A 71,349-nucleotide genomic window follows, 5' to 3' on the forward strand; every position below is an offset into this window, starting at 1 on the left:
TTCCCAGTCCGATCTCCAGTCTCTCGAGTGCAGTTCCCAGTCCGATCTCCAGTCTCTCGAGTGCAGTTCCCAGTCCGATCTCCAGTCTCTCGAGTGCAGTTCCCAGTCCGATCTCCAGTCTCTCGAGTGCAGTTCCCAGTCCGATCTCCAGTCTCTCGAGTGCAGTTCCCAGTCCGATCTCCAGTCTCTCGAGTGCAGTTCCCAGTCCGATCTCCAGTCTCTCGAGTGCAGTTCCCAGTCCGATCTCCAGTCTCTCGAGTGCAGTTCCCAGTCCGATCTCCAGTCTCTCGAGTGCAGTTCCCCTCCTGGTTCCCAGTCTCTCGAGTGCAGTTCCCCTCCTGGTTCCCAGTCTCTCGAGTGCAGTTCCCCTCCTGGTTCCCAGTCTCTCGAGTGCAGTTCCCCTCCTGGTTCCCAGTCTCTCGAGTGCAGTTCCCCTCCTGGTTCCCAGTCTCTCGAGTGCAGTTCCCCTCCTGGTTCCCAGTCTCTCGAGTGCAGTTCCCCTCCTGGTTCCCAGTCTCTCGAGTGCAGTTCCCCTCCTGGTTCCCAGTCTCTCGAGTGCAGTTCCCCTCCTGGTTCCCAGTCTCTCGAGTGCAGTTTCCCTCCTGGTTCCCAGTCTCTCGAGTGCAGTTTCCCTCCTGGTTCCCAGTCTCTCGAGTGCAGTTTCCCTCCTGGTTCCCAGTCTCTCGAGTGCAGTTCCCCTCCTGGTTCCCAGTCTCTCGAGTGCAGTTCCCCTCCTGGTTCCCAGTCTCTCGAGTGCAGTTCCCCTCCTGGTTCCCAGTCTCTCGAGTGCCGTTCCCCTCCTGGTTCCCAGTCTCTCGAGTGCCGTTCCCCTCCTGGTTCCCAGTCTCTCGAGTGCCGTTCCCCTCCTGGTTCCCAGTCTCTCGAGTGCCGTTCCCCTCCTGGTTCCCAGTCTCTCGAGTGCCGTTCCCCTCCTGGTTCCCAGTCTCTCGAGTGCCGTTCCCCTCCTGGTTCCCAGTCTCTCGAGTGCCGTTCCCCTCCTGGTTCCCAGTCTCTCGAGTGCCGTTCCCCTCCTGGTTCCCAGTCTCTCGAGTGCCGTTCCCCTCCTGGTTCCCAGTCTCTCGAGTGCCGTTCCCCTCCTGGTTCCCAGTCTCTCGAGTGCCGTTCCCCTCCTGGTTCCCAGTCTCTCGAGTGCCGTTCCCCTCCTGGTTCCCAGTCTCTCGAGTGCCGTTCCCCTCCTGGTTCCCAGTCTCTCGAGTGCCGTTCCCCTCCTGGTTCCCAGTCTCTCGAGTGCCGTTCCCCTCCTGGTTCCCAGTCTCTCGAGTGCCGTTCCCCTCCTGGTTCCCAGTCTCTCGAGTGCCGTTCCCCTCCTGGTTCCCAGTCTCTCGAGTGCCGTTCCCCTCCTGGTTCCCAGTCTCTCGAGTGCCGTTCCCCTCCTGGTTCCCAGTCTCTCGAGTGCCGTTCCCCTCCTGGTTCCCAGTCTCTCGAGTGCCGTTCCCCTCCTGGTTCCCAGTCTCTCGAGTGCCGTTCCCCTCCTGGTTCCCAGTCTCTCGAGTGCCGTTCCCCTCCTGGTTCCCAGTCTCTCGAGTGCCGTTCCCCTCCTGGTTCCCAGTCTCTCGAGTGCCGTTCCCCTCCTGGTTCCCAGTCTCTCGAGTGCCGTTCCCCTCCTGGTTCCCAGTCTCTCGAGTGCCGTTCCCCTCCTGGTTCCCAGTCTCTCGAGTGCCGTTCCCCTCCTGGTTCCCAGTCTCTCGAGTGCCGTTCCCCTCCTGGTTCCCAGTCTCTCGAGTGCCGTTCCCCTCCTGGTTCCCAGTCTCTCGAGTGCCGTTCCCCTCCTGGTTCCCAGTCTCTCGAGTGCCGTTCCCCTCCTGGTTCCCAGTCTCTCGAGTGCCGTTCCCCTCCTGGTTCCCAGTCTCTCGAGTGCCGTTCCCCTCCTGGTTCCCAGTCTCTCGAGTGCCGTTCCCCTCCTGGTTCCCAGTCTCTCGAGTGCCGTTCCCCTCCTGGTTCCCAGTCTCTCGAGTGCCGTTCCCCTCCTGGTTCCCAGTCTCTCGAGTGCCGTTCCCCTCCTGGTTCCCAGTCTCTCGAGTGCCGTTCCCCTCCTGGTTCCCAGTCTCTCGAGTGCCGTTCCCCTCCTGGTTCCCAGTCTCTCGAGTGCCGTTCCCCTCCTGGTTCCCAGTCTCTCGAGTGCCGTTCCCCTCCTGGTTCCCAGTCTCTCGAGTGCCGTTCCCCTCCTGGTTCCCAGTCTCTCGAGTGCCGTTCCCCTCCTGGTTCCCAGTCTCTCGAGTGCCGTTCCCCTCCTGGTTCCCAGTCTCTCGAGTGCCGTTCCCCTCCTGGTTCCCAGTCTCTCGAGTGCCGTTCCCCTCCTGGTTCCCAGTCTCTCGAGTGCCGTTCCCCTCCTGGTTCCCAGTCTCTCGAGTGCCGTTCCCCTCCTGGTTCCCAGTCTCTCGAGTGCCGTTCCCCTCCTGGTTCCCAGTCTCTAGAGTGCCGTTCCCCTCCTGGTTCCCAGTCTCTAGAGTGCCGTTCCCCTCCTGGTTCCCAGTCTCTAGAGTGCCGTTCCCCTCCTGGTTCCCAGTCTCTAGAGTGCCGTTCCCCTCCTGGTTCCCAGTCTCTAGAGTGCCGTTCCCCTCCTGGTTCCCAGTCTCTAGAGTGCCGTTCCCCTCCTGGTTCCCAGTCTCTAGAGTGCCGTTCCCCTCCTGGTTCCCAGTCTCTAGAGTGCCGTTCCCCTCCTGGTTCCCAGTCTCTAGAGTGCCGTTCCCCTCCTGGTTCCCAGTCTCTAGAGTGCCGTTCCCCTCCTGGTTCCCAGTCTCTAGAGTGCCGACCCCCTCCTGGTTCCCAGTCTCTAGAGTGCCGACCCCCTCCTGGTTCCCAGTCTCTAGAGTGCCGACCCCCTCCTGGTTCCCAGTCTCTAGAGTGCCGACCCCCTCCTGGTTCCCAGTCTCTAGAGTGCCGACCCCCGGACCCCCAGTCTCTAGAGTTCCGACCCCCGGACCCTCAGTCTCCAGAGCTCCGTCCTCCGGACCCTCAGTCTCCAGAGCTCCGTCCTCCGGACCCTCAGTCTCCCCAGTCTGCCAGGCCGGCCATCCCTCCTCCGGACCCCCTCCACCCACCCGGTTGTGGACTCTGACTCTCGGCCTCGGAGGAGTTATAACCCTCCTCCGGGCCCCCACCGCCCTCCCTTGGAAGATGTTCATGTTTTTCTTTTTTTTCCTTTTTGGACGTCTGGAATCCGTCCCTTGGAGGGGGGGTACTGTCACGATCAGGCTTTGCCCTGTGTGTTCTGTGTCTGTTTCTTTCTGTAGCTCCTCACTCACCTAATCAGTTCATTCAGTGCACCTGCCAGTCACACTCACCTCATCAGCTCATTACTCTCACCTGTTCACTCTGCCTAGTCACTATTTAAACCCCTGTCTTTCACTCACTCACTGCCAGATCATTGTGTTTGTTTCCTACCTACCCGCCCGTTTTGCTCATCCTGTTCCCGGTTTCCCAGTCTGTCTGCCCTGCCTTGTCCTGCCGGATTTTCCCCCTCGTCTTTTGTCTTGTCCTTGGATTACCTGTTTTTGTTTGTGAGCTATTAAAGACCTTTTTTTCCCCTACTCTGACTGTCTGCGCTTGAGTCCTCATCATGCCCCGTGACACTTATTGCTTGTTTTATATTTCATCATATTTTATTATATTATTAGTGTGCATTTCCACTGCAATAATTCCATCAATACAACAGACTGATGTGACACTCGTCATCTTCAGCTCTGAACTTCTTTTCTGAAATAGATATACTGTTTCATTCACTACTTCCACTTTGCCAGTTTCAGGTCACTGTCAGTGACTATTAATGGAACTGATCGTATCCATTCCATACCTCTCCATTAGGATAGTGGAACAACAGGAAGTGAGGGGACTCTTTTTTTGCTGTGCAGGCTGATGCTGTTACAGGTCAGTACATGTGTTGTAAGAGGCATCTCATTTGGTCAATTTACGTCTCTTTGTGTTTGTTTTGCGTCTCTTTGTGCTTCATTTATGTCACTTTGTGGTAGTACGGTGTCTCCTAATGCTAATTCTGTGTATCTTTGTGGTGGTTTAGCGTTGCTTTTGTTCAGTTCATGTGTCTTTGTGGTTATTTGACCTCTCTTTGTGGTTGTCTCATTTAGGTCGTTTTGCATTTCTTTGTGGTTGTTTGATCTACTTTCCGACCAAAAATGTTAATAGTAACATCAAGGTAGGTCTATGCAGGAACCAACTGCCTTATCTAGTTTGGTGTGTACACTGCACATACTCATACATGTTATGTTGTGATTGCGGATGGGGGGTCAAACAGCATTTGCCCAGGGCCCCTAACAGGTTGATCTGGCCATTGCATCTTATATGCAATTGGCCTGTCTGTCGGTCTGAACACCTCTACAGTGTGACCTTTAGGACATTGTTATACGATATATTTAACCGGTGTCTCATCCACCGCATCACATGTGAATAATACTCACTGGATCAATGGATAATAAAGGACAGAAGTGTGTAAATATAAGTCTAACACAGAAGCCAATAAATCAATGCTCCCTGTCACACAGTGCTTCAGCCAAGGTGACGCTGAGCAATGAAAGAAAAGATGAAGGACCACAAAGAAACATCCCACTCCAGGTTGCTTAGGAACCTTTTGGCCAAGTGACAAAAGCTCATTAAGAAAGAGATAACGTGATTTTTAAACACTTCGTGGACGAAGAGCTTCTTCATCCTATTTCGATATGAATAGAGGAAACACGGAGCACATTTTGTCACCGTGTATACAATATGTCCTGAACACAAGGTCGGCAGCAACAAGTTCTGTGATTCCACCTAGTTTCCTTTTTCATTGATTCTTTTGAGTCTAAAAAGAAACGAGATTTAAACGCAACTAGAGCAATACAATGAAGAATTTGTTATTAAATTATTAAAATTCCTGTGAAAACATTTCTAAGTCAATGAATGATGTCACTCCAATTACTTGCATGTGTGATTTCCAAATGGTCTGACTGACATAATTAACGTTTGTTCTCTTTATATCAGACCTGAAGAATGAGTTGGTCATCAAATGTGGCATTTTGTGCAAACACTGCAATGGATTTGTTACTTTGGTTATTAGTGTGTTTTTTTTAGCGTTAGTTCAGAAAAACCACTTGACATCACAGTTACATCGGAGGTTTCATTGAGTCCTCTACTTGACATCCAATTCATGAAGGTTTACGGTGTGGACATTATAACCTGACACGTGTGACTGTTGCTCTGCTGCTATACCCTCATGTCAATATCATTCCCTGCTGCAGCTGCTTCCACCATCACAACCCCCTCACGTGTTGTATTATTGAAGGGCGTAGTTGTGGTTTCAACATTATAACATATAAAGCAGGGGGGTCTAAGGGGTCCTCCCCCAGAACATTTTGAGCATTGAATACTGAATTTCCTCTATTCTAGGCAAGTTTTCTGCAGCAATTTATGTTGTAACGGTCTGTATTTAAAGGAAAACTCTAAATTTAGGCACCAGGTGACAATTAAAAGTATAAGTAAGAGTCTCAGGCATTCTGTACTGCTCTCAAATATTTATTCTCCTGTAGATCGACTTTCGTCAGTTAATGTTACCTCTGCTGAGTAAACGCACCTGTAGCCCTATAAAACCTAAACTAAGAGAAAAGACTGTTGCATTGGCAAGGCATACATCTCACTAATGTCTTATTGTCCACACAAATGTTAACTTCACCACCCCTGATAAAGTACAGACTAGATCCACTTGATCACAAACATTCAAACCAGCAGTGTTATTTGTGCTAATGAGCCATAACTATTCTATGAGCACCTTTCAATTGTCAAAGATATAAAAGATATGAACCAGGTTGAATCTTATCTGTGCTTTCTCACCATCACATTCTGCAGCTCAGAGGAGAGAGCCGGAGTGTCTGCTACTGACACTGGTGGTCAGCTGTGGACCAGCTGATGAAATTATCATCATCGTTTGTAGAAATATAACATTAAATAGCATAAAGGATGGCACAACAGAGCGCTAATAGTTTTAGATAATATCTTATAATACTGTGCAAATTTCTCCAAGTACGAGTTTAGCCTTCATATATGTTTTGTTATATTATTATTATTATTATTATAGGTTCTGACTCCTTAGAGTTTCATTTAGTAGAGCCGACTGCGGTACAAAGGCTGGGTAGCGACTTGTCACTTTAAACGGGTGAGTTGTATAAAAATTCACCCCCTGCTCATGAACAGGGAAATTAGCTGAAAGACCAAAACCGTTCTTTGTACCAGGCTGTAAAAGTGGACATTTTAAAATGGGTCTCCATGGGGATTGACTCGCTTTTGGAGCCGCTTGGTACACTTACGTATGATTGTTCCTTCTCGTAGGTAAACCATAACTATACAAAGAATATCCCAGCATGAAGTCCAGTTTGTTCAACTAAAACGTACGTGTCAGGATGACATGATGGTAAAAAAAAATGAACAGTTATATTTTCCAGCACTCAGCAATTTTTGTGTTGGGGTAAAGAAAAAAAAGTAGAACCAGGATTACCCGAAAAAACAGAAATGCTGGACAAATGCAGCTGAAAAGGTGTACCATGGTAACCATAGTAACTATTGTGTTCTATATGCTATCAATCCACCAGACACCCATGAGCGTTACTTTGTGGTGTCAGATTTTTTATCTTGCACTGTATAGAGTCACTGCATTCAGCGTGTTCAGGGTCAGTTCTGCTCTGTGCAGGGAGAAAGCTCACTGTTGCTGTTGCTGTAGAAGAAGAAGAAGAAAGAAAGAGCTTGTCAATACGATGCACAAACTCAGCCTTTGAATCCCCAAACTGTATCTGTCATATATCCATGGGCCAGGCAGTGATTAGTCACATCACACACAATTGGATCTAAATCATAAAAACAGAACTTTCTGGCTGTAAAAAACACAAAAACTTTTTGTGATGATGTTCAAGGTTTTCTGAGTCAGATGCCCTTTAAAGATTTTCATCCCAGAAAGATCGAAGCTTAAGCAAGTACCCCGATACAAAAATGTTTCTTGTTTGTCTCACTAGCAGCCTTAGAAATGATGGCTTTTGTCCGTCAGGTGATGTCCATATAGAGCAATAAAGTCAACAGACGAAGGACCTTAGGGTGGATAGATAGATCAACAACTACATATAGACTTTATCACCAGAGATCACCACAACAGTCAATGTTGATTTATTTTAACCATGACCACGATTGTTCCATCCATCCATTAACTTTCTGCTATCCAATGCCAGTTCGTTGGGGCGGCAGGCTTAGCAGGGCATTCCATTGGTCCTTCTCCCCAGAAATGTTTCCAGCCCTTTATGGGGAACCCTGAGACGTTCCCAGGCCAGACGAGATATATAATCTCTCCAGCGTATTCAGGGTCTACCCTAGGGGCCACTTACCAGTTGGACTAGCTAGTAAAATCTCTAAAAGCAAGCATCTAGGAGGATCCAGATCAGTTGGCCGAACCGACCTGCCTGCCTCTGAAAAAGGGCGGAACAGTTTGTGGCAGGTGTGGTTTGGGTCTCTGTTGGCCTTTTTAATGCACCGCTGGTTGCAAAGGTCCTCTATGGATGGCAGCTCTGTCCTGGTGATGTGCTGAGCAGTTTTCACCGCTGTCTGCAGACCTTTTCTCAGGGCGGTGCAACTGCCACACCAGGCGATAATGCAGCCGGTCGGGATAATCTCAATGACCCCCTTTACACCTGGCATTAAAATGGATACGGGGCGCATTTTTTTTAGAAGTTAAAGAGAATCCTGGACTCCATGTTGAGCCTCCACAACCTGCAGAGGAAGAAGAACCACTATCTCGCCATGCTAATGATGATGTCGGTGTGGTGAGTCTAGGTCAGGTCCTCACTGATGTGAACCTAGAGGAACCTGACGCTTTTGACTCTCTCCATCGTAGTCCCATTGGTGGAGATGGGGGCATGTCCTTCTCTGTTATCACTTCCTGTAGTTCCCAATCAGCTCCTTTTGCCGACATTAAAATGCAGGTTGTTGTCCTGGCAATAAGATGTCAGGGCTCTGACCTCTCTGTAGGCTGTAGGCTTGACTTTCATGGAAGAGACCGGAGTTTTTTAAACTTTTTATTAACTTAAATATAATCTTTGCCTAATCTGAACCAGGTGTAATGGTTGAGGTTACGCAATGCTTTAGTGTCTCCAGAGTGAGCCAGTATTTTCTCTACACACAGACTGTTACCTGCACTCAGCAAAGCCTGCTCAAATGGGATTGGTCAATACTACTCAGACTACAAACAGAAAACCAGAACGCTTGAATGTAGAAAATGTGTATGGAGATTACAGTGGAGCTATATTGCTCTGGACCAACGTGTTGGGCGGACTGACAGAGTGACTGTGTTGGTGACTTAAATCCTCATGTTTAAGCGCTACGTGTTTTGTGTGTTAAAAGGATGTATTTTAACTGTAGAAGGTGTCAGCCCCCTGAGTATTGCTGAGCAGCACCTTCTACTAACTAGAGGAATATAACGCCGTCACAGCGTAGTAAGTTATGATTCGATGAAAACAGTTGTCATGATAGTTAAAGATATTAATTTCTATCTCGAAGTGAAGATGGATGAAATAAAAAGTGCAAACAGGATTAAATATCACATTGTCAACAGGAGTGTAATGTCAGTGCAAACATCGGCAAACCAAGAAATCATTTCTTATCTTGGAATAAGAAATATGAAAAGCAATCCAAGTGAAACACTTGCTATCATGCCAGAGTGAAAAGCACTTGTGGACTGCACCAGTCAGTCGCACGGCCGAGGTTTCTCTTCATTTGTCAACTAAAACAAAGATACGGAGGCCCGACGGCGTAGCCTTGATCTATCAATGAGCTTTGAAAGGCTTCGACCTTGAAATGGGACCAGGCCCCCGATTGTCATGTGTGGATCATTTCACCGGGGACCTCCCACAGCGCAGCGTAAAGCGCTCGCTGACCTCGCTTGCTGCTAATTTACTACACAAAGCGGCCTGAAAGCATCCACCGACCACACGACACAGCACGAAGGCAATGATGACACCACGGTAGGCGTAGATTTGCCCGAGAGGCGAGGGAGGCGCGAGCATTTTCCACTCAGGTTTGAGAAATCGTTAGTGCCCGACACATGTGGTGCATCATAAAGCTGCGCTTCGGGAGAAAGTCAAAGATACAAGGCCAAGCTTTGCAGAACAGTCAGCATACCTCTTGAGTTCCGGGAAGCATTGTGCTTAAGGCGCAAGCATGCTTCATAGTTAGTGCTTATCGGGTCGTTAAGCAATGTCCGAAATCTTCTTTCCATGGCCTCGAAGCAGGGGTAGCTGTGGCCCGATCAGATTTGTAAGCTTCCGAAGCACAATCTGACAGTCACGCCCAGTTAACACAGGGATTGGTCAGGTGTGCAAAGGTATGAAAGTAAGCGGGGGTTTAAATTCTCTCTCAAGTTATAGACAGAACTACCTTTTCATGCAAAAGGCCGAGTGCAACATAATGAATAACTTTGAGGAAAGAATGTCCAACAGTGTGCAGCAGTTTGCCCGTGTGTTCAATTAATTGGATCAAGACTTTACTCTACCTTTGAGTTTGGCCATTTGAAACAGGTACTGCATAAACACTTGTCTTTAAACGTGATAGGACGGCACTTTGTTAGTTTAAAGCAAACCCACTGACTTATCACCAATACTGCAGTTCCCCTGGGTTTTACAGCCCAAGACTTTATTGTTTTGGTTCAGTCTCAGTGCTCTCATCAACCAGCAGACAGCAGGCAGCTGTTTTCAGTGAGAAAGCTCTGATAAACCAGGCGGAAACCTCCGGGTCTAGAAAGTGAAGCCAATGCTGAAGTGCCTTACATTTGCATTCTCTCTAACATCCATCAGAGGGCAACTGCTCTGGTTGTAAAAAAAAGAAGTCTGAGTGTATAGTAATCTATGAGAAAAATTACCCTACTTCTATCTGGATTTAATACCTAAACATTGTAAGCAGGGGCGGTTCTAGATGGGGACCAGAGGGGGCCGGTTACCCCGCAATATTAAGTTAGGACTCCTCCCCTCCAGCCCCCCTAACTGGGGGGATCAATTAAGGATTCAGTGTCTTGCAGGAACACTGCCTGTTTATGGTCTCAATTGCTATATTTCAAGTCTTCTTCAATACAGCATGATGTTCTTTTAGTAAACTATGGTCCATTTAGAGTCAAATAGACCATAAAGCAGGGTATGCTATAGGGGCGGGGCTGCCTTTTGATTACAGGTCGCTACCACAGCGTTGGAGTTGTCTGTGTTTTCGTCTTACAACTTTAACCCTTTCGCTGTGTGTTTTCCCTTTGTCAAAGTTAATTGAAACATTTTGGTTGCCTAAAAATGTCAAATGCTGCTTTCAGTTGTACTTAGCTCTGCCCTTTGTGTCACTTGTGGTTGCAAAAACAAGATGGCGACGGCCAAAATGCTGACCGTGAGACTTCAACACAGAAGTCCACAAACCAAAGGGTGATGTCACCTTGACTACGTCCACTTCTGAAAGTCTATGTGATAAAGACACTGTTCACAACCTGCTCAACAACAAACAGCAGAACGACACAGCTAGAGACGAGGAACACACCAGTGCCTTTATATTCCCCTCAGGAATAGTTAGAGACCAAAAAAGAGCTAAACAAAGGAATATTGTACTTACATTCATCAGGTGGAAACAAGCATATTTCAGATGAATGATCGTGCAGCTCCAAATCTGCTATGTGGCAAAAGACCCGTTTGTTAACTGAAGTACAAAGTTAACAACTTTATATGGCGATAATGTCGGTGTTGTGTTCACAGCTTGTTCCACTACACTCAAATGGTCAAAAGAAAGGTGTGAGCTGAAGGCCAGCAATGTCCAAACCAGTCCTTTCTCTTAAGATGTGAATGACAGTGATGAATGAAGATCTCATTCATCGTGTTTATATCAAACAGTGTCTTCTATTGAAGTCTCTCCTGTAGGTTACTTTCTTTCAGTCTTACTGAAAAAGAGAAATCACTTTGTTCATTGATTTTTTTTTTTACAGCCCAGGTTTCTGATCGAGGCCCCCGAGAGATGGAATGATGGTATACCTTCTCTGTGTGGGCGTTGTTTTCAAAAGCCTCCCGAAGCAGGGAGGCGGTGGGCTTATTTACGCAGCACATTCCCCTCCCATTGGTCCCTTATTAGAATGCTCTGATGCGCCGCGGTGACACGACCGAGTCTCCGGCGATAAAAAGCGAAGGCGACGAGCCGCGCAGGAGAAACACAAAGAGTTGGAGGGCGGACGTTTGATGGTAGATGCGCCTCTGTGAGTCTTACTACGGCTGGAAGAATCTGTCCAACTCCTGAGGTACCGACTCTACACTTTTTTTTTACTTTACTGTCTTTTCTGGTCTGAGTGATGACACACTTCATATTTCTATTTTCTTGTAACAAAGTGCTGACAGAAAGACTTGGCTTCGGTGCGCCATTACGCACTGCGCACAGGTCCACATGATCAATAACATCGTGTGTTTTAACGAGCTATTATCAAAGCTGACTCAATTAAGAGTGTTTTCAGGAAGCAAGTCATTTTCTTGAGTAGCTACAAGTTAAGTTATGTCTACAGTCTGGGAGTCCTCAAAACCAAGCCGGTTCAATTCTGAGCCTTACCCAGACTCACTGCCTGTGTTCTTTTTTGTGCGTGTGTGTGCGTGTGTGTGTGTGTGTGTGTGTGTGTGTGTGTGTGTGTATGCGTCTTTGCGTGTGCCAGGGATCTGGTGAAGAATGGAGTGGTATGTCCTGGTGCTGATGCTGAGCTTGCCGCCCTCCATCCACGCAGATTGCTCCTCGCAGTGCGAGAAATGCGTGCAGCAGATCCTCGGCCCCGACGCCGCCTTCAGCAGCCTGGTAAGACCGGAGACAACTTAACACGAAGCACGGAGAGAGAGAGAGAGAGAGAGAGAGAGGTGGAAAAAACTGCTGCTGTTTGGAGAATTTATTGGGCTTTTGTTGCATTCTTTTTTTTTTGTCAGTTTAATTTTGAAATGATTGGCAGCGGGCGCCTAAATTGGAATTGGGTTAACTTCGGACATCTATCCACGTTTAAACTTCCAAATTGTTTTTCTCTTCAACGAAACTTCGTTTATTTTTTTTGTCTATTTCAATTTCCTAAATCCTAAAGTTAAAAATGCCAAATGTGTCAGTGTGAATGAATGTATAGCCTCATAGGCTTAATATGGGTTGCGTAAAACCTTAGATTTGGATCCTTCTTTGGACAAGCAGAGTGTGTGTTAGCACTTAAGGGGACTTAAAGGTACTTAAAGAGAAATGTAAGGAGGAAATTGGGGTGCGGGTAGTGTTCTTGGTTTCTCAAACTGACAGCAAAACCTGTTATTCAGCAAAAAAAAGTGTAAAATTGACTTTTAGCGCCACACATCTCACTGTGTGTGTTTGCGCGCGCGCGCCGATATTGGTCTCATGCTCTTTTTCTCCTGTGTCCCGCAGTCGTGCAACACCGAGTGTGAGGGGCAGCTGGAGAGCTGCGACCGGGTTTCGGGGCTGGCGGACTTCAGCCAGGACGAAGCTGCGGCGGAGGAGGAGAGCCAGCAGGCGGACCTGGTCAAGCGCTACGGCGGCTTCATCAAGAGGATCGACAAGAACAAGAACAAAATCTTCGCCTCTCCGTGGCGCGACAACTACGTCCCGAAGGCCGGGGCGCTGCCCAAGAAGTACGAGGATTTGCTGAAGAGGCTGGAGGAGAGGGACGCGGACGCGCCGCCGGACGCAGACGACGCCGCGGAGGACCGGCTCCGCAGTTACGTGAAGCGTTACGGCGGCTTTTTACGCAAATTCGGTCCTAAGTCAAAGAGGATTAGCTCCGCGGAGACGGAGAGCCAAGAGCCCGAGGAGCTGCAGAAGCGCTACGGGGGCTTCATGAGGCGGATCCGACCAAAGTTGAACAACCTGAAGTGGGACAAGCGTTACGGAGGATTTCTGCGCCGCCACTTCAAAATCTCTGTGCGCTCGGCCGAGGAGCCGTATTACTACGATGACTTGAGCCTATAGATGAACTCTGCGGGGGGTGAAAATAAAGAAAAACTACGAAGAACTTGTGCAGGTTCACTTGAAATGACACCATTTAACCAGAAAGTATCATATGCCTGCCTATATTACAGCCAGCTCGGTTGCCTTCTGTGTAAAAATAATTATCATCTCTGTGTTGTTGGCATCATCGTCTGACATTCAATAAATGATGCTTGTTTAATAAAAACATGAATAAAACCACTTTCCTGTTTGCCAACGACTCAAAACGACTTGACTGATTTCAGCCCTCGCGCCAAACTCCCTTCAGCATATTGGTCCTTTTATTTTTCCTTATCGGCGGACTCATACCTGGACGTGACGAGACTGTCATAAATAAAATAAGATATTAAGATACTCTTAAATTTGGCATACGTCATAGTGGAATTTTAAATACTTATTTTTCTTTAATCCTAAATTTGGTTCATATTGTATGTGTATCCTTCATTAAAGGAAGGCGTGTGACATATTAGTAAAATAATGAGATGCCTACGTTTGTGCCACATTTTCTCATAACTGACAATTATTTTTTTCTGAATAATAAACTAAATAATAATAAACTTAAAACAGTAAAAAATTAAAATGATCATACCACCAGAACATTTGGTGAGGAAGCTATTGGTTAATACAAAGTTTAAATATGAGATCCATACACCCGAAACCAATATGACATGTTTCTACAGGTATGCTTCCTTTTTATTTACCGTTTCTGTCAGACGTTTTTTTAATTTTTTTATAACAAAATATCCCGCAAAGCCAAAATATAACGTGTTTGCCGTTTTCCCGTTATTGCCGTCCATCAATCTAACCCGTTTCTGAGATTCAGACAGTCAGTTCACGCGCTGCTTATTATTTTACCGTGATCCAACAACAATCACATTATTGTGCGCAAAGAGTCCAAGAGGCACTTCTCAGGAGACCAGGAAGCTCAAATCTGAAGCGCGCGGACAAACCAGAGGAACGACCGGGAGCCACTGGACGGTGAGACGGTTGCGCCATCTTGTGGCCAAACGACAGACGCGATCCAGGGCCCGGTTCACTGGTCCAGGTGCATCAGTCCTTCATTCTGACCTTTGTTTAATCAAAGGACTCACTGACCCACCAGATGAAGAGAACACTGCAGCCCTCCGATAGTGCTGAAATACACAGAACTGATCTGATATACTTTCTATACTAGTTATACAGCCTGATGGTCAATATCACTTTCCTCAACAGCAAAAAGAACATATTAGTGTATGAAACATTGGTCTCTTACCCTCCTCTTTCTAATTAGTAATAGTTGTCATGTGACCACAGCTGTGAAGCTTCCATGACAACCGAGCTGTTTGATGAAGACATCCGGGGAAAGCTAGTGAGTTGACCGCGAGTTGGGATTTTAAAAAAGCTCTAAAATGTACGATCCAGTTTTCCTCTGCCGGTTGGTCGCTAGAGAACACGTTCATATTGACTAGAAACAGTGAGACACAATCTGTTCTTGAAAAGTGAGCGTTTATTATCAAACTAAACAACACTGTTTGTTACTCCAGCCTATGTGGAATAAATCCCTACAGAAAGAGCTGTATCAAATATATTAGTTACCAATACATATTTACAGTCACATCACACACCGCTCACACCAGATGCCACCATAGAAATCTAGGTATCTTGAAAATTGACGGACATCTACAAGGAAGGCTCGTGTGTTAAGTGACAAGTGAAGACCGTGCATAAGCTGATGTGAAAAAGTCAAAATGTGGACGATCCCTCCATCCATCGCACGTTCAGTCCAGCGTCCAAAACATTGAAATGAAGGTGGCTAAGGAGCTGGGGGACTGGGGAGAGGACAGCTGTCGTCTGTCTCACTGCTGCTCCCCGTCCTCCTGCTCCGGCTGCCTCTCCTCATCGCCGTCTGCCTGGCCTTCCTCTTGAGACTCATCAGCGGTCGCCGTGACGTCCACCACGCTGATGGTGCCAACCGGCTGCTGCGCGGTGGCCAAGCTCTGCAGCGCGGCCTGCAGAGTCACCAGCTGGAACTGGGGGCCGACCACCTTGAAGCCGCCCTCCTGACCCGCCGCCGCGGACAGCACGGTCAGGTTGGAGGCGTCGGCCCCCAGCTCGGACCCGGAGAGCGAGGAGGTCAGGAAGGTGTAGCCGCCCAGGTTGGTGCCGGCCGAGGCCCCTGCCATGGTCAGCATCTTGCCGAGCTGCAGGCCCGTCAGCTGGCTGAGTGGCAGCGTGATCTGGGTGGCGTTGACCGAGGCCGGGCCCGAGACGGCGCGGGTCAGCCGCGGGCGCTTGGGCGCTGGGGGCGCGGGGACCGGGGTGAGGGTCATCAGGACGTTGTTGAGGTGCTGGGATTTGCTCTTCAGCTCCTTGGCCCGCTTCCTGTGCTCGTCGCACTGCTGCTCCAGAGCTGCAGAGGGAGACAACACATCATCTGTATGCAGGGTCCGCGTTTCTCCACAGCTGACACACAAAACACGACTCCATCCTGAATGCTAAGACTCTGTTCAGGGCCCTTGTACTGACCGGCGAGGCTGCGAGTGTACTGCTCTCTGTAGCGGTCCATCTGGCTCTTGTGACTGGCCAGAACCTTCTTCACTAGGTCCAACATCCCGAAGTTCTGCACGATGTTGTTGAGCAAAACAGCATCTGAAAAAAACACCGCATGTTAAACATGAAAGGGGATTTTACACATCAAGGTGTTTCCAGTAATATAAGGTAATAGAAGGCCTTTAATGTCTGCAGAGGGAGCTGTGTGACGTCTGACTCAACGTCATTCTCACATCAGTCTAAAGAGACTTACAGTTCATGCTTTCAATCTCCATACGGACAAAAATCATGTTACTGACACACAGTAGAGGGAAAGAGTTGAATATTTTAGCCAATGTTAATACAATTAATCCTGAGTTTAAACTAATCACTTAACTCTAAATGAGGTGTGTTTGAGTTGGTAAATAATATGCGCAGTCACAGAGATGCACAGATTCATGTGAAGCTGTTAGAGGCTGTGACAGACTACACAGGTGACAGCTGTTGAAGCACAGACCGTTAAGCTGCAGCTGTAAACAGCTGTATTCACTACGAACCGATGTCTACAATGAGCCGCTTAATATCAGAAACGCTGTTTTGGTGTGAAACCTAGATTACACTCGCTTCCAAGCTCTCATCCGCCTGAACAAGCAGAGAAACATTACATTTTGGTCTCTTTTGAGTTGGCTGACAACAAAACTTGTCCGACTAATTCAACTGAAACAGCTGTGCATGACGTTTAGAACACTGACCACAGGGAATGTTGGAGGCCACAAAGGGTTGCCTGTGTAGCCTGTGTAGCCGTGTCTTTGGTGGCTAAGCTCGTGTTGGCGCTTGAGACTGGAGGGAAAGCTCCGTTTCTAAACGCCTCTCTGCGTTCAGCTCTCAGCACGTTCTCTGGCTTCCACCTGAGTCTCAGTGGTTTGGACTTTCCTGTTTGTACTTCGGCGTTATTTTACCGTTTACTGATTGCTCTCACGTTCCCTGCTGCCGCCTCTTCACATTAAAAGCTTTCCCCCGTTCCAATGCTATCATTATCAACGATTATAGGAAATGCAGCGGGTTCGTTGCCAAGCCAGCAGAGCTTCATTCTTCAGTGAAAACAGGTCCAACCACCCAGATACGGACATGAGCAGGTCTGTCTGAAATACTGCAGGGAGGAACGGTGCAAACAGAGAGCAGCGAGCTGTTGGGTGAAGAGCTGCAGGCGACAGACTCTAACTGTAGTTCGTGACCAGCACAACTCCAACACACCGTCAAGTGTGGAGGCAGACCGCCTTCTGTCATGGTGATCATTTCCACTGCAGTTCCAGAGAAAAACAAGCGCAGGGTGGATTTCAGTTGGAATGTTTCCAAAAGCCCTGCTTCTGTGTGTGTGTGTGTGTGTGTGGTTCCAACCTTTGACCTGAAGTGGTGGGTCACACACTCTCTCCTGCAACCCCTTCAGCACCTCCTGCAGCTCCTTCTGGAAGTCCTCCACCACCTCCTCCAGCAGTCCAGCTTCCTTCACCGTGCGCCAGAATGCCACAGAGTCCTCTGGACGGACACACGGACGGACGGACACACACACACGCGCACACACACACACACACACACAATTAAGAATACAACGGTCCACTGGACTAGTCCATTGCACATGATGGAGTGTGTGTCTGCAGGTTGCTGATCACCTCCGATGGCTGTGACCCACTCTGATGTTTCCTCCGCCACGTCTGGAAACGAGACGACTGCTCCATTCACTGCAACACAAGCAGCAGAACAACGCTCACTGAACAGCACCCCCACACTGAGACACACAGTGTGTCTAAGCCTGCTGCTGGACTCATTCTGGGTCACGCTGCATTACGATCACATTTCACTAGTGTTGCCACTGTTGAAGCCCCTGGCTCTGTTCCTCAAACGCTGAGTGTAATCAGGCTCATCCACTTTGTTCACAGCCGCTGGCGGTCAGGGAGGCAACTCTGGTTCTGTGAATAGCTGCTCACTCAGAACCTTTAAGGGTGAGAAGATTCTGAGCGGCCGGGTGTCGTCTACATGTCATGTATGTGACCGATATGAAACCTGGACCTGGAGGCAGATCCACCTTGTTTACTGCCACTGGCAGTCATCCAGGAATTCTGCAACCGGATTTACCTTCGTACCTTGTTATCTTCAATAACAGCGCTCTTAATTTGAAATGATTGGATGAGTGCTGATCATGTGATCAATGTAACGTGAGGTAGGTGTGCCGACGTCATCCCGTCATTACATTGGGTTAGATATTGATATTCAGTCTAGTTAGGTCTGGTAGGGTCCTGTTGTATTGCTACAGAGCTCAGATCAGGGTGTGAAAATCAGCTGTAATGTGTCATCGTCATCATCATCACTACAGGAGAAACATGTCTGTGTGTGAGGAAAACATGTAGAAACAGACACGTGTTGGTGCGTGTTAATGTGGAACTCACAATCGGCCGATGAGGGCGTGGCAGGAAGCAGCTCCGCAGGCTGATCTCCACCGATGGACACTTTGGTTCCCACCAGGTCGATCTTAGTGCTGCGGCACGTGTTGGAGCAGACCTTTGTGTGCTGGTAGAAGTCCAGCTCACTCGAGTCCATGATCTTCCTGTGAACGGAAATACGATGAAAGGCTTTTAATGGGCACGATGCACAACATGAGGACAGACTCGCTGTGTTTACTAACAGAACCATCACCAACACACGGAAGGAGGAGATGGAACCAAGTTCTTTATGGAAATATGGATCTACTGAAATATAAAAGAGGTGATCTGTACAAACTCTTACAATGTTTGTTTGTCTCTGCCCTGAAATCCAAAATAAAATAAAATAATAAATATGTTATAAATATAGAATCAAATAATGGAAGTATTAGCAGCAAAATGCACTTAGGTTTCAGAAGTGAAGGTACTCATTCTGACTGGTTAGTTATCAATGCATTACCTAAATCTTCAAAATCACAATACAAATTCAACCCGACTGCATTATTTATGAAAGCCTGGATTTGACCAAATTCCTGCAATATGTCTGCAGAATGATCCTGGTCATCAGCATCATGATCCGGTAATAAACTGGATTCACCCCGACATGTTTCCACGAAACATGCAATTCACTAAATGTCGCCTTTGTTGAGTAAAAACGGAGCCTTTGAGCTTTGTGGCCCATATCCCCAGACCAAGTAGAACTCCCTGTTAGTGCATGTGATGAGTCCAGACCTGAGCATGGTGCCGTTGAGACGGATAGCTCTCTTCCAGTCCTTCAGAGTGGATTTCCCCGCTAAGCACACAAACTCCTTTGGGCTGATGAGCTGCTCATTGAACTGATCAGAGAGGCGAGAAAAGAAAAAAACAACTACCATGAGCCGTTGATGATTTCCTTAAACGGGTTCGCAAATGAGCTTTTGTTATTTTGCATTGCAGGCTCTGTTGTTCCGAGGCGACGGCGCGTACCTGGACGCATTTCACGTTGATCCCGGGGCAGACAAACTTCTTCCACACCAGTGTGGCTTTGGCGTCGCCGCAGGTGATCGGGTAGAAGACGTCGGCCTCCACGTCCACCTCCTCGGTTAGCTTCACTGCAGAGACGGAGACCAAAAACATGATCAATTGTGTCGTCTGATCATGCAAACTGAAGATGGACATTATTCTGTGCTTTGGATCACTGGGAAGACTGCATATGTTCACACAGCCTTGCGGGCCACGTTACCGATGACTGCCTCTTCCCTCGACAGTGAATCAGCTTCTGACTCCACCTGTGCCACCGTGAGGACGTCCTCCCTGGAAAACCCACACGGCGTTTATGAGTTTCAATATAGCGAACTGGACAACAGGACAAGCTCTTCAACGACTGACATTCCGCTGTGTGTGTGTGTGCGCCGATGACCACTAAGCAGCATGTGTGAGGTATGTTACCCTAGCTGAGGGGTCAGCTCTGCAGTCACCAGCACCACCTTGTCCTCCTCCACCACAGAGGGGAGGTCCTCTCCCACCGTCTCCGGTATGGTGACGATCACGACCTCGCTCACGTCCTGCATGCTGACCTCTGACGAGGCCATGAGGACAGGGGGAGCTTCACACACAGAGTAAGACAGCAGAGAGAGAGAGAGAGGGAGAAAACATGAGGTATTAAAAATATTGTTTTTATAGTATTGAGAAAAGTTGAGTAATTACAACAACAAAAAAAGTATTTATCTTGTAATATTAAATCCAAAACTGGCTACAACTTAAATGCACTGTGGAAAGCAGTGGGCATTAATGTTCAACATATGAAATACAGCGTAGAGATGGGTCCATGTGATAAATCGCTCACAATAAGTCAATTGTGGTAGATTTCCATTATAAAAAAATCATTAAAACAGCTGTTTAGCTCACTGTCGAGCCTTTAAAACAAAGTTAAAGAGTACAAGGCACCTTATCATTTATATCTTATTTAAGATTGTTTATTCTTCAGGGGAAAGATTCATGTCCTACGTGTGAACAATATTTGTCTCCTAACAAAATGTTAGGTTCAGTGATTTTGAAGTATATTTTGGTGTACTCTTCAGACTTGAATAATACAACTGACGACGGTGAAAACAGTCAAAGACGTGAAGGGACTTATGGGTCACTCGTTCCGCGTCCGGTGGCTCTCTCTCTCTGATATGAGCCTGGCTGTGATCGGTGGAGACGTCCTGACTGTCACGTTACACTACAGATACAGTGAGCAACGGCGTGTCATGCAGATGCTGTCTCTAACTAATAAGAACTTTTGGTAATGGCATGGTTTTTAAACTTCCACCATAGCCGATATAACTAACGTTACGTGCGTTAATGCTAGATAATAGAGTAAACTAAGCTACATCCCTGTTTAGCTAACTCGAACAGTGCAGTGTGCAATTAACAATGACAGTATCACGAAGGTTACCGTTAGATTAAAACCAAACTAAACTTGTAATTGAATGCTATATGTCGTGCACTCATATTTAGCTGAGACCCAACAGGACCGCATACGCATTTGGGATATTAAATACATCTTACCTTTTGGTCTTAATAAAAAAAACAGTCGTTAGTTGATGAATGTCGCCTCGTCTTACGGTGAAAATATGAGGGGATGTGACGGTTAGCCCCCACCGGGTAGCTGCTAGCTAACGTTAGCTCCGTGTTAGCTAAAAGGAGAATGCAGTGAATAGAGTCATAGCAGTTGTTTCCTTCATATTTCTAACACCACACTGCCGCACAGTTCTTTACGATGTTTGGGGACTACTCTTGCAATTCATTAAATTGCATCCTCTCAAAACTACTCCATATTATTCCTTCTTCTTTGTGTTTATTTTAAGCAGATCGTAACAGCCTTTTTCTTCTTCTTCTTCTACTTGTCTGCAGTTTAACGGCAGCTAGCGTCAGTAGTTTTGCGCTACCGCCATCTTCTGGAGTCGGTTAACTCCTACAGTGTGCGTGTTCAGTGCCTTGTTTTCTTACCTAAAGTAAATCTAATTCAATTTCAATGCAATAAGCTTTATTGGCAAGACATTTGGCAGAGCACAGTTACGATTATGAAAGACAATGAACGAAACAAAAATGAGTGAATAACAGCATTAGTTAAAATAATAAAATAGATAGAATAATAGATAGAAAAAACAATAATGGTGCTATAAACTACACTGCCTTAATCTAGCCTTGGTCGAATTAGAGCTATAACTAGGTTTTCTTTTTTTAAAAGAAATAACGAGTTTGTCACATTTCAATTTGTCTGTGTCTTATGTTTATCACCATTACATTTTCAATTCCAAGTTGGATTTATTTTATTATATCTATGCTACTTATCCCCAATCAAACCATGTGCTTCTTACAGGGAAAATCTGTTTTCTCTTTATTATCTGCATGCAAAACATTACGGAGGTTGAATTGAAAGTATTATTCATTTCTTTACATGTCTAATTGAATGGTATGGCACTGTGGACGTGTAGAGGAAGATGAAGACGTTTGACTGCACCTTTAATACAGATATCTGATTTGTTTTGAGAAGTACACAAATGTGGTTTAAAGTAGGATTTTAAAAATGTTTTTTACATGATTTATTGAAGTGATTACATCCATTTTCTGTCAATGAACCTTTGTATTGCCTGCATATACATGCTGCTTAATCAATATCTGAAATAATAATGCATGTCCTATGTGTAAGATGTTGTATTAGAACACTAGATGGTTAACAGATAATAGTTTAAATACAGTTTATAGATGGACTTAATAGATACTAGTTCAATTTAAGGCGAAATAAACAGATGCCTCAAGTCCATGTAAAAACTCACGAAGAAGAAGCAGACATGCGCAGAGCGCTTTGAGAAAAAACATGGCGTTCAAAATAATAGCTTGATTAGCATTGGTGTGTGATTAGCAGTCGTCTCGTCCACCTAGTTTATCCACGTTTACTCTATCGGGGCCTGAGAGGTGGTTAGTTAACATTCTATAAAATGGCTAACTCTGCCTGGTCCGAAAACATACTCCAGCTCCTCCGCCGAATGAATAACTTCTATTTACCCGGTAAGTTACGAGTGACACTGAGTTAAAATAGCACGCAGTCGACGGTGTGAAGGGTGGCTTATAAAGTATCGACCTCCGCCTTGTTCCCGCAGGCTCCTGTCGTTCTAAGTGCTGGAGGTTTGAGATAAACGAAGCACAAGTGGGCTGGATTCCTCCACATGTAGCTTCACTGTTGACACGGTACCCAGAAGTGTTCAGTCCGCCGCACGGGGGCGCTGTGTCACTGTGTCGCAGCTTGGACTCGTACGAGAAGAGGTCCGAGGCTGTGGACGCGGTCCTTCAAACCCTGAGACAGGAGAGCTCCCTAACGTGTCTTAAAGGGTGGAGAGACGAGGTGAGGCACTGTGGAGCGCTCACACTAAAATCCACGTGACGCTATGACACGGAAGAATAGGTAGTAAACAGTAGCAGCATGTAAAGAACATGTCGATGGTACAGTACAAACACACACAAACAGCATAACAATTTAACTCCCTGTCTTAAATCGTTTTATTCCTTAAAATATTTATAATATTGGCATTATTGTAATAACAATTATTATTATTTATTTTTATTATATAATTTGGCGACTAAAGTAAACAAAAAAGGAGAAATAGGGCAACTCTGCCTGACCCCTGTATTCATTTAAAATGAATGAGAACCAAGCTTTAAATATCTTTGTAAAACATGCTGACAATGTAAACAAAGTTATTACCAAAAGCCAAATGCTTTGAGAGACAGAAAAAGTAAGTTGTGATGGATTGTGTCAAAGGCCAACATTGTATTGCAGAACTAACACTAAATGTACTGACAGAGAGCAGATGCCTTTTCCTTTACATTGTATGTATGCTATAATGTCACTAACGTTTTTTAGGCCTTATTTAAAATGTCATTTGATTATGCTAAACTGTGAAGTGTATTTTCTATGAAAGGGGACTTTTTAAAATATAAATATATTTAAAACAATGGCTGAATTTCCATGAGATATGACATTTACAATGCAATTGCTTGTACTTTACTGCTGACCTGATGACAGTTTATATTATCTCATACACTGGAATTAAACCTGGGACTGTAAAAAACACATCCTCATACCTCATTCTAAATCATAATACAAATGTAATCATTGGTATCGCCACCGCGACCCGACCCCGGATAAGCGGAGGAAAATGGATGGATGGATGGATGGTATCGCAGTAATCCTGAAGCATTCCTTATCTTTCAGAAGTACAGTGTGATGCCAAAATTCTCCGACCCTCCTTTGATGTGGATGGAAAGAGCAGCTACAAGTAAGTCACAGCGCACGCTGTGGCAGCTCCGTCTGTTGTCATCAGCATTAGAGTGTGAGCTCACTGTGACGCTCAACCACAGGTCTCTTTGGAGTGAAGCGGTATGGAGTCCACGTCAACGGCTACACCGTCAGTGACAGTGGGGAAGTCAACATGTGGCTGGCACGACGCTCCCTCACTAAGCAGACGTACCCCGGACTACTGGACAATGTGGTGAGCGCACGCTGTGACTGACTGACGGTACATGCCAGCAATCAGGGATAGGAGTGGGAATTATAATTCAATATTCAACTCAATATTTCAGATTTCCAAAGAAAAGAATCTAGAAGGGTGATGTGTTGTGTCTTTCGAAGGCAGCAGGTGGTCTTGCTGCTGGTGTTGGCGTCAAAAACACTCTGGTCAAAGAATGTGAGGAGGAAGCGTGTATCCCAGCAGCCATTGCAGAGAAGGCTCGCCCTGTGACCAACGTAAGGTGAGCGTCTCGCAGTTAAAGGGTAACTCCGGTGACTTGTTCTCAAGTCTGACTAACAGACTCATTCCGACAATGATCGCATCTACTAATAAGTAGATGTATCTTCTCCCTCTGTGCCGTAGAGCTCCATTGTTGTCCAACAGCTATTAATTATGGGACATGCTGTTGCACCCGGGGACATATCAGGGGCTCAGTGATAGAGCAGTTCGTCCGTCAATCACAGGATCGGCGGTTCGATCCCCATGTTGCTGTGTCCTTGTGTCCTTGTGTCCTTGGGCTACGATGTGTGAATGGTTAGTTCGAGTCCTGATGGGCATGTGGCACCTTGCATGGTAGCCTCTGCCATCAGTGAATGAAGGACTATAAAAGTGCTATACAAGTACATTTACCATGTTCCTTCATTACAGTCAACAAACACACTGTGGATTCATCTGCCGCTGAAAGTAGTTCCCATCAATTGCCCTATTTCCTCCTGTTTGCGTAAGGTTTGATTAAAAACTACGGTGACCAGCTGATTCAGGAAATTACTCAACTTTTTCTTTTAATGGGCTTGGAACTGAGTGTCACAGACAGGAAGTCATAAAGTATTGAGAGCCGGACTACCAGTTGTTGGTTTGGGCCTGCACATGGGATTTGTTGAGAATCAGAAAAACATAGTGACACCAGACTTATGCTTGCAAATGTAATAAAGATGGCGATACAATCAAAAATACACTCTTAACTAAATCCACCTCAGTGCACTTTGGAACTTTTGTCAAGACAGTAAAGTTTATTCAATGTTATGAGAGGTCCCTTTAATGACTCCTTCAGTCCGTAGTCAGCAGTGGTAATGCCTCCAATACTACCGATCCGATATCACGTTATCATATCATTGATTTACGCTACACAGGAACAGCAACACTTGTCACTTGCTACCCTGATCCAGCTTCACATGTGTGAACACACCTACACACCTGTGGTTAAACACTCTGGTGCACCCTATTGGTTCATTGCTAACGCTACACTGTGAACAACAAATCTGTGTGGAAATCGGCAGGAGGAGAGCTAGTTAACGTTAGCTGTTAGCAGCCGGTGGGCAGCACAGTCCTGCCCTGGCTAAATAACGGAGCTCGCATTGAGTAACATTATGATGCGTTCAAGCTCTATTCAGTAAAATGAGCTCTGGCCGTAGGTCAAGTTTAACGTCATCTTTTTTGTTATCAACGCACTGATATCTGATCGGTACTCTGTACGCAAGTTCATGTAACGGAATCGGTACCGGAAAGAAAATCCGTATCAACAGCTTTCAAATTATTTAAAGAAAATGTTTTTTTGGAAATGTTTTGTAAGAAAAGAAGTTCATTAAACAGACCTCAAGGATACAGAATGCACTTTGGCGAGAAACGCTACATGTGACTTAAACTTTTGTGTGTTTACATTAACACCACACAATCAAAAAGGGGGTTCTGGGATTGGTGGTCTACTAGGATGCACCAGAGGTTAGACTGGACCGCCCTCATGGGCAGCGTCCTTCTGTTCTATGTTATGAAACAAAGTAGAAGCGTTGTGCAAGTTCACACTTCACAAGCGCTAGCTCAAAGTTCAGATCACACCGACTGAAATTAACTAGCTAATGTTTAGAAATTAGAATGAAGTTCACCGTCTTAAAAAAGAAACTAGTTCACGTTCATTTCTTATGAACTGGTCTGATGCTATGGCCTTCCTGTTTTATATTGGCCTACATATTCAATGAGCATTGTTGAAGGGAGCATGAGCCTGTGACGAGCGCTCTCTCTAGCACGTAGCTTAACGCGTTCCATAACTAACCACTTGAACGTATTTTCTAGCTACACCTACGAGGATGAGGACGGGGTGTTTACAGAAAGTCAGTTTGTCTTCGATTTGGAAGTTGCTCCGGAGTTCAAGCCCCGAGCAGGCGATGGAGAGGTCCAAGAGTTCTACCTACTGCCCATAGATAAGGTTGGTGTCGCTGACGTAATCTGTGGGGTGACATTGAAAGCTCCAAGACTTAATGTCACTCAAATACGTGTTGAATTCTGTCTCCTGTCCTGGTTCCAGGTGAAGGAACTGCTGGCCACTGATGACTTCAAACCCAACTGTGCCATGGTGGTGTTGGACTTCCTCATCAGACACTCGTTTATTGAACCAGACACAGGTTTGTGGCTATCTTACAAAATCTCCACTGTTAAGATTAATACAGAAATCATTTGACAACTTTTTTTCAATACGTCTTGTGTTGACTGTATACTTTTCATTTCAGAGCCATGCTATCAGGAATTTGTGGCAGGACTCCATCAGACATTATAGAGCAGCTGAGGACTGAGCCCAGTGTCTTTATATTTAACCCCGCTAACGGGGACTCGAACTCAGGGGCAGGCAACTTTGGAGAAACCGGCACGAGTAGACAACATTTTTTAAGTATCCAACAGAAAAAGTCCCTGCCCCTCCCTTTATGCCTCCCACCCAAAAAGAGAGGACGAGGTCACAAGAGAGAGCTGTAGAGAGGACTGTCGTTCAGCGCTGACCGTATCAAACCACCTCATGTCTCCATGATGTGCAAGAAAACACGTCAATTTATCTTCATTAACAGGACATGTTATTGTTAGTACTCACAGCTGGTAATGTCAATGCAGATAGGTAGCATCTGATGCATTGAATGCTGTAAAGAAGATAACAAATATATTACAAAAAACCTACCCTAACTTTAATTTAAACAATGTTAACTTAATAATTACAATAGTACAACACTTATTAGAGAGACGATGAATTGAAGATGTAAAAATCTCACTTTTTCACAAATCATTAAATGTGCACATTGTTTCAATTTATTAAAGGTCTTTCCACAAAATCCAACCTGAGAGGTTTAGGATCTTTACTAGGATTCTAGAGAGGAGTTGGTTTGAACCTGTGAAGACCAATCCACCTGTGAGGGCCGGACAAAAGCGTGATTCATGACAATAACTGAAATAAAGACAAAGCATGTGGTATCTGGTCATTCTCAGTTACAATTTATTTCCTTTAGAATACATTAAAAAAGATGACTGGTGAAATGTGAGGATACAAAACAATAGTCCTCTTTCAAATAACCAATCCTTTAGGAGTTGCTTGCATTTTGTATTTCATAATTTTTTCAAAGTGTGTATACCACACTGACATTTTAGTTTTAAGCTGTGTGCAAACAATACAACATAAGGCAGTAGAATATCACGTAGTTCAAATAACATACAACAGAAAAAGAAGCAGAAATAAAAGAATAGTTGTAGACATCACGAGTGAACAGGCAGAGTGGAAACGAAACACACTTCTGATAACAGCCTGGCATTCAGCGACACCAGAACTTTCAAAATAAAAGCTGGTATTTAAATAATGGGAGTGTCCAACAACAGCTGGACAACAAATAAGGGCTGGGTTAAAACACTGAGGGTGGAGTTACTGTACTATCATGTCTCACATGCTTAAATTCAGTATAATGTATCAGTCACGTCATAATCATAACAGAAAAACAGTTCCATGTTGCATTTTTGTTATTGCTGTTAAGTTACTGCCTCTGAAACTCCACTTCCTGTAAATGTTTCAAATTAAAAGCATACCGGTAACTAGAGGACATCCTATGACCTGATGGACGGATTTCAAAGTAAAATCTGTACATAAAGTGTAGCGTTTCATTGATGGTGGCTAAACAACACTAAGGGGAAAAGAACAGCAAAGTGACTAAATAATTAGTAACTGGAAACAGCATTTGTGTTAGAAAGAGAAACTCCGGCATGAAGCTAAGTGTAGTGATGGAAATGGTGCAGTAGAAATGATATAAAGACAATGGGGAAACATGGCCAAGGTGTTGAGTTTGCATTAACAGTCAATTAAAACGGGAGCAAATCAGAAATCAGGGAGGCTTCCTCCTAAAGTTAGCAGTTACTGTTAGGAGGATCAAACCACTTTTTAACCCTTTAATACCCAACTGTATACAGTGTGTCTGACCGTCCACGCCAATTCAATCACATAGTTTTCTGATTGAAAGTAGAGGTTAACTTAATCTCCATTTGTTAAGTGTTACATTCATTAAAGCTTGTACAAAACACTCAAACAAGTTGGTCTCATTACGCTCAGACGCCAACAATCAAAATCAGCTCTTTAAATGAATGGAATTCTATATGAAAGACTACAGGTTGATAAAACTGAAAGTTGGGTTATGTTTCCCCACGGGAATGAAGGAGAAGGAAAGACCAGCACGGTCCCGCTGCAGGCCCTGGAAGTCTCCCCACAGTTAGTTAGGCAGGCATGCATCTGGGGTGAACTGGTCTCAACCCTCAAACCAGAGAGCTATGGTTCAGAACAGAAACCCTTCACACCCTCCCACTCCTTTAAAAAGTACGAGTGAGAGCAATATTCGCTTCTCTTCGCATTCTCCTAATGTCATGTCTAAAGAATCCTAAACACAAGATGACAGTATTTTCATCTGAAAGCTAAAAGCTATAACCTTGTACTTAAATGTATATACTCCCTTTCCCGTTGCATTCGACCTTCCTTCTTTCCCCTTAAGCCCGGGTTGACTCTTCTCATAACACCCCGTTCAATTGTGCCCACCTTGGTGTCGAAGCAGACATGGAGGAGGGATGTTGATTTATTTTTTTGGCCTGGTTTGTGTCTCCCTCCCCTCCCGATCCTGTGTGACTGACACTCTATAGCAGGAGGCAGCCGCCCTTCTTGCCTCGCCTCTTGGCCTGCAGCGCCGCCCTGGTGGCCATCTCGAACACCTCCCGCACGCCGTCCTTCGTCTTGGCCGAGCACTCCAGGTAACCAAAGGCATTGATCCGGTTAGCCATGTCCCTCGCCTCGTCTGACTTCACTGGCTCCTGTTTGGATAAACCAAAATCATGAAGGGGTATCATCCACTTGTAGAAATCATTTATAAAGTAATATACAGTTGTGTGAAAAAGTGTTTGCCCCCTTCCTGATTTCTTATTTTTTTGCATGTTTGTCACACTTAAATGTTTCAGATCATCAAACTAATTTAAATATTAGACAAAGATAACAAGTAAACACAAAATGCAGTTTTTAAATGAAGGTTTTTATTATTAAGGGAAAAAAAAAAATCCAATCCTACATGGCCCTGTGTGAAAAAGTGATTAGAGGTAGATAGATAGATAAGGATAGATAGATAGACTGATAGAGGTCCTGCAAAGAAGAATGGGAGAAACGGCCCAAAAATAGGCGTGCCAAGCTTGTAGCATCATACTCAAAAAGACTTGAGGCTGTAATTGCTGCCAAAGGTGCTTCAACAAAGTATTGAGCAAAGGCTGTGAATATGTGTTATATTTCCGTTCTTTATTTTTAATAGATTTGCAAAAAGTTTAAAACAAACGTTTTTCACTTTATTATTATGGGGTATTGTGTGTAGAAGTTTGAAGAAAAAAAATGAATTTAATCCATTTTGGAATAAGGCTGTAACATAACAAAATGTAGACAAAGTGAAGCGCTGTGAATACTTCCTGGATGCACTGCATCTGTTTTTTGCTTTGTGTAGGCATGCGAGAAAAAAGGTTTTCTTGGAGGGAGCAATAAACGTCATTCAGAGCATGAATATAGCAGCGAACAACTACGTTCTATGTGAAGATATCGTGGAGTAATGTCTACCTGAGCAGAGCATTGTTCTCCCTCTGTGTGTGCTGTTTTTTCCAAGCTTCTCTGTGCATGTTTAAGTGCATGTGAGCCGCCACTCTGCACTGATACTCGTATGACGGTTACAGCTGATGGCTGCGTCGTCACAGAAGCATAGCGCCCACCCTCCTGTTCCCCCCTCAGGTACACACCGTTAGCCCTGTCGGCACATTTGTCATTGTTTATACTGTTAGCGCTGTTAGCGCCAAGCCACCGGCTCAGGCGTCGCCATGTTGAGAGCCAATCAAAATGCTCCCAATCTCGTTTTATGCACCCGTCAAGAATTCAAGGTAAACAGCTGGGAGTAATCGATAAACAAATGGACATTTTGGGGGTGTTCCTTAAGTGTATGCTATATGTAGAATATTTTCAGCCTTTTCTGGTGGGGATCTGAAGCCGCTCAAAGCCATGCGTCGTACGTAACGGGACGTTTTACGGACTGTGGCGAGTGTGAGTTTTGTGTTAAGTCGGCGAGCTTGAAACCCACAGCAGCTTAAGTGAAGAAGCGACCTCACTGACCTGTTTCATCTTAGCCAGCTCCCGCCGCGTGTGCTCGTCATTTCGCAGGTCTTTCTTGTTTCCCACGAGAATAATGGGCACGTTGGGGCAGAAGTGCTTGACCTCGGGAGTCCACTTCTCTGGAATATTCTCTGCATCAGGCACAAGGTGGACATGTTGAACATGGACCAGGATGCCAACAGAATGTTTAAGAAAAACAACATCGACGACAAAGAAGAAGCCTCACCCAAACTGTCAGGGCTGTCGATGGAGAAACACATGAGGATGACATCTGTGTCTGGGTAGGAGAGAGGCCTCAGGCGGTCGTAGTCCTCCTGACCCGCTGTGTCCCAAAGAGCCAGCTCCACCTGCAGCAGCACGGGATAATAGGACGCGTCTGTAGAGCAGTTTCTAACTTCACTCACTACATAGATTTTGACATCTTGAAAAGGAGCAAGTCACGACAGACACTCCTGATTTGCATCAAGAGGCATGGCTCTCTATATATTATGCAAACATGTACAGGGAAACTCAAAAGTTCTTTGTAAACGTGGGAGAAAAAAAACTCAATTCAAGTTTGTGAATGATCAGAAAAGATTTGTAAGAAAGAAAGTTATATAATTTGTCAGTATAATAAACAGCTTACCTGTTTACCGTCCACCTCAATATCTGCCACATAGTTTTCAAACACTGTGGGCACATAAACCTCGGGGAACTGATCTTTGCTGAACACGATGAGGAGACAGGTTTTGCCGCAGGCGCCGTCACCGACTATCACGAGCTTCTTTCTGATTGCAGCCATCTGAGAGAAGAAGAGTAAAGACATTAACCAGCATACGGGAGAGTTTGGAGAAGTCGGAGATTAAAACAAACAAAAGACAGTAACTTTTATAAAAACTTGTATTGTATGAACAGTTTGGTCATGGGAAACACAAAACTGTTGAGCCATGGAATGTGAAGAGGCTCAACAGGAAGTGCTGGGGTGCGTAAAGTGTGAAAATATTTGTGCACCGGTCTGCAATGAATGGAGCATGTTCTTTGCTCAACCGACCGTTCAAGTTGATCATAATCTATGTTTTAGCACGGCTTAATTAAATCCCTCCTCCATTCCTGATCCTCAAATCTGATCGAGTTCAGCTGCAATGTTTCATCACAATTTATTTTCTAAGTAATTCTTCTCACACATTCAGAAAAACCCAGCCCTGCATCAACACGTTTGAACTACGGATCCATGACTTTGTAGGTTCATCAGACACCAGAACATTGCACGGCAGCTTATAATATTGAATAACTCTAGAAAGATATCATGGTGACAATCCGTCTATCTTCCTCCTATTGTGGCGATCGCAAGATGAACTGTAGAATTTTTACAAGGTTCACATTACAAAAGTAATCTACCGAGAATGTTCGCTTGCATGTACTTCATTGGCAAACCAATGCTTTGCTGGGTGATGGTGCAGCCAGAAACGGAGCCAGGTTAGAGTCTTAGCTAGAGACCTCCTCATTGACATGAGTGAGGGGGCTTCACTTTCACACGCAGTACTGTTGTGGGTCTGAACACAGCCCACATCTCACAGTAAAGCTCAAGTTGACAACAGTTCTTAGTGGTACTATGACATCAGCGCTGCATTGTTTTCGATGCAAGCCCACACTGACATCACCTGGATGTGTGTCACTGCCGGTTCATGCGCATAAACACACCACTTTCCTATAGTCCAGTGTCGACCTGCGTCCACTCCCAAAAAAACTGCAATCTTCTCACATTCGATGCAGTCACTTGACCTTCTGAGACACAGCTGATCCGTGTTGCACTTTAGACAAGAGATAAATGTGACCTACTTGTGGCTCTTCATGAAAAGTCTGGGAAAGTCCACAGCATTCATCCTGTTAGAGAATGTAATATCTGGCATATATTTAATGGGATATCTATCCGACATTTCCCCCTTGACCAAACTGTTTCTTCTATTATTCTGGCACAAACAGTATAGGCCTGACAGACTTGACCTTCCTTAGAGTCATGTCTTTCAGCATGGCAACAAAACACTACATCAGTGCTGTCCATGCTTGAGCCAGTAGTTCTTTAGTTTGGGTTGTTGTTACCAATAGTCACTTCACTGAACAAACTGTGACAATAAACCAGAGTATAACATGACAACAAACAAAACAATCTTACTCTGTTTACCAAAATTGACCTAAATCAACATATCTTGGTGATTTGATGTTGACATGTGTTAACCTCTTAATTGAACTGCCTACTGAAACTACGCTGTTGTCACTATTTTTAATCCAAATCAGGTAAATGTGGAATATAAGCCTTCACTGAAGCTTCACCATTGTGCCTGAATACAATTCAGTTAAACCAACTATAGTTTGTTCGATGACATATAACCTACAGCCACCTGTATGAACTATTAACCCGCTTCAGAGAGGAACACACAACACAGGGGACCGTCCGAGCAAAGCGTTCAGCCGTCTGACGTATCTGTAGAATTTGGCAAGTTTTCGTTGCGTTATAACTTCACTTCCTCACTGCTATTCACCTCTTAATGTAAAGGGCTATTGTATCTGTCAACTCAGCCTCTGGTGAATTGCATCACGTTACAGTTAACTTGCAATCCAATGTAACCTTAATCTACGTTAATATGCTTATTTGGCCTTTATTTCTCACCGAAAATGTGGAGTATGGGCTAACTTCTAGCTAGCAGCAGTTTCCATCCCATCTAAGGAGGCTAACTACTAGCTTGCTAACTTTGCTGAGTGTTCCGGGACAACTGGCCTCTTGTCAAAGTGGACAGCTCACATTTTGAGAGCGCTATATATTGCTTGGTTCTAACACCTACCCTGACATGCAAAGCAACGAAGCAGAGAGCTGTTGTGAGTAGTTACTTAGACGCAGTTTTACCGTATTAATGGATATCCTCGCCTTTCTTTAGTTTGCCTGTCGGACCTATCAGTCCCGCCCCCAGTGCCACGAACATTACGCCCGCCCACACCGCATACTTTAAGCCAATGGGACACGGTGGAATAATGAGTGAATAGTAATTTAGCCAACCAGCTAATGTATGTATAAAATGCCGAGTTTAGTTTGATGGTTTTACACTATATAAACACTATATAAAGTTCTATGAGCCCCGTTTTGCCTCGGAGTGATGTTTCGCCCTCGGTTTGCATTCAAACCGTGCCGCCAGTGTTGGCTTAACGCGAGTAGTCTGTGGAAGTGGACGGAATAGAAAGCCCAATATTATTGTATGGAGACGGACATGATGAACACAGTCTGTCTGTGGCAATATCAGTTCAAATGTAAAAGTTCCTGACTGATTATTTCACCATACAGATCACATATATTTTGCAAGGAACATATGCCACCAGGTTTTTTAACAATAAGTCAACAGCTACTTAAAAAAAGTTGAGAAAACAAACAAGATGTACATGTAGACATACAATATATAAATAAAAGCATTAAATGCAATACAACTAAAATGAAGATAATATACAGCAACAACAGCAAAACAATAGTGAAAAAGTGTCAAACAAATGAATGCAGGGGTTGAATAAGAGACTACAACGAAATGCAGTTATGCATTTAACCAGAAGTGCAAAAAGCAGTAAAGTGCAGAGTTATTAACAGAATATATGCAGAATAAAATATAGAATAAGAATGTGGACTAAACAGAAACGGTGATCGGTAGCTTCAATATAAGTTAATCATTTTGCTAAGACTCCTGAAAGATGAGAACCATTCTGATGATCATTTATTAGTTTAGTAGTTAGTACGTTTGATACATGCTGGATATTATTAAAGAAGGTTGGAACATTGTATGTTTACAGAATTAAACCCACTGTGTAAACAAAAGGCCAGAGGTTTCATTTATAAAACAGTGTGTAGGATCCACACTAAATGTTTGCGTACGTTGAAAGGAGGAAAGGCACTTACGCCAAAAAATATTCAGATTTATAAAACATTGCTAATTTACACCATCGTTGTGTGCAGATTGTCAATAAAGTCGTGTTCGCTGCAGCTCTTTTACTCACAAACACTTAATGCAAACTAAGCTTGCTCTGTTCTGCATTTCTTTGATGCTATTTGACGTTATCTTACAACTGATGATAACATCATCAGCTGAGCACAAGTGTCGGTAGTTCGGTCTCTCCTCTGTGCTCCGGGGTTTATGATAAAGACAGTATATAAGTGCAAAGTAACGTGTGATATGAAGTGAAATTACATGTGAGAGGCATCATTATACGTATAATGATGCCTCTCACATGTAATTTCTAAAATCCGGCTTCATTTCACCACCTCACCATGTGCGTCGCTAATTTCCTGTGTCTCCAAAATATTCGTACATGGGTCAGAGTTTCCGTACAGGTGCACACATTCTCCCGTCAAGTTTGTTCTTTAGATCACACCGTTTGCGTGGGTGCCATACGCCTCTTTCAGGCCCATTTTTCTGCGTATGCAACGGTTATAAATGAGTCTCTTGGTCAGTTGTCTTTGTAGCAAGTACTGTAATGAAGCAGCTTGATACATTGTATTGCAATGCAATCCATCAATCAATTTTATTTACATTGTGACAAAGTAGAACTAATCAAACAAAGTTAGCTAACCAAAAACAAGTAAATGCATATAATGAATTTGGAATTAGTCCTCCACAGTGGGACGCCAACAGCAATCTCTGAAGAATCTCTTTATCCTTCTTTTAGGGCAACCAGGGAAGGCTGAGGCTGCAGCAGTGTAGTCTGTTGGTCTTGCTACATCAGAAGACCAGGAGGCTGGATCTTCAGCAAAGGGGTAGGGAGGTAGTCCTCTGTCAGATGAACAGGCAGCTGGATCTTCAGCATAGGGGTAGGGAGGTAGTCCTTCATCGGAAGACCAGAAAGCTGGATCTTCAGCATAAGAATAGGGAGGTAGTCCTTCATCAGAAGATAAAGCAGCTGGATCTTTTTCATAAGAGTAGGGAGGTAGTACTCCATCAGAAGACCAGACAGCTGGATCTTCATAATAGGAGCAGGGAGGTAGTCTTTCATCAGGAGACCAGTCATCCAAATGTTCGTCTGAGTATGTGACTTGATCTCCTACAGATGACGGTGTGGTGGGACCGTTGTCATTGAAGACAATGACTTTGGCTCCATCAAATGACCTGATAGCTGAACCATCGTCATTGGAACCAGAGGGTAGACCTCTGACATAAAACCCAGCGTCTGACTCTTGGTCAGGTTTGGAAGCTGCAGAGATGTTCACCCTGTCTGCTGAGGCCTCCATTGGGCAGACACTAATCATAGTTCCTGAGGTGTTCAGACTGGATGAAGTACAACATTCAGTGAAACAGCTGTCAATCTGCTCAGACACGTGGGACTTTGTAATGAATGAGTTCTGCAGAGCTCGATGGGGAGAGATTCTCTGATCCCCGTCAAGATGCAGAAGCTGTTTGATGAGGTCGACAAAAGCCTTCCTGTCCTCAAATTCAGCAGCCTCCCCTTTTGGATAGATCTGTATTTGGAAACAGGTTCAGGTCAGTTGATCCAGCCCCTACCTCTCAGACACTGGTTAATACCTGCTACTGATTCAGTCTTTACTCATTAAACAAAGCTGAGGGTACCTACATTAACAAGGTCATCCAGAGAGCTGGGAAGGTCGATGAAGCTCTGCCACTCTTCTGCTTTCACATCGTTGGCAGCTTCATATTCTTCAGGCATCTAAAGCAACAATATGTATATATATATTTATATGAGAATCATTTTAATTAAGAGTTAAAATAAAATGATTTCACCAACTCAATCAAAGAAGAACATGGTTACTCTACCATCAACCTCCATGTTGGACGATCAGCAGCCTCTTCCTCAATGAAAAAATACTGCGTATATATCCCAGGATGGAGCAGGTGGTCCTCCGGCTGACCCAGAACCTCAACCATGCACTTCATCTGCAGGCAAAATATACAGAATCACATCAGCTAACATTCTGCAAAGTATCCACATGGTTCTGGATGTTTGTCTGAGGTAGCTGACCTACCATCTGATAATCACATTTGACAGGGAAAAGATTGTCAGCCAGATAGAGGAATGCCAGGACGCAGCCGACTCCCCACACATCTATAGCCTCAGTGAAGGGGAGGCCGAGGGCAACTTCTGGAGCTCTGAGGAAGCAAGACAAGTTCCAATGATGAGCACGCTTGAGGTAAGGACCAAGAGCACAACATTGATGCTTAGAAGAATGAAGGATGAACCCACCTGAACCCAGTCGGCTGAAGCTCCATCCCGAGCTGGACTTTAGAGGCGGGAATGGCTTCTCCAAAGTCTATTAATTTAATCTTAAAGGGCTGGTCCTGCATATTAACAAACATAATGTTGTCGGGTTTGATATCGGTATGCAGGATACCGAGACCCTTCAGGGCATCCAAGGCCACCAATAGCTGCAGGGACAAAACGAGAAAAAACAAGTTTAGGATTGGGTTTTCCATTTGCTACTGTATTAGGGTTTTTATCATTGATGAGTAATACCTATATAGAAGAATACACAATTGGTTCCATACAACAATAATACATACCTGCTTTGCGATTATGCGGATCTCCTTCAGAGCGAGTGGCTTCCAGTCTCGTTCGTAGAGCAGGTCATAGAGACTCCTGTCCAGCATCTCGAATGCCAGACAGGTCTGTCCCATATGTTCAAACCGCTCAAAGAACTTGACCATGTTAGTCTGATCTGGATTCAGGACACTGATGACCTCTAAAATGGACACCTGGGGAACAAAGAGGTTCCTTGTAGATACTCTGATAGAGCAGAGAAAATGTAAGCAAGGGAATACTGTATGTCACGAGAAGAGGTCCAAAAATCTACCTCTTTCTCAGTGTCCGGGATGAAATCCACGTCCTGCTTGAGGATCTTAACAGCCACTGACTCTTTTGTTGCCAGATTTCGGCACTTGGCCACTTTACCATAGCAGCCTTCACCAATAAACTCCAGAACAGAATAACCAGAGGAGCTGCCGAACAGAGTTTGACCCGCCTGAACCTCAGGTGTCAGTGCTGTGGGCGGGAACATGGAGGCAGTGTATTCAGTCAACACAACATGATCAAATACACATCTTAACCATGAGTTATGCCCTTGTATTTCAGTGTTTTCTTGTCATTCTGAGACCATGTGAAGGAGAATACTGTATCAAATATTGATTAATTCATGATCATGTTAATCAATTTATTTATTTAGGAAAACAGGTATAAATGTCTGCATTTATGTAGCGCTTTTCTAGTCTTTGCGGCCGCTCAAAACATTTAAAAACTCATGACTTTGTAAGTTACTTTGTTCCTAATGACTTCTTAATTTTTGTTTTAAATGCTAATGTCTTGGGGTCCTGGGGGACCACAGTCAAAGGCACCCAATTGCAGCAGTTGTAGTTTTAATAGATAATAGATAGATGGAATAGATGGATCAAATGTTTACACACAATTCGTGCTTTGTCTCCAGTTTACACAATATGCAAATGAACTATAACCTTCCTAAAAGATGACATAATTACATGACAAATAATGCTTTGAGAATAAATAAGTTAAGATTGGCTGTGCTGGTTGTTTGTCACAGTAGTCCTAGTATGTTAAATGTGTTTGTAGGATGAGGGATAAGATAGAGTAATTGTAAAAACCAACAGTGGCCTCAAGTAACAAACACTGGTATGGTTTATTCTCAAGAGTAAGAATGATCCCCCCTTGCACAGACTGCACAGCATGTAAACCAGAGCGGCTCTGTCTTGTAATATACTGTATTGAAGGACTCGTTTTAGACTTGTTGGTTGGGAAGAAATGAGTGTCCACAGTGTGATTTCAAAGCAGATACATTCAGCATCATGTCAAATGTATTGTGAGCGTGGTGAGTCGGTCTTACCTGACACACCAAAGGCATCTGAGCTCCACGATGACATTTTAAAAAAGTAAAATCTTCTCAGTTTAGTGTTTCCAAGGTTGAGAATGAACCTTCAAGCTTGAATCTTTTCAGATTCAGAACGTGTGACTGTCTTTCTGCAAATGATGCTCGTCTTAAATGTGCGTCTCCCTCTCAGAGAGAAATGACTCCAACATGGACTTATTTCTAGAACTTTACCCCGTATGACAACGTGCTGTTCTGTTCTTTTTAGAACTTGCTGACACACAATTAAAAATACAGCAGCTACATTCTGAAAATCATGTTTTTATTCAAACAATCTCCTAAATATACGAGTTCTGCTCCTGATATGGTGAATCTTTGTTAGATTTTACAGTTTATTTAGTTTTCATACAGTCAAAAGAGCAGCTGGCAAACTGTGTGTGTGTGTGTGAGGGATGAATGAAAAATAATCAACCCACATTCTTTTTTATTTGCTATTGCCACATTTTATTTAAAGGACACTATTCCCAAATATTTCATCATGTCCATCCCATATGACATCCCATTAACATTCCATAAGGGCAACTGATGTGTTACATGAACATGGGGACGCCGTGCGTGATTTTGGTCTGTCTCTATTTTCAATTCAATTCCATTCAATTTATTTTTTAAAGCCCAAAATCACAAATTTGCCTCAGAGGGCTTTACAATCTGTACACATGCGACATCGTCTGTCCAGGACCCTCACATCAGAACAGGAAGAACTCCCCCAAAAAACCCTTTAACGGGGAGAAAAGAGGAAGAAACCTTAGAGAGAGCAACAGAGGAGGATCCTCTATCAGGATGGACAGAAGTGTGATAGATGTCATGTGAACAGAATGAACATAACAGAGTTACAACACATTCAATGCATATGACAGAAAGTATTCATATAATGAGAGGAGTAAGTATATTAATGATGGAAACATTACGATTACTAGTAATAACAGCAGAAGTGATATAGTAGAATAATAATGATAATGAAAGCAATGGTATCGGCAATAGCAAGCAATGCGACTACTACTAATAAAGATAGTAGCTCTACTTTTCATTCCCTTTATTTTTTTTGATGCATAGGCTACTCACTTTTTACATTTCACATCGTCAGTGTAAACACACTACAGACTCTGGATCAGAGTAAGTCGTAACCGATAGTAGTTGTAAACCGCTAAAGTTGTGCTAATCTGGCTATGAGTCAGTGCCAGTGGGGGGTCCCGCACCAGGGGGTCAATCCCCCACCTCCAGGCGGGCTCAACCAGAGACTTGACGGACTGGTGACTGGAGGTTCTGCCGTAGGGAGATGAGCGGAGGGGAAGCGACGCAGCCTCGAGGGGATCGGATCCAGTGCTGATCGGCCTGAGAATCGGAGACGTCTTTCCACAGCTTCACGTGCTGCTTGCTGTCAGACAGGTCAGAGATTTACCTGCAGGTGGAGCCAGTCGCCTTCAGCTGGGAGAGCTTGAACTTTGTTGTGTTTGCTGCAGGACAAAGTTCTGAAGACGATCCCTTAAATCTGGTTCATAGTTTGCAGCCATCCCATGCATCCTGTCAACAATAAAGGAGACACTTTCAAATATCTCTTCCTCCCTAATAAAACCACCGGAACTGAGTGTGGTCTATAATTAACAGAAAAAAAACAGTTATATTAGAAACTACATTATTACTCAGAAACATCAGAGTGCAGCTTATTCTAAAGCTCAACAGAGGGCACTCCATGACCACACATTTACTTTACTTATTACAAAATGGTGCTATTGGTGCATATATTTTCTAAATTAGTCAAACTGTTGAGCTGAAAAATTACGTTTTCTTATCGTACTATATATATTATTTGGGCACATGATGGGACTACTGTATTTTTTTTATATTTCATTATATTTTAGGAGGTAGTCCCATGTGCCCCAAGACTACCTATAGTATGATAAGAAAATGATCAGGAGCATAATCAAGTATTTGCAATCTATGAACTCAATACAGGTGATGTCAAAGGTATGCACACATATGCAGGGTGAATTATTTCTAATATTGAATATTTAATAAACACAATGTTAGCGTTTTTCTACATTTTTCAAAAACTTTGACGACTTAAAAGTTGTACTGTTAGATACTTAGCCAAAGCATTATCATACTAAATATGTTCTTTGGGCATAAACTCATCTCGTTGCATCCTCTTCTTCTGCAGCGTTTTGGCACCCGAATGGGTAATTTGGAAAATGGAAATTCAGTTAAAATGTGCAGTAATTGACTAATAATGCCATTAACCTTCTCCCTCTCCCTTTCCATCTCTTGTCCTGACTTCCTCTTTGGTTCCTCATCATTTTGTGTGCTTAAGGTGTCCTCTATCTCTTCCTGTTTGTTGACGGTCATCCCCTTTAGTCCAAGACCTCATCATCCTAGCAGGCTGAATGAAATACAGGATCCAAGGAGTCCAGGACATACTGAATGCTCAAAGCTATCTCACACTCACTTACTTCTCTAACTCGTCCACAAGAGGGTTACAAACTCCAGAAACTGCTTTTGATCATGAGATCCTGAAGGCTGAGAGCAGGAGTGATGGTCTGGGTGACGTCAATGTGGGCAAGACACTTAACCCCAAACCGCTGTTCCTGCGGTGTATGAATGGGTATGAGTTAGTTAGAGCAGGTGGCACCTTTCATGGTAGCCCCTGTCATCAGTGTATGAATGGGTGTGAATGGGTGAATGATGACATGTAGTGTTAAAGCTTTGAGTGGTCGGAAGACTAGAAAAGCGCTGTACAAGTCCAAGTCCATTTACCATTAAAAATGCTGAAGCTGGTGGAGAAGGAGCTTATATTAATCAATAACAAATAATCATAGTTTATAAACTGTTCATAGTGTGTGTAAATCCTTCAACAGCAGAGTAACTCTGAAATATAGTGGAGTAAAAGTATAAAGTAGAAGCACGGAAGTAAAGTACCTCCAAACTGTACTTAAAAAGAGTACTTTAGTGAATGTTCCTAGTTACAGTCCTAATTAATTAATATAGCGCACTATGGAGCGAGGTGGTATGTGATGTGTGTGTCGGCTATGGGCGTTATCTGTGTGTGAATGTGCTTGTGTGAAGGTATGAAGGGAAAACTAAGGAATGAAAGGAGAGAAACAAAACAATGGCTGTAATAAAACTTGGCCTTCTATGGAATTACAAAACAGAACATCCCCACCACTGAGATTTGCATCGTCATCCTAAAGTCCACGGCCGGGTTTTGAAATCCCATATTAACATATATTCATGTATATATTCACGAAATATTAGGGAAAATTGAGTATGTAACACACTCACATTGCATTGTATGTCGATTTTGTGTACAAGAGAAATGGATGGGTGTACCAGCGTGAATTCCGGAGTATAAGACATGAGCTTACTGCGCAACTGCCCCACAATGCATTGTGTCTGAGTGCCTTGGGACCGGGCTGTCACTCGTAAGACTTTGAGCCAGGCTAAAGGCTCTTAATATGTGTTTCTTGACTAAGTTTTAATATGTTTTCGTGCAAGAAAGTAACTGCTGCCACTGGCGAGCTTCCTTGAGACCATGTCATGTGAGATTTTGAGCCAAGCTGTTAAAATGTCACTTTATTAAGTTTTAAGGTGAGAAAGTAAACGTATGAATTGTCATATATGGTAAGTATAACCAGAAAACTTGTCTTGTGCAAAACAAAATGTCTTGTGACGCATTCGGAGCTATGACAGAGCCGCATGGCGGGTGCCTTGAGACCGGATTAGTCATGTGATACGTCTTGCTTGAGCATACGTCAGCATGATCAATCTGCTGGTAACATGATACTCAATCGTTCTTAGTATTGTGAGCAGTATGCATTAAATACTGATGTATTTAGTAAGCATTATTTCATTTTAGAAACGTATACCTCCGTCCAACCTCTCCTGGTAACGAGTATCACTATTGTACAACGTTTAACCAGCCTGAAAATGAAACACAATCTGAAACCACTACATGAGGGCAGAGATGGATAGTTGTCGGCAGACAGCTGGTCGATGCTACGCTATGATTGGCCATTCTCCGTTCCAGGGGCGGGAATTAGCGAAGGGTCAGTTCCAGCTAGGGGTGGTCGGTGTCTGCGACTTATTCTGTGAATAAAATACAGACATAAAAGACAGACAGGCAAGAAGAAAAAATGAAGCAAAATGTGTTCATCTAAAAAATAATTTTAAAAAAACAACCAGTAAGCAAATGACATTCATGGTCATTGTCAGTCATTGCTTTCTATTGTAATGCAGGTACATGCACATATAGTGGGAATTACTTAATTAATAAATATATTTCATCATTATTTATTTATTAATATACAACTATTACAACAGTTGTTGCCACTGCTGATTTGATAGTGTGCCAACATCAGGAGGAGGCTTGGGGACAATAGACTTGGTGTTGGAGAGCCACCGTTTCACACTTTTTCGGAAAGTCTATGAAGAACATCTTCTATTTTCTCTTAATTACAAACGTTATTTTTTTTTCATGATAGCATCGCTTGATGGGGATGTAATGGAGAAAACAAAAAAAAGATATGCACACTTCTTTTTCTTACTCTTAGAGTTACATGCTGTAGAGCAGGGGTGGCCAACCAGTCAGAGACTAAGAGCCACATTTTTTACTGTGTTACCGCAAAGAGCCACATCATACACATGGGCACACATGAACATCACCCCATCCCTTCCTCACACACACACTCACACACACACACACAGACTTCTGCTCAGCCAGATTTATTGTAAATGTCACACACCAACATGATAATGACAGAAATTGACTCCGACAGTACTAAGACCACAGGCCAGTCATTTTCAACAATGGACATTGTGTGCACTGTCTCACACACACAAACTCTCAGTTCAACCAAGTCCACAAACAGAAATATAATAATTTACAATAGCGTTTTTCTTTCATTATGCATGTTGCTTAGTGGGACTTCTGGCATTCCTTGCCTTGAACAATCCTCTTCAAATCTGGCTTGTATTCCGTTGTTGCCACTCGAAGCAATTCTTTCACATGGGTGTCAGTCAGAACAGATCGATGCTTTGATTTCACGTGTTTCAGGGTAGAAAACACAGACTCGCAGACGTATGTTGACCCAAACATTGACAGTATCTTAAGCGCAGCCCGTTTGACATTGGGGTATTTTTCCATTGGCACACTTTTCCAGAACTCAATGGTCCCTTCCCTTAAAGCAGGTTTCAGTTGGTCCTCCTCACAAAGATCGATCATCTCCAACTCAGCCGCGGCCTCATCTGTGACTAGCGGGGCTTTCAAACAGTCCATCTCCGCATTAAATGGGTCGACGAGGAACGTAATCTGTGGCCTTTTCAGCTGTAGATCACGGAACCGGGTCACAAAGCTTTCGTGCAGGTTTTCAATCAGTGTTGCATATCTGGCTCTTTGCTTATTCAGGGCGGCGCTGGTGACTTGCCCGCTGGCTTTTAGCAGAGTGGGAAAATGCGTTAAATCTCCCTTTTGAATATGCGCCTTGAACAGCTTCAGTTTGTTGACAAACGCAAACACACTTTGCACCAGGTCAGGCAGCATTTTTAACTTACCCTGCAGGGTCAGGTTCAGTCTGTCCAAGTGACACAGCATGTCGACCAAAAAGGCCAGATCCATAATCCACTCGAGGTCCGAGAGCTCGGGATAGTCCTTGTCCTTCTCTTCCATGAACAGTTTCACGGCATCCAAAAGCTCAAAGAAGCGAGAGAGTACCTGGCCTTTTGACAGCCACCTCACAGTGCAGTGCAGCAGCAGGTCACCTGGAAGCCCTTGGTCCAGCTCAGCGATGAGATTCTTGAATTGCCTGTGGTTAAGCGCATGTGTGCGGATGTAGTTGACGATTTCCATCACAGGCTTCATGACGTTGTTTAAATTCAATGATTTAGACACGAGTTGCTCCCTGTGGATGATGCAGTGGAAATTCCAAAACTCGGGAAATGTTTGGTCAGCTTTGCACAGCCCCACAAGCCCGTTCACAGATCCGATCATGGCTGGCGCTCCATCCGTGGCTATTGCAGTTAGTTTCGGTATGGGCAGATTTGCTTTCGCAAATGCAGCCATCATTGTTTCTTTCACATCTATGCCACGGGTTCTGTCTTTTAATGGCACAATATCAAGGAGTTCTTCTTTGATCACACAATCGTTTGACACAGACCGTGCAAATATTGCCAACTGAGGCTTGTCTTGTATGTCACAACTCTCATCCAATGCGACACTAAAATACTCGCATGCTTGAAGGTCAGAGTGCAACTGTGATTCAATAGCCGTGTTAATGTCCAATATTCTGTGTTCAACAGTGTGGCGGGACAGTTGGACGTCTGATACCATTCGTTTTAGTTTGTCGTTTTCAGGAGACAAGATTTCAACAACGTCACTGAGGCATTTTTTAACGAATCCCCTTCATTGTATGGCTTTTTAGCCAGTGCAATGTTCCAAGCCAGTTGATACGATGCAAGCGTTACGGTCTCTGAGTGCTTCGTAAATTTTTGGAAAAACTGTATCTGCTTTTCTGCCTGACTTTTCAAAGTGACCAACTTGTGCTTGCGAAGTTCAGTCCCTTTTGGAAATTCCTGGTCGATGTTAGCATGGAGTGAGCTGAAGTGGCGCTGAAGATTTGAAGCTTTGAAATGCGCTAATGACGCCTGACATATAAGGCAGAATGGCTTGCCATTACGTTCAACAAAAAAATATAAACTCTCCCACTCTGTTAAAAACATCCTGTGTTCATCTTCATATTTTTGTTTTGCTGTGCATTTTTTCCCTGCCATTTTGAGAGCGAACTGGACACAAATTGTTTACTCAAATGATCTTGCCCCTACTGGGAAACTTTGCGGTATTTTCATCTCACGCACATGCGCGTTTGACGAAAATACCGTATTGAACTCAAGCGAAGCGAACACGCACATTAAAAAAAACACAAACACAAACTTCGATATGAACGTAAGAGCCGCATGAAACCAGGCAAAGAGCCGCATGCGGCTCAGGAGCCGTGGGTTGGCCAGGCCTGCTGTAGAGCTAAACATAAAACCACAGACTATACAGATACTTTTTTCGGGTTCCCGCTAATGGAAATGTATGTTACTTTTACAGGCAATTGCTGATGACAGACTTGTTTAAGTCATCAGATTTTTCTCCCCTGAAAAAATAAGAAAAGCCATGCAGCCATGAAAATATGGAAGCAATAAAGAGTGATGATTTGTTTTGAATGGAGCTGCAAAGTCAGGAGAAAAACACAACAAAGGAGAAGCCCAACAAGGTGAGAGCAGGCTGTGGGCCCTCTGTTTCGTGCAGGGACCGGGTGGACGTGTAATTAAACCGCCTTCAAAAGCTAACCTTGTGCATTATGTCCCCTCATTGCCGTGTGAATGCATGTGTATGGGTGTACGGTAAGGGTGTGTGTGTGTGTATGTGAGGAGTGGTCTCATTGTACCTCTAAGTCCACAGTAAGCTACTTCATTTGTTCTGTAAGAAAGTGCTGCCTGGTTAACCATGATTAATACCTACAGAATAGTTATCTGTGGTTTGGGCTGTGAGGCGCCATGGTCTACTGTTGTGAACCGGCGCGGTATCTTCATTAATCAAAGCCGGGAGCTGCTGTCTAGTTAGCATTCATCATGGGCTGTATTATGATATTCAGATCATTCAGTGTGTGGGGGAAGCGTGTGCTGAGCTGGCCCCGGACAGAGAGAGAGAGAGAGAGAGTGTGAGAGCTGAACGGGCCGGAGAAATCAATGCATGCGGGGAAAGGCTGTTCTCAGCAGTAAGGGGGTTCGGAGCTCAGTAATCGAGTCTTTCTCTGCAGAATTAATGAGAGGGCTTTTCATGCCGTGCAGGCTGCGGAGATCTGTCGACATCCACAACCCAACATTGGCCTAACAAACGGGAAGGGGACGGTGATGCAGGGGCCGGGGACAAAGACTGCAGAGGAGCGAGGGGATGTGGCCTAGCTTATCGACAAATACACACGTGTACGTACACTAGTGGTGCGACGGATCATACAACTCAAGGTCCGGATCGTATCACTGATCAGAGTCACAGATCGGATCTGCACAATAGAAAAAAAGGAGCAAATATAACTTTTAGAGATCCCTGATCCCGTTATTTTGCTGTCGATACTAATTGCCGATCATTGATGATCCATATTAACAGATACAGATCTCTTTGTTGTTTGGTTATAGCAGCTGGTCTACAAGGATCCATCTGTCCCAAAAATCATTTCCACCGCTCTGAAGTCAGTGAACCATCAAACATTCTAAATGTTCTCCTTTTACTTTGTTATAGTCATAGATTGTGTTTTTTTTCTTCATAAAAACACACAACTCAAATGATTGGAAATAAAAGATTGTATTTTCATTGATTAAACAAATCTTGTCAGTAGTTTTAATGATGTATTATTAGAGCTAGTGTAAACAGCTCATAATTCATCTCTAATATCTATTTATGTTGTGAAAACATCTCCTTCAAACTACTGTATTTATTCAAGTTTCTCACCAACACTACATGTTATGAGATCACATTGAACACATCATGATAACGTTATAATTTACCTTCGTTCAATACTCACAATACTTCACTGAACAGAGCCTGAACGCATCATAATGTAACCAAACGTTAGCCGTTAGTAACGTGAGCCGTGCTGCTAACGTGAGCCGTGCTGCTAACGTTAGCAGCTCTCCTGTCAAATTAAACACGGATCGATTGTTAACAATGTAACATTATCAGAGATCAGCGACTAGAAAAGCATAAATGATGTCCTGATCACATATTTTACTGAATATTGGCGGATAACGATTGCAAGTAAAACTTTTATTTCATACTGTGGTTAATGTTAAACTGTGTCATTAATCCACGGTTCACATGCGTGCCGAACCGTGAGGGGGGATCCGTACGGATCACGGATCGACTGTGGTCCATTACACAGCTAGTGTACACACACACACACACACACACACGGAAAAGATGGGAGAGCGAATTGGACTCAAATGCTCATCCACATACACAGGCAAGCTGTGATGAATGTCAATCAGTATATTTACTCAAGTACTCTACTTATGTACAATGCTGTTCTTAACTTGAGTATTGCATGTTCTGCTACTTTAAACGTCTTTCATTTTGAAGGTAGATATTGTACCTTTTCACCCTGCTACATTCATTTGCTACAAACACGACAATGTATAAGAATTGGATGTAGTCACCGTGGCATCACCCATTGGTCCTGACTACCATTTTGAAGCCTTGAGTTTGGCATGTTGGCCGTCGTCATCTTGATGTTTTCGGAGCCAGAATTGTCCATATTTGGACAAGAGGGCGGAGCTGGGGAAGCGCGAGGCCCATGTACAGTTAGCATAAGAAATGCTAAGTTACCAGCTAACACTTTCTCGTTTGCGCTCAATAGCTAGCTAGCTTGGTTATCAAAGTGGATTCCCAATAACTGTCACATTAATTTGGGTGCTCTTTCTGGCCAGCCACCTAGCGGCTATTCACCGGGGACGAAACTATACCTGTCTCTCAAAAAGGCCCTTCCCCTTGCATATGCATAGTTTTAAGCAGTTCAGTTGTATAAAATTCACTCCCCGTATAGTTGTCATGAACTGGGAAATTAGATGTAGAGACATGTTGTTGTTGTACCAGGCTGAAAACATGTGCATAATTCTTGCTGTAGAGCTGGGCATTTTAACATGGTGGTCTTTGGGGATCGACTCGCTTTTGGAGCCAACCTCAAGTGGCCGTTTGAGGGACTGCAGTTTGGTTGCCATTTGGGTTTCACATCATACATAACATGAGTTTATATGATATGATGCACTGTTATGTATTAAACTGTATATTCAGTACCCCACCAGAATCCCCAAGGTCACTGTGAGATATAAAGGTGTGGATAGCAATCAGAGGCTCCACAAGCAAAATGAAGGATATCAAGGCAAAGCTGGGGAAAGTACTGCAAGGAAAAGTAGTTGCCGAGGTACATAAGCCATTTATCTGTGTTACAAGTAAATTAGGTGCCTGGTTTGAAGAGTGTTCTACCTCTGCTTTAGTGGTCAAAAACTCCACAGGGTACCTTTAGTGTTGCCGGGCATCATTGTTTTATCATTATTGTATTGTAAATGTTGTTTGTACTAAACACCATGTATTGGCTCAAGTCAATAAACATCTGTATCTGAGGAACTCCAGAAAAATGTAACATGACCAGACTCAACATGAAAGCTTTTCTAATAAATGTTTTGGGTGAAATGGTTATGTGTAATATGAGAGGTGTAACTTAACAAACCCACAGCTGATGGGTTTCTGAGATCGATCTGCCCATAATGCCGGTAAAGTGTTGGTGTCAAGATGCCGAGGAGCAGTGACCAGGTTGCATTATTTGACACATTGTGAGTGAGAATGTGTCGGCCAAGCACCAAGCAGCAGACGGCCACAGTGAGCGCAGAGCTGGTGAACATAGCGGAGCATTTAACAGCTAAAGACATTTAAGGATAATTCCCTCAGGGGTTAGTGGAGACCAAAAACAAAGCTAAAAAGAGAATGGATATTGGAATAAGCTTCATCAGTATCACACTTTAAAATGAATGCTAATGTCTCTCTGTCACTGCTGGATGTGTAAAAAAGCAAGTGCTTCAATTCAATATATCAGCTCAAATGTTGATGTTTTATGTCATTTCTGCAGCTTCCAAGTGGCCAAAAAAATTAGTTATTGACGGTTTATCATAAATACCAGTCCAGTGATACAACAAATGATCATTTCATTTGACTTTAAGGTCATTTTTCTGATAATGCTGCCATTTTTTTTCACAAAGAAACATTTTTAATGCAGGACTTGATATATTTATTTATTAAAGGATCTGAATACTTCACACACACACTTTCTAGTAATCAGCCATCACGGTGCTCCTTCAAACACAGCTCTCTTTACTGCTACACATTGTAACAGTCGTAAGCTCACTTAGGTTATTGCTCCATCTTACAGAGGAGATGAGGAGGCAAGGGGGGAAACTTTACACTATTTCTTTATGAGAAGCATGCACTCATGCGCATTACACGGTGTGGATGATGTGCCGTGTAAAGAAAGAAGGATTGATTACAGTTGAGTGATATAATGCTCCACAAATAATCCCGTGTAGGCGCAGTGAATATCTGTCTGCTTTATTGAGCAGTGAGCATTGAGCAGCGTTATCATATTTACAGTATTAAACGTGAGGAGCAATATGTTTTAGAGGCAATGTAGAGGAAGAAAAGGTCCTCTTTACTGGATGACTTCTCTTGATGCTGACTGCATTTGATGTCTGAGCACCCTTCACTGTGACGTCCGCTCGCAAAGGTTTCGGGTCCTTCTCCATGTTGAGCACTAGAGGGCCCACGCTGCTCTCTGCACTGCCTCCTCTTCAGTCCGGCAGCCCCAGTGTGAGATATTAGTTGTCTCCCTGAAAATTGCCAATGATTTCTCCCTGTTCTTCGTAATTAAACGGCTATTACTCTGAGGAGACGGCAGGATGCCGCGTGTATTGGTGCAGGTTGTTTGTAGCACTGCTGGAGACACTTCTGACTGGGGGTAAGTATTATTACTTTTACATTGATCTCGGTGACAGATAACAATAAGCTGAGCTTGTTGTGGCTTCAGGAAACATAGAGCTTGACGTACATAAACAGGCCTTGAAGTAGAAACTTCTTTGTCTGCTTCTGATTGATATATATCTGTTCTACAGTTACCAGCAGGTGATGCGTACTGAAACACTACTATACTGATATTAATTTAGGTCCAAAGATAATTGTAATGTAAAAAAAAAGTTCTTATTTTTTAGAGATCAGGAGTTTTCCAGTTTATTGTAAGTAAAATATGATAAATGACCAAAGATAAAAATTGAGCTCCCCAGATGTTGCCATAATAAAGTACTGAGGGATAAGATTACTCTCTTATTTGTGGTTCTTGGAGACATCTTGGAGGAGTCTTACCCAGAAACTAAGTAAGCAAGCGAGTAAGTAAAGTGTTGGAGCAGTATTGAAGAGTGAGGACCAAAGACCACAGAGGCCTTCACAGGTAAGTAGTATATAGGTGCCACCATCGCGCGTGCATGTAAGTGCACCAGATTGCGCGTGCACGTGAAGTGTGCATTTTATGATTTATGACTTTTATTTTTATTATTATTTATTTTTATTTTTTTTCGAAAATGCATAATGATCTGAAAACTGCTTTATTGCGTATATAGCGAATGTATAAAGTTTTTTTATTGTTGTGTGTGTAGGAGTGCGTAGAGAGAGAGGTGTTTGTGTGACTGAAACTTATTTACTCCTGCTGTAGCAGGCTGGTGTCTCCCCTAGACTGTGAGCAGGGAGCAGGGAGGGGAGGGGTCTGAAAGGTGCACTTGTTTTGCGCATACATGAGGGTGTGTGCGTGAGTGTGTGTGTGTGTGTGTGTGTGTGTGTGTGTGTGTGTGGTGAATTACCGTCAACAATTGTCCCCATAGAGCAGGGAGGGGAGGGGTCTGAAAGGTGGCCTTGATTGCGCATACATGAGCATGTATGTGTTTGTGTGTGAGTGTGCGTGTGGTGAATAACTGAACCGCTTGAACCGCTTTGAGCATACATGTGTGCGTGTGTCCGTAGAGGGGCGTATAGGAGGGCATAGAGGAGTGTGTGTGAGACTGAAACTTATTTAGGTCTACTCATACTGTAGATCAGGGGTATTCAACTAAAATTCCAAAAGGGTCAGATTGAGAAAATCTCCTTAGGCAAAAGTCTGAAACATTACAATAATATCTAACTCGCGCTATTTAGTGCCATATATAAATATATTCAAAAAGCCTAGTAGTAGTAACAACGTCTCTGTGTAGTCAACAACTGTCAAATCAAATAAAGAAAGTACACATCAATTACATTTCAACAAATATTATTCTCAGTTTTCAAATTTACCTGGATGGATTATAAATAATACATAGAAATACATAAATAAATGTTCTTCTCATTTCAAGTACAATAAGGGCTGGACTAAAGAATAACTGATTAAACAGAAAGCTTTTGAATGTGCATCTTAAAATAAAGTAATTCATTTTAGAAAAATCAATTTCACTGAATTGTCTGCAGCTTTAAATTCAGTTCATTCAGGTGTGAAGTGATGTCAATAGAAAAGACACGATATTATATTTTTGTCATCTAAAAAGATACATCAGTGAGCATGGACTTTATGTGTGGTTATTAAACCACTTGTTTCAGCTCTATTCTCTCTGTTAACATCATTAAACAGTGAATTCATGTGTTAGGATCCTGATCACATTGGGGCACAGGTTTTATTTACTATGTCTTCATTTAGAAGTGAGTGGGTACGTTTGTTCAAAAGAGTTGTGCATTGCCTCGTAGTGCGCTTCATTTGCAGCTTTTATCAATAGTTACGGTTTCTGAAACATACTGGTTTTAACTGCCTGTGGTAAGAATTAACATATAAGAGTCCGTTCATTCCTGCTTATAAATTCTATTCTCTCTGAACACGTTTCTCTTTTTGGAGAACGGCATGTGAGATATCTTCTTAGATTAGCGCAATATTCCTGCTCTTCTTTCTATTTCCTCGTCTCTCCCCCGTGTGTCACGGTGTGTGTAAACCTCGCTCGATTCAGGAAACATGTCAGAATACTCATAATTTGACTGGCTGTGCTACATCACCTGATGTGTTTCATGCACCGCTGAACAAGGGCCGTAACGGCTGAATAACACGCGCCGGTTAAAGTCCAAACTCTCACCTTAATATGTATAACCCCGAATTATCTATCGGTTTTAGGTCCTGGGTCCGGATGCAACAGCGTCTAGGTCCTCCAGTGGGGGACCCATGCTGTGTAGAGGCACTGGGTGTCTCCCTTAGAGGGGATGTGTGTGAAAACGGAACTTTTTTTGGTGCGTTCATGAGAGGGTGTGTGTGTGTGTGTGTGTGTGTGTGTGTGTGGCTTGCAGCCTAAGGCATGTCTTATGGGGGGGAGGACTATTAACAGGCCACTTAGTGAAGACACCAGTCTCTTGAAACACGATGTTTTTATTTATACTGTTTGTGTAGCAATATAGTAACAACATATTCAACTTTAGTGGATATCTTAAGTTTTATTTTTGGCACGGTATTAATTTAAAGGGCTACCCAGAAGGCAGGAGAGCAACATGTATTTTAGAATCTAAAAGAATGGAAGAAAATACTAAAACAACCAGGGTTAAATTAAGAATATTTGTGATGATAACTACTCTATAATGTGCTGGTAATTAAATATGTCAGTATAATCTTTAAATAGCAGTATCAACTATTACAATTTAATCTAAGTTTACATACTTATTTTAGCCCCAAACAAACTTCTCATTAGACGTTTTTTTCTTTTTTTTGATGTGAAACACCTTGTTTAATTACCATTTCTTGAGTAGCTTGTAGTGTTGTGTCTCAGGCACTCTGAGATGGATAAAACACCCATGAGAAGTTGACTACTCTGAACCACAGGACACCAACCCCACTCTGTAGACAATGAAGGACTGACACAGATTTTCACACTTTTCTGGCACAGATTCAGGCCCTGTCCACACTACTCCGTTTCTCCTTGGATGCAGATTTGTCAAATAGAAACGATCTACTCCGTTTTTACTCCGTATTTGCTACGTTTACACTGAGCGGCCACACTACGCCGGAGTTTTGGAGCACCCTAAACGGAGGAATCTGAAAACTCCGCCGAGGTTGGAGGTATTTGAGAACTCCGGGGTTGCGTTTGCGTGTGGACGGTCGGATACGGATGTGCTTAGAAAAGATTACGCCCACACCCGTGTTCGCTAAAAAATAAAAAATAAAATAAAAATAAAAGTCATAAATCATAAAATGCACACTTCACGTGCACGCGCAATCTGGTGCACTTACATGCACGCGCGATGGTGGCACCTATATACTACTCAGGTACGCTTACATGCTGTAAATACGTAACATGACCACAACCTCCTAACAGCGCATTTTGTTGGATGGCACGTGGTGTCAACACATTAGTAGGGAAACAATGTCACAGGAAAGTCAATTAGGATCCTTTGTCACAAACTCTTTGTCATTTCAAATTCAGTAAGTGATATGTGATATACCAACCTATTGCATTTCTTACTTCCTTTGGGCAACATCAACATAAAAAAGTTTTATTTAACGGAATTGTTGAGATGCCAATTACAGATTTATTTTTACTTTTTATACATTTGTCTCCATTTGAGTGAAATTTCTAACATAAATTTCCCGACAACCTGACAAAAAAACATTCTATATCAAATAAACATGAATGGGTAACACTTTATAATAACTACACACTATGAAGCATTAGTCATTAATGATGGCTTAATGATGAATGAAGTGTTTACTTAACTAATGCTTCATAGCATGTAGTTATTATAAAGCGTTACCCATGAATGTTTTTGAAAGATACATATAAAATAAGATAAATTGCAAACAGTGACAATCAGGCATACACAACTTTGTGCACATCGGTTGTACTAGTGGCGGTTGGCGCTACTGAGCACTTGCGTGGCCATCGGACAGCGTGGCACTGGATTTGACATCTTGAACATTTTGAAAGGAAGGCTACATGAGTAAATGTGTTACTTTCCATCGCTGACTAAAGTCAAATACTGCATAGTCTTTTCAAAAAGCTCCAAATCTTCTTCTATCATCCACCCTAGCTCTCTCATTAACCCTGCTTCTCTCTAGTCTCCTTCATCCCTCCTTCACCTCCTCTCACCTTTCCCCATTTGTGTTTGGTCCAGCTTAGAGGTGGGACTCTCCCTGACCCACCCCAGCCTCGGCAGACGCTCGCGGGCCAGACGGTCGGTGACACAACACATGCTGCACGGGGGCTGGACGTCGCTTGTGTTCCAGGTCACCGCAGCCTCGGCTGCATCCCACATAAAAAAGGCCACAAAGAGGATCACGTTGCAGTTGATTCTTCCTACTGAAGCGTCCTCCCTGAACGAGACACCCATTACAGGCATGGATAAAGAGTGCGAGCAAGCTTTCCTGAAATGTAAAATGTAAAAGCTATTTGACAGCCAGGTATCAGACTGATGGATCAGAGGTTTAACAGGCTTTATTGTCAGGGACCGTGAGATCTGGCAAGAGACTCCTAATGAAGACGTCCTGGGATGAGTCCACAGAGACGGAGCCCATAGAGGGGACATTGATCAGAGCCACCAGACGGAGGAGACACATTACAGGGACTGGGGAAAAGGTAAGAGGATAGAATGGAGGAATTCAATCCCTTGATTAAGGCCAATGGCTTCATTCAGTTTGCACAATATCTACGCGTGTGATCTGCCCCCCCCCACTCCACCCCTCAGTCTAGTTCTGTGTGTGTGAGTGTGTGTGTGTGTGTGTATGTAGCAGGAAGGCGGAGGTTATCCCTAAACTTATTAGAGCAGGTGCAGTGCATTGAAAATCCATTCAGTGTTGCTGTCACAGCGATTCTCTACCATTGAATTAAGAGGGGTCAATCCCACAAATCAAGAGATTACACTGCGGGGAGATAGAAGACTATCTGCTCAGTGGTGTACATTCAATACACACACAGTCCCTTTAATGTAGGCCTACACGTGTGTGGGTTTGTGTGTGTGTGTGCAGACCGTACACACTGAGGATGTGGTGAATAAACATCACAAAAATGCAACATACTGACATGCAAATATTTTGCACCAAAACTATTCATACCAGCAGTGATGAAAATTTGCGACAGTTGCAGCACCTTTCTGATAAAAGGTTCCAATAGATGGACGCAAGCACACGATGTGGTCTTCACCTTGACTTTGTTAAGGTAGAAAGGATTAATAAAGCTTGCCGTCTTGTGCCAAGAGAAAGCTGCTTTCATTGCCAGTATTTAAATAAAGTGAAATAAACGTTTTGCTATTCAAATTACACATATGTATTGAAAAAAATGTACCAGAATAAAAAAAGTGGAAAATAAAATGACAAAGACATTCACACTAAGCTCACTTGGTCACACTGTCTCTCACTGCCTCCCCCTCTCTACCCCCCCTCCCCCACCTTCGTAAAATCCTGTGTTGCGTGACCATGCAGCGGTCTTGCTGTGCCTGTGCTGGCAGGAGGAGAGCTGGTTGTGATTGTGCTGAGTGGAACGATCTTGAGTTGGGGACCTTGGCATTAATCTCACACTCGCACACATATACACTGCAGTAGCCCCGCGGCTCGACCCGCTTTAATTATTACACGGCCAGCTAATCAATAGCAAAGAGGCTAATCCTATTTCATCCCGTCATATTCATTTACGCCGGTGTCAGATTTAAACTACCTGCGCCGTGATTCCCATCATCTTGTATACCCCTGCATGTGTGTGTGTGTGTGTGAGTGTTTTTCTGCATATGCACGTGTGCTGCTGCTGGTGTGCATAATAACAGTCAGTGTGTGCTGAATAAGAAAATAACCCTAAGATCTAACATTATATTTTAACTCTGTTTCTCATTTACAAGCAGTATATAACACTTAATAAGTGGTTTATAACACTCAATAATGTAGTTATAAAACAATATAAGGACATCTGCCAGAGTTGATTCATGTATTTTTAACAACTATAACTCTTCCTCAGCATTAATGTAAACATAATAATGAATTATTAAATAGTTACTTCGGTATAACCTGGACCCTATTTCTCCAGTTTTGGGGACCAGACAGGATCAAGCCAATGGTCAAGAACAAAATGTATCTGTAACAATGTATGTATTCCATAACAATGTCAGAATCAGAAAAGGTATTAGTTACAAGTACAATACATATACAAGGAATTTGGCTTGGTGATTGTTGTGTAAAAGTAAAAATAGTGCATTAGTAAAAGACATAATTTAAAAACAGAAAATATGAAAATGTACAATCAACTATGATAAACAAACAAACAAACAAATTAAGAGCAAGTTTAAAACAAGTATGTTATTAAAGTGTCGAGTAGATTTGTAGAGTTGAACAAGGGAGTGTAACAGTAGGAAATTGTCCTGGGGATGACAGAGTCAGTGGGGGTCCTGAGCTTAGTTGATGAACCCAACTGCAGATGGGAAGAAACTGTTCCTGTGGCGTGAGATCTTGGTCCTGATGGACCGCAGCCTCCTGCCAGAGGGAAGGGACTCGAACAGTTTATGTCCAGGGTGAGAGGGGTTGGCTACAATCCTTCTTGCTCGCTTCAGGGTCCTGGAAGCGAACAAGTCTTGGAGGGACGGCAGATTGCAGCCAATCACCCTCTCAGCAGAGTGAATGATGCTCTGCAGTCTGCCCTTGTCCTCGGCGGTGGCTGCAGAGTACCAGAAGCTGAGAGGATGGACTCAATGATGGCTGTGCAGAAGTGCACCATCATTGTCTTTGGCAGGTTGAGCCTGTCAATGGCAGAAGCAAGCACTTTTAGTGGACGTACATTGAGTTGATCCAAGTGATGACATTGCGACCCGTTCAGAGGCTCACTGCAGCGTTTTCCCTTAACACAGGACCAATTTCATAAATTGTTGTCCTCATTAGTCACTGAGACATAAAAACATGGGAAATATAGTTATTTACTATGTATTGAATACATATAAGAAATTCACTCATACATATGCCGATGAAGTTCATGAGATGCTGCTTAAAGCTCGGGGAGAAATCTAGAGCTTGGACCTTGTGTTAAGATTTTTTGACTCTCCAAGGTCAAAATTGAAAATAAACTTTTACGTGTTTTTATGTGTATGTGTATTTTGATAATTTCTTGCCGTTATCTATTGTTTTTTTAGGCCATTTGCTCATTATTACCAAAAATAATTGTTTCCATTTAACTAACCATATGTTAGAAACATTTTTGGCCACATTAGACACTATCTACTATTTTATGGTATATTCGGATGTTCATGTCATTTCTGAAGTAGTTTTGTTGCCTAACCTAGAATGTTGGTCGTGGTCCTGAATGCATTTCTGTGAGATCATGTTGCGACATCCATCAATCCACCCTCCGTCACCGCTTATCCTGTTCGGGGTCGCTGGGGGGCTGGAGCCGATCCCAGACAGCCGACCATTCAGGCTCACATTCACACCTATGGGCAATTTAGATATGGCATTATTTCCATGGTGCCCTGCTACTGTTAAACTCAGGTTCCATCCAACAAAATGGAGGTTGTGGTCATTTTACTGACTTGCAGCAAGTAAACGTACCTGTGAAAACACTCTTGGGTCTGTGGGCCTTACTCTTCAATACTGCTAACAACATGCCATCTTTCCATGGCTTGTGAGGACATGCACAGTAAATGTGTAAGTTTTAATGATCAAGGTTTATCTTAAAATGTCTTTTTGTTTTGTTCCATAATCATTTGTGGGGCAAAGTTGGGCCATTCTTTATTTCATTATTGAGTATTGAATTATATTAAAAAGTAGTGACTAATATTTGATCCACCTCATTAACATATCCGATGAAATTAATGTTAATGTAATGCTGTCCGATACAGCACAAATAATAACGGTCACAAAAACGACCACACAGTATTGACAATTTAAGAAAAAGTCGATTATTTCCTTTTGGTATGGGTGGTGGTTGCTCTGAAAGATAAACTGATGACACTTAGTGTGATGAAGATGTTACAAGGGAAGTTATGAAGCACTCTTTCACAAATTCAAAGAAAGCAAACGGAGAGAGAGGAAGAGAGCGGGCCGATGAAGCAGCGATCTGGACCTCGGCCAAATGGTCTGACTCTTTAAGTGTTTCCAAGATTAGAAACCAGCTACTCGCTTTTTCCCTCAGACTACTCATCTCCTCTGGTTCATTTCCCTGTCATCACACACACACACACTCTCTCTCTCTCTCTCTCTCTCTCTCTCTCTCTCTCTCTCTCTCTCTCATGTGTGTGCAGGCCCTTTCTCCCTCTACTACCCTGTCAGTGATTTGCGCACCAATTGAACTGTACACAGAGATGAAGACAACACAAACTAGACAATGTCCCTTGAAGGCATTCAGATGATTTCACTGTCATTTCTTTTAGTGCAATTTTTAAATGATGTGAAGGATTGCAAAAGAAAACGGCTGGTCCTTCATGATATATATAGTGCCAAACACTGAGGTCCAGTAAATAACGGCTCAGAAAGGCCTTGGACTTTACGCTTGTTACGTAGTCCCATGTGAACCTACAGTAAACGTTGACGTTACATTTGTTACGTAGTCCCATGTGAACCTACAGTAAACGTTGACGTTACATTTGTTACGTAGTCCCATGTGAACTTACAGTAAACGTTGACGTTACATTTGTTACGTAGTCCCATGTGAACCTACAGTAAACGTTGACGTTACATTTGTTACGTAGTCCCATGTGAACCTACAGTAAACGTTGACGTTACATTTGTTACGTAGTCCCATGTGAACCTACAGTAAACGTTGACCTTACATTTGTTACGTAGTCCCATGTGAACCTACAGTAAACGTTGACGTTACATTTGTTACGTAGTCCCATGTGAACCTACAGTAAACGTTGACCTTACATTTGTTACGTAGTCCCATGTGAACCTACAGTAAACGTTGACCTTACATTTGTTACGTAGTCCCATGTGAACCTACAGTAAACGTTGACCTTACATTTGTTACGTAGTCCCATGTGAACTTACAGTAAACGTTGACGTTACGCTTGTTACGTAGTCCCATGTGAACTTACAGTAAACGTTGACGTTACGCTTGTTACGTAGTCCCATGTGAACCTACAGTAAACGTTGACGTTACATTTGTTACGTAGTCCCATGTGAACCTACAGTAAACGTTGACGTTACATTTGTTACGTAGTCCCATGTGAACTTACAGTAAACGTTGACGTTACGCTTGTTACGTAGTCCCATGTGAACCTAAAGTTCGACGTATCCAGTGGTTTGTAGAAACGTTCGATGCCGGCATTTTTCTTCTGGATTAAGGGAAGAAAACTTAGTGCTCAGAGACAGAGAAACACCAAACAAACAAACCCCATGCCCGTGTATGGCCTCTTGACTTGTCTTTGCGTATGTGACCTGCAGTCACCCAATGGTGTGTGAAGCAGATAACAGCCCAACCAGCAGTTGAGGAATAAAAGATAGTGTTCAACCCTGAGGGCCTTTAAATAGACCACACTCATCACTGACCATATCTCCACTGGCCTCTTTACACAGCGGGACCCCCGGTCTGTAGAAATCAACCCCACACCTCTTTGTCCACAAGGTGATGAGTGGAGACTGTAGGCTGCAAGTATACCATTAAATACCATGTATGTTATAGCAGAGGTTACTCAACTTTTCAGCCCTTGACCCAAATAAGAAGATGATTGTCTGGCCCCAGGTCTCAGGCTCATTAAAAGATATTGCTTTCCATCACATCGAGGGACCCACTGACAGCTATAGGCCCGTGACCTGTTTTGGTTCCTGATGTAAAGTTTCAGAGATCAAGTTTAACGAGATACTTGACTGGCTACTGTAACAGCATACAGTATGTTATCATGCTGTCATTTATCACGTTATCATATCACATTAGTCACTGTGAGCTCTGTTTTACATACAGATGTTATCGACAGCAGAGCTTCACTCAACTCCAACCTGAGTAGTACCACAACTGAAAACACTTGTGAGGGGTATTTAGTTCCTTTCATTTATAACAATATATCATATTTGATAAGTTGATCAAAGTTAAAACCAAAGCAACTAGTAAATATAACTGTTAAAAGAAAAAGTAGGGAAGTAAAAAGTACAACATTTACCTCTGAAATATAATAGAGTAGAAGAAGAGAGTACCATAAATGGGATATACTTAAGCAAAGTACCTGTCCCTCAAAATTGTACTTAAGTACAGTACTTGAGTAAATGTACTGAGTTACTTCCCACCCCTGCTGACATCTATATCTTATAGCAAGAATACAGCCTCGCTAAGACTGTCGGGCTGTAACGCTCCAAACTATTGGATTCATTGTTGAGGTCCTGTTAGCAGTGATGGTCAACTACATGTAATATTTGGGGTTTTGAGGTTTGTGTCAGAATAAAGTTTGAAGAAAGCAACTTTATTTGTTCATCACCTCCCATGTACAGGTGGCGATGAACAAATCTAAACCCCAAAACCCACTGCCGGGTTTGAACATAATGTGTTATTAAAAACAATCACAAAAAAAATACTGCGATCTCATTTTAAAGTGTCAATTTGTATCTGTGTGTTAAATCCACCAAATATTCCTGTGAACAGGAAGTGCATACAGTTGTTCCGCAGTGACTTTGAGTATAATGTGCTGGCATCATTACAGAGGAGGGCCGGCGCCGAGCTATTGAGTGCTGCAAATTTATTCGATTTCGCGACGGTGATTATTTCAGATTTAAATAGATGTGATCCTGAATGGTTCTGCTCCGTCGCTCGGTGCGAAATGAGCAATGAGCCTCTGGAACTGGGGGACGGAGCGGGGCTGGACAGATGGGCCGGAGACATAAAGCCAAGGGGAGACACTGCTGCATTGACTGTGTGCTTGAACTTAGCATCAACTGTGCTGAAAATTGAGATATTTTCAAGGAAGTTTTTAATCGCAAATTGACTTTTGCACGGGCCTGTACCTCTCCGGCCTCAACAGAGAAGATTCAATTGAAAAGGATTGGACTTGTAGCTGCAGATTTACATGGAAAAAGGCTTTCGTTGTGTCAGACAAAGACCAGAACCAGAAGTGAAAGTGAAGTTTACTCCTCTTTGCCTCGAGGGATGTGCATTTAAATGAGTATGTGAACGGGACAGACGTGCGGCCCGCCGCTGCTGCAGCCTTGTCACTGGCTCACAGGGATAAAGAAGGGAAACAGGGAAAGTAATGGGCACAGATTCTTCACTCTAACTCTCTATCGATCCCGCTTGTCTCCACCTCGCTGGTGGTCCTCTGCTGCAAGGACCTGACAGACGGACAGGAACTGTGTTTTTGGCTGTAGCACCGGGGAAGAAGGAGTTAGTGAGAGACAGGAAGTCTGTGTCAGCCTGTGTGTCTGTGTTCAAACTCTTCTACTGGCTAGTTGCAACACTGCACAAGACGACGCCAAATTGAATGTGCTCCCAACATTTTTTTATTTAATGCCACATAATGTATATGTTTGGCTTTTACATAAAACTACAAAAGTGTTGTCATTTCATTCATCGTTCAAAGAAGCAGTCCCACACAATAATTGTTTGGGAAAAATCTGACATGGAACTTTATGGATAAACTTCTGAACTGAGAGGGTATTGAAATCATTTCTCATTTTGAAGAAACTGTTCATTGAAGTGCTCTCTGGATGCAGTCAGGCCTGGTGCCACCAGAAAGCACCACAGTGATTTATATCACTGTAAAAGCCTGCAGTGACTTGCAGTGGTTTGAACTTTAAGGTTTCACAAAAATCCGGAGGGAATGTGCACAGCAAAAGCTTCGTTTCCATGTATTTTCATATTCTGACTAATATGCAGCGTGAGTGATGGAATTGCCATAAAGACTGACATCCCACAAACAGGCTTGTTGATAGACCAACAGTAGGTGGCGTGTAATATGAATCTAGACAAATATATTAAAACCAAGCGGCAACCTCCGGTTCTACCGTGTGAACCCAGTGTGGAAGTGTCTTAAAACTTGCATACGTCACTCCTCCAAATATGGTAACTTCTGTTAGTTGGTTGCAAAAAAAACAACATGACGACGGCCGTAATCCAAGATGGCGACGGCAAAATCGCCAAACTCAAGGCTTTAAAACAGCAGTTTACAAAGCAATCGGGGACGTCACGATGACTACGTCCTCTTCTTATATACAGCCTGCGGTTAAAACACAGAGGGGTCTAGTGTATTGGGATGCTGTGTGCAAATATTACACTGAGTCCTAACTGAACGCGATGAAAGCGAGCGTCAACGCTAAAATCACTTTGATTGCATTGTTTTCTATTCAAGTGTTCTAACTGCGCCGTGTTGATCTGAACATTTGTTGGACGTCCTGCTTCTATTTACTCCTGTAGCTCGCTTTAAAGCGCCACAATCGCTATACGATACCTGCTCATTTCACTGTAAAAGCCTAAATAAGGGGGCAGCTGGCCGGAGGGAGATCGGCAAGGAGCTGAAAGTGTCCTCTTAGTGTGTGATTTACAGTAAATATCACAAAATGAAGTAGGCTACAATGCCCGATGTTATTATTAGCAGATAAATAGAACGGTTTCTTATTCTGTCAGTAAGAAGACACTGCAAAGTTGATATTATTTATCATTACTATAAAATCATTTGTTCTGTGGTTATTAAAAAATATATAGATATTAAAATCCCTTCATAAATGTTTGGCTACGGCCACTAGGGGGTTCAGTGAGCCCTCTGAACCAACGCATGGCCTGTGGCTAGGACGGTCCAACTGTTGTGAAATGAAGCTCTTGCGTGTGTTCGGTCAGGAAGACTCTACTCTTGTATGCTTAGGCTTGTGGTTTATTTCTCATACATCTGCCATTCACTCCTCACGCTCACTCATCATTTTCTTGCTGTCATCGTTCGAGGCTGTCAATCATGATATCAGCTGTTTAGTTCAGCTCGTCTCCTTTATCCAATAAGCACAACGAAACAATGACACCGTCATCTTGCTGCTGTCTCTTTTAAATATGATCGTCTCTCTACCTTCAGTACATTCATGCTGCTGTCACGCACCCCTCCACCTCCCCATCTCCACCCAATCTTCACAGATTCATCAGCTTCATCACCACCAGTGTCTGGACTCCACGGGGGGACCGTGGCTTAGTGGTAGAGCAGGGTCATCCTTCAATCCAAGAAACCAGCTCCGCTAGTCCATGTCGATGTGTCTTTGGGCAAGACACTTAACCCCAAAATCCCACAAGCTGTGCCCGCGGTGCATGAATGGTATGAATGAGTAGATAGTTCTGATGGGCAGGTGGCACCTCACATGGTAGCCCCTGCCATCAGTGTATGAATGTGTGTGAATGATGACATGTAGTGTTAAAGCGCTTTGAGTGGTTGGAAGACTAGAAAAGAGAAATACAAGTACAGTCCATTTACCATCTTGCTGCTGCTCAGGTTAGACGCCGCTCCATGACCAATGTAGAGTCCAAGCGCCAAAGACTCTGTCAAGACTTTATCATCACATACCATCTGTTAACTTAACTATAAACAATTGTCTTTTCTTTATCTGAATTGTCTCTCCTGATTCAACTGTAGTTAGCAGCGAGCTAACCGTTTACACGCTAGCCAGTTGGGAACATGCTAGCTCCCCGGGCTTCATTCTAGTTCCTCTGTTAAAAAACCTCTGCCATCTTTGTGTAAAATAATCATTTTTTCCGAGAAATTTGAGTGACTATGTGCTCACAGTATGTGAAAGACGATTAATTATTATATTTAATTATTTTCCAGCCCTACCTTAAGGTCAGCACTGTCAGAGGCCTTGCTAATAGTCAAGTTGTGTCCGAGTTTACCAAAAATGTACATTCGTACAGATTGACTTCCTCCCTGTGAGCAAATCCACTGATCGAGATTGAGAGACCCTGATTGAGGTACACAGAGAGACGTAAAGTTTGATTCTCAGTCTGTCCTCCCCCTTCACATGCGTTGCCAGGTTTGCAGATGGGACCTCCCCCTCTGTGTCCTCGTGTTGTGATGCCTGGCGGGTTCCTCAAGTGCTGCTGTAGGACAGGTGTTGGGGAAAACAGAAGCCACCGTGGGAAGTCTTGGCGTTTCCCGATAGAGATAGATAGAGAGTTGGCATCGGGCGGACACTCCTCAGCTGCACGCCAACGCTCTGCCAACCGTGAAACACCTCATCATCCATTTTTTCCCCCTTGCTCTACCTTTCCCCTCTCTTACTCAGCCACTTTACTTTTACTCTGTCTGTGCCAATGCAAGTTCAGTCAGATGAATCCCGGGATGTACAGTAGTAGTACTTAAGGACGGGTAAAGTATGACCTCCAGCTTTTGATTACCATAACAAGCACCAGTAAGCACAAAAACTATTTGTCCTCCCTCCCTGTCTTCATGGATAATCATTCATGGAATGCATCTGCAAATCAAAGGTGGTACTAATGCAGTCGTAATGCCATGATGCTCCATAGAGTGCACGTACATTTCTTTGGCACTTGCACCCATTTGCGATTATTTCACGGCTCCACGTAAAACCTCTTGGGAGGTGGGTGGAGTCAGCTGAGCAGCTAATGTGCACAGATTGGCTCAAAAGAGCAAAACAGTGTTTGATTGTACACAACTAAAAACCACAAAGTAACATGCATTACACCACCAGTTAGGGAGGAAGTAGTGTAATTCAAATAAGTACCGTTTTACTCAACAGAAACATGATTCTGTGCAGGGCAGTTCCACTCCTTTTCGAGATGAAGCGACAGCATGTCTACCCTCCCCCCCAACACACACTGATTTCCCACCATCCTTGTTGAGGCTCTGCCCACCAATCAGTTCTGTTAATTGCGGTGCAGCAGTTAAGGACCCCGGATGGCTCACATTATCTTTATTTACTGGCCTAATTGTCACACGGACGGCAGCCTTGAATGGGGCTCTGCAGCGCCGAAGACTGATCGCTCACTCAAATGAAACACGAGACACCAGGGACACGCTAATGCATAGACAGATGTGGAGGGGCAGGGAGAGAAAGAGAGGAAGAGAGAGTGGAAAGAGCAATAAGAGAAAAGTTTACGGACTAAAATTTCGAGTTTAGTGAGGTGATGAAAAAAAAGAAGAAAAAGGAGCGGGAGCAGAAGAAAGGGATGAAAGAAGAAGCCGGTGATGTCTTTGCTAATGATGCTGTCGAAAATGAAGAAGAGTTTGTGGTCGCCGGAGTGCTGCAGTAGTAGAAAAAGGACGGGGGCGGGGGGGGGGGCAGGAGTCGGTCGGTGATCGCGGAGATGTGGTGGGATGCCAAAAACAGACAAGAGAAGAAGAAGGAGAGAAGAGGAATGGAAGTGGGAGCGGGAGACAGTGATGAAAAGGTAACCGGCAGCCACCACTAAAGGCTAAAGGATTAATCTTCTCCAGTAGGAGTAGTGAGGCCGCTATGCATATTAGCCCTGAGAACAGCAGCAGTCCCTGTAGTACCCCCCCCCCACACACACACACACACACACACACACACACACACACACACACACTCATCTAAGCATAGGGGAAAGCATCTCTGTCCGTCTGTCTGTTCTTTGCTTATTTCAAAGAACTACTCATTTGATCTACTTCACACTTGGTGAGTGGGATTATAAGGGATTATCAACAGGATTATGAATTAAAATACATCTTAAAATAAAGAACAGAATTCTAACGTACAGACAGGCACACTTTACAGCAGAAGTCTGATATTAGCTACGGCCTCTGACATTAGTAAAGAGAACCCTTTGGGTGTAAATGTCGGTGTTCTTTAAAGCAAAAGAAGGGAACAACATCACACACAGCACGTTCTGAAAACATGTGTGAAGAGAATAGAAAACCCACATTTAAATGCGCTGGTGTTAATTATGTGGCAGCCAGATACACAGACGGAACCTTCGGACGTAGTTTCACTAGTAGCGATTTTATTTCTGTACTTCTCCAGATTCAACTTTTTACATACTCACTGGGTGGCGAAAACCATGCAGCGCATTTCCAAACATTAGCACTGCTAAAAATAATAATAGTGCAGTATAATGCATAATAGTGCAGTACTGAAGTTTAAATAAAAAACATCTTAAATCTCTTTTTTCTCTTGTCTTTATTTGCATATTTGATATTGAGGTGGAAAGTGTGATAAACGACAGGTCGATGCCTACATGGGGGTTAAACGGACTATTTGGTGTTTTGTTTGATTCCGACACAGACTGTGATGGTATACCCACATGCCCTGGACAAAGCCTTCGTACATGGACTCTTTCAGTTCAACAAGAGAAAGAAACGCTCACTTGAGATGCTGCAAAGTCCGCAAAAATAATGGGTTGCAAACTACCTCTTGGGGCCTCTTCTTTTCAACATCTACATGCTTCCACTAGCTCAGATTATAGAAAACAACAAAGTGTGTTATCATAATTATGCAGACGACACACAAATCTACATAACTATATCACCAGGGGACTATAGTCCCATAAAAGGGCTGGGTAACTGCATTGAACAAATCAACAACTGGATGTGCCAGAATTTTCTTCAATTAAACAAAGAAGTAATTGTTTTTGGTACCAAGGACGAACGATTGAAAATCAGCGCTCAGCTTCAATCACTGATGTTAAAACCCACAAACAAGCCAGAAATCTGGGTGTAGTTATGGATTCAGACCTCAACCTGAACAGCCATATCAAGACAATGACAAAATCAGCCTACTATCACCTGAAGAATATATCAAGGATTAGAGGACTTATGTCTCAACAGGATTTGGAAAAACTTGTCCATGCATTTATCTTCAGCAGACTGGACTACTGTAACGGTGTGTTTACAGGTCTCTGTAAAAAGTCTGTCAGAAAGCTGCAGCTCGAGTCCTCACTAAGACCAGGAGGGTGGATCACATCACTCCAGTTCTGAGGTCTTTGCACTGGCTTCCTGTCAAACAAAGAATTGACTTTAAAATCCTGCTGTTGGTTTATAAAGCACTGAATGGTTTAGGTCCCTTAGGTCATCTGGGACCGGTCTACTTTCTGTTCCCAGAGTCAGAACTAAACATGGAGAAGCAGCGTTCAGTTTTTCTGCTCCACATATCTGGAACAAAGTCCCAGAAAGCTGCAGGTCTGCTGAGACCCTCAGCTCCTTTAAATCAACATTGAAGACTTTTCTGTTTGCTGCTGCCTTTAATTGAACCAGATTCAATTAATATATTAATCAATTTCCTGCATTTCTGCATTTTACTACTGTATTTTATTTCTTACACTGTTTTAAATGTTTCAATGAATGTTCTTAATTGTTTTTAAATCTCCTTTTCTTTTGCCTTATGTTTTGATGCTTTTAATGGTTTTATGTGAAGCACTTTGAATTACCTTGTTGTTGAAATGTGCTATACAAATAAACTTGCCTTGCCTTGCCTTACTTTCCTAAGTGTGTTTGTTGCACTCAGACTGTCGTTAACCGTTCCTGTTACTAACCACGGGAAAAGAACAAACTATAGGAAAGTACAAGCAAACAAACAAAACAAATTACTTGAGAAAATTGACAGCTTTGTGCTGCTTAAGACAAAGCTTGTCTACCATTCCATTTTTCTTCTGGTGAAATATATGACAATGTGGTCAATTTGATAATTGTGGAATTGTTTCCTCTTTTAATTGGTGGCTCAGTTAGTGACGCTTGTAAAGTGTGTGCATCTATGGGACTAACATTTGTCTGTAGTGGCAAGCCTGTACTTATAAATCATAAATTTAAAAAAATTAAATAAAATACAGTACATATATAGCGCCTGCACCTCCACGCATCATCCACACACGGCAAGCAGCGCTGTCCATGGTTCTGAAACAACAGGCAGGGCTGTACTGTCTTTATTTTTTTACATTAAAAACTTCTTGTACACGAGAGCCCCCTTTAAAGGGGGCTAGAGGGGGGCGAGGGGGTGGTGTACATGTGTACAATTCACTTTTGCGAAAGGAATAAAATAATAAAACAATAAATAAATAATACCTGTGTAACAAAGAGATTCTGGGCGAAACAACCATGGGAGCCATTTTACACACTGCAAAACACAATTATACATGAACTAAGATCATATCTGGAAGATATCTAGAAGATTTGCCACAATTTTGGCCAAAAATCGACCAACTGTGCTATGATCTCTCATCACGAAGCACGGATCGCACATGGCGGATGAGCACATCTAGCAGGCTCGTGATTCGACCCGGAAACGAGCAGCGGCGTCGAAATTACTCTCTTTCAAACCGTTCAAAAGTTATGGGTATGCATGCCAACATCAGCCACTGGTCACGAGAAAATAAATTGGGTAAAAAAACTTACGTTTTGACGGTTTTGGCGATGTAAAACGGATTTATTCCAACGGATTTCGGCGCTCATGTGTCCTCCATCCTGTGCTGCATGACTGTGACTGGTATCAATGCGCGGGCGGAATGAATGGCAAAATGGCAGCCGATTCTGTGAGGTGGACCAATCCATGTAGAGAGGGGGGTTCGCCCTGCATTTTGCGATTTTTAGTCAGTAAAGAGACACGGAGATTCTCAAACACCCCCGCATGGCTCCCGTTGGACTATCCCACATCTAAAATGGTCTCACACTTGTAAATCGGCTGATCACAGGCCTTACCAGGGTCACATAGACACACACTATGAGCCATTTATTGTTATGAATGACAGATATGACACATCATAACTGCTCCACATTATTGAAAATTATGTCAAACTGCTTTATTAGGATTATTGAACACTCTTAAGATATGACAAGTGAATATATAGTTAATATTTCGTTATATAGTATATACAATTAGAATACAGCAATGCAACTGCTGCTTCCAAAAATGAGAATTCTGCATGCCTTTGCTTGGTTTATGCTGGCCTGCTTCACTCAATCGAAGTCAAATCAGTTTTAGAGACTGTAAAACCTGTTGTGCTATGACTTTGGCTATACCATTAACATTGTTAGGCCTTATTTCAAGTAATATTTTAGACACAAGTGCTTTTTTTCAGGTGAACCTGAAACTTTTTCAATTTGAGCTGTGCCATATGTGTATTTGTTATTAACCAGTAACATATACACAATATTTACACATATCAGCACATCTCACAAGTGTTACCTGTATTATACAATCAAACAATTATTAAAATAGACCTTGTAGTTGCAGAAATACACTCTCATTAGTATGAGTATGCAATTTTCGAGCAGAGGCCTAAAAATAGGGCCAGTGTTCTTAAAAGTTTCTATTAAGGATTTCGAACGAAACTTGTGACGTCATCATCCTTAACAAAAAGCCTGAAACGAAATCCTGAATTTGAATAGTGATTCATCGGATTAAACGAGCTAGTCCTTTTAAAAAATGAAATAAACTTTATTTAATGAATATAATGTGTCTCTCCCTTAGTGTGCATCAAGCGGGAGGTAACACTGTTGTTGGACCGCAGTGAAAGTGAAAGGCTAAACACCAACAAATATGGATTGAAACAGAATATTTCGTTTGATAAAAACATGTTGTGAATCTTTTTTTTCCCCATAAATGTTGACTTTTGGACTTTGGAAATGTTTGGATCACAAGATCTGACTCCAAAATCGCAGCCATGGATTGTCATACGAGCGAAGCCTGACCCTGATCTGACGCTGTGCTGAAATACCGGGTTTAAACAGAATGAAATAAGTCACTTCAAAGCATGGTCACCCTCGGGGTCTGCACATATGAAACAAAATGTGGCTTTTTTCTCGCGCACTGCACACAGACTCACAGCCTTAGTAATAACACATTCATGTCACTTGTTCTCTCTTCCTGCCGTAGTTGTCTCTCCACATCTCTGCCTGCCCCGTAACAAGCTGTGTGAGCGACTGAGCGCCCATTACTCTGCTAACTGCCTCCTCTGAAGCTCGAGCGCAGCAGACACATGCTGCTAGTTTATACCGCTCTGCCAGCCAGGGGAGGGCGTCCGTGTGTGTGTTTGCGCGTCTTATCACAACCTGACTGAGAGGCCGGTGTGCCACCGCGACTGTCCCCCGGCTCCCCACTAACGTCCTCTTACCAGCAGCAGAAATATCCTCTTTGCACTCTCTTACCCCCCCATGTCCTCTCTCTGTCCTTGCTAAATGCACCTATGAGCATTACACTGTTGTTGTGGCTTTCTTGAAGGTGGATGTTTTCCTTTGGTGGAGTGTCACAAACACTGACAACCACTCTGGGGGGTTTCTTCGCACTTATGAAACGACACACACACGCACGCTCGCCGGAGTGTGTGCCGGAGCTGTCTGCTCCCTCCTGTCGCCTCATTTGTTTCTGCATCAGGCCGCTCTCAGAGGAGGCCTCGCATCTGCCCTTGTCAGCAAACATCAGCTCGCTCTTTTCTACTCCTCTCATCCCCCTCCTCCTCGCCACATCTCGGCACGTCGCCGTTTATTTCCCCACTATCTCCTTTCCTCCTCACACCCGCTCCCTTCGGTCCTCTCGCTGTTCCAATACGGTAAATCTCTTCTTTATTAATCTCACTGCTCTCGCTATCTCCCCCCTCCTGTTCTCTGTCTCTGCTATCGAGGGCGTCAAAGTCGGCCACGGGCGAAGATGCGGGCGAACCTGGAGTGTGTCTGAGGGAAACCAAAGACGCATCGCGGATTCTCCGTCCCGGACTAAATGACAGAGGCACACTGCTGATGTTTCTGTCTGAGGGCTGTGTGTTTGAATGAGTGCTGTAGGTTCTTTCTTCCTCAGCAGAGCAGTTCAAGTGTGAAGGAGGGTCAGCCGGAGCAGAGCGCCTAGTAAGGTACGAGTGTGTTTGTGTGTGTCTGTGTGTGTGTTGAGGACGGGCCGATTGCTGGGGTGAAACATACAGGCGAGAAGGAGAAGTGAAATTTACCGCTTCATCAAGTCGTCCAGTCTGCAGCCCACAATCACTCTCACACACTCGCTCACACACACACACACAAGTGTGCACACACTCACAGGGCACATACACACCTGCCCTAACTATCCATCTCAGTACTTTATGTTATAGCTGTTACCAGGAGTACTGCTCCTACACGTTTCCAGCACTCCCTTGTTTCCTGCTCCGCCATGCACAACGTGGAGAGACGGGTCAGCCGCATCTGTTTTCTTCAAAGAAGTCGTTCATCTCCATTATTATATTTCAAAGATTAATTTATCGTCATACCTTATTTTATACCAATTGGTCATCCGTACTTAAACTGAGGAGCTGGCGTTTGTCCAAAGTCATTTGGTGAGTCTGTTCCTTAGAGGACTGAGTTGTGTGACAGTTACAGTTTGAGTCTTCTGACTGACTGAAGAAAGTGACTGTGAGCATTAAGGGTGTATCTTTTAACCTTTTTTCATTGGCCAAATGCACAGTTGTGTCTTAAACTTGCATTCTCTCTACTGACCAACAGGGGGCGACTCCTCTGGTTGCAAAAATAAGTGCGAACAAGAAGAAGTAAACATTGTCTCTAGTTTCAAGTCTTCTTCAATACAGCATGATGTTCATTTAGTAAATTATGATCCATTTAGATTCAAACAGACCATAAAGCAGGGGATGCGTTAGGGCGGGCTTACTGTGATTGACACGTCGCTGCTGCTATCAGAGCCGTATACGCCGTCTCTACGTCACTTCTCCGCATTCCAAATATGATAACTTCTGTTCATTGGTTGCAAAAAAACAACATGGTGACGGCCATAATCCAAGATGGCGAACTCAAGGCTTCAAAACATCAGTCCACAAACCAATGGGTGAAGTCACGATGACTACGTCCACTTCTTATATACAGTCTATAGTGTGCACTTGATTTCCCTTTTCTATGTCATAAGCACACGCACACACACACACACACACACACACACACACACACACAGAGGTAACAGCGTAAGTGTAAGTGTTTACTTTATTATCTCCGCCAGGCATTTCATGAGGAGATTATGTGTTGGGTCATGTGCGTGTGTATGTCTGTCCACGCCTGAGCTCACATATGGCTGATAA

The 71,349-nt window shown here is 43.6% G+C and overlaps 4 protein-coding genes across 4 annotated transcripts; 2 read left to right on the forward strand and 2 right to left on the reverse strand.

Moving 5' to 3' along the window:
- The first annotated feature begins 11,712 nt into the window (after positions 1–11,712).
- Positions 11,713–12,993, forward strand: pdyn (prodynorphin). The gene is made up of 2 exons (XM_076095542.1): positions 11,713–11,835; positions 12,433–12,993. The coding sequence occupies exons 1-2, from the start codon at positions 11,713–11,715 to the stop codon at positions 12,991–12,993; spliced, it is 684 nt and encodes a 227-aa protein (XP_075951657.1).
- Positions 12,994–14,479: 1,486 nt separating this feature from the next.
- Positions 14,480–20,881, reverse strand: gmeb2 (glucocorticoid modulatory element binding protein 2). Its single transcript, XM_076095300.1, has 10 exons — positions 20,529–20,881; positions 19,425–19,581; positions 19,219–19,289; positions 18,963–19,087; positions 18,729–18,832; positions 17,964–18,121; positions 17,190–17,258; positions 16,918–17,055; positions 15,517–15,639; positions 14,480–15,400 (listed from the first exon to the last, which is right to left on the reverse strand). The coding sequence occupies exons 2-10, from the start codon at positions 19,565–19,567 to the stop codon at positions 14,847–14,849; spliced, it is 1,485 nt and encodes a 494-aa protein (XP_075951415.1). The 5' UTR covers positions 19,568–19,581; positions 20,529–20,881; the 3' UTR covers positions 14,480–14,846.
- Positions 20,882–21,826: 945 nt separating this feature from the next.
- On the forward strand, positions 21,827–26,758 carry tpk2 (thiamin pyrophosphokinase 2). The gene is made up of 8 exons (XM_076095301.1): positions 21,827–22,031; positions 22,124–22,365; positions 23,236–23,299; positions 23,382–23,512; positions 23,653–23,771; positions 25,598–25,730; positions 25,830–25,926; positions 26,032–26,758. Exons 1-8 carry the CDS (start codon positions 21,962–21,964, stop codon positions 26,076–26,078), a joined length of 903 nt encoding a protein of 300 aa, XP_075951416.1. The 5' UTR covers positions 21,827–21,961; the 3' UTR covers positions 26,079–26,758.
- Positions 26,759–32,913, reverse strand: rhoaa (ras homolog gene family, member Aa). Its single transcript, XM_076095302.1, has 5 exons — positions 32,830–32,913; positions 30,574–30,729; positions 30,175–30,295; positions 29,949–30,079; positions 26,759–28,624 (listed from the first exon to the last, which is right to left on the reverse strand). Exons 2-5 carry the CDS (start codon positions 30,727–30,729, stop codon positions 28,451–28,453), a joined length of 582 nt encoding a protein of 193 aa, XP_075951417.1. The 5' UTR covers positions 32,830–32,913; the 3' UTR covers positions 26,759–28,450.
- Between the last annotated feature and the right edge of the window lie 38,436 nt (positions 32,914–71,349).

This window comes from Anarhichas minor, unplaced genomic scaffold, assembly GCF_050575085.1.
Source record: "Anarhichas minor isolate MPS153535 unplaced genomic scaffold, ASM5057508v1 ptg000020l, whole genome shotgun sequence".
In the NCBI taxonomy this organism is placed as follows: Eukaryota; Metazoa; Chordata; class Actinopteri; order Perciformes; family Anarhichadidae; genus Anarhichas; species Anarhichas minor.

Bases quoted from the DNA above. Each gene is read 5' to 3' on its own strand.
- tpk2 (XM_076095301.1), top strand. From the start codon at position 21,962: ATGGCTAACTCTGCCTGGTCCGAAAACATACTCCAGCTCCTCCGCCGA. The intron at 23,772-25,597 runs GTGAGCGTCTCG...CGTATTTTCTAG, and splicing joins CGCCCTGTGACCAACGTAAG to CTACACCTACGAGGATGAGG. The intron at 25,927-26,031 runs GTTTGTGGCTAT...TTTTCATTTCAG, and splicing joins GTTTATTGAACCAGACACAG to AGCCATGCTATCAGGAATTT.
- gmeb2 (XM_076095300.1), bottom strand. From the start codon at position 19,567: ATGGCCTCGTCAGAGGTCAGCATGCAGGACGTGAGCGAGGTCGTGATC. The intron at 18,122-18,728 runs GTCTGGACTCAT...TTCCGTTCACAG, and splicing joins CTCAACGGCACCATGCTCAG to GAAGATCATGGACTCGAGTG. The intron at 15,640-16,917 runs GTTGGAACCACA...TGTTTTTTTCAG, and splicing joins CCCACCACTTCAGGTCAAAG to ATGCTGTTTTGCTCAACAAC.
- rhoaa (XM_076095302.1), bottom strand. From the start codon at position 30,729: ATGGCTGCAATCAGAAAGAAGCTCGTGATAGTCGGTGACGGCGCCTGC. The intron at 30,296-30,573 runs GTAAGCTGTTTA...GTGCTGCTGCAG, and splicing joins TTGAGGTGGACGGTAAACAG to GTGGAGCTGGCTCTTTGGGA. The intron at 28,625-29,948 runs GTCAGTGAGGTC...TTATCCAAACAG, and splicing joins AGCTGGCTAAGATGAAACAG to GAGCCAGTGAAGTCAGACGA.
- pdyn (XM_076095542.1), top strand. From the start codon at position 11,713: ATGGAGTGGTATGTCCTGGTGCTGATGCTGAGCTTGCCGCCCTCCATC. The intron at 11,836-12,432 runs GTAAGACCGGAG...TGTGTCCCGCAG, and splicing joins ACGCCGCCTTCAGCAGCCTG to TCGTGCAACACCGAGTGTGA.